The sequence below is a fragment of the Dromiciops gliroides genome, chromosome 6 (genome assembly GCF_019393635.1).
Source record: "Dromiciops gliroides isolate mDroGli1 chromosome 6, mDroGli1.pri, whole genome shotgun sequence".
In the NCBI taxonomy this organism is placed as follows: Eukaryota; Metazoa; Chordata; class Mammalia; order Microbiotheria; family Microbiotheriidae; genus Dromiciops; species Dromiciops gliroides.
In genome coordinates this window covers 134,864,984-134,937,072 of record NC_057866.1, presented here as the reverse complement: position 1 = coordinate 134,937,072, position 72,089 = coordinate 134,864,984, and positions in this window count along the sequence as shown.

Here is a 72,089-nt window from a genome sequence, read left to right as displayed (position 1 = left end):
TCAGAAACTCATCAATTTGCAACTTGAAATCACCTCAGAAATACATACTGCCTCAGATCATTTCCCACCTCTGCCATCAACCTCCCCCACAAATATACCTAGTAGACTCCCCACTTTCCTACTCTGTATTTTTCTTTTTATGTAGTTTCTCCCTCATTAGATTCTTAGAAGCTGGCCTTGGCACATAGTAAGATTTTAATCATTTTTTTCAATTAAATCTGACTGACTTCTGGTGTCTGTTGGAATGTGTGACCTTCACATATTTGAGATCACAGAATATATTTTTCATATATAATAAATATATTTACTTTAAAAAATAGAAATAAACAACATAGTACCACCCAGTATAGAAAACATTTAATCCATGTAAGCCAATAATTCACATACCTTCTGACAGCATATATTTTACAACGACAAGAACATCAGACTAGTGCAGTTTTTTTCCCGAAGGAAAAAAAAAGAGTTTAGCTCACTTTGTGACTAATGTATAACTTTTTTATTATCACTTAGGATAGTAAAGTTTCTACAGACACAAAATAGTAGATCTGTCTGTACCTCCTTTATATAAAGATGAAAATCTCTTGGAGCATTTTCTAGATACATGTTCTATTGTATTTCTACCTTTCACTTACTTCTTTTATGGCCAGTCATATTGCTAAATGAGACACATTGTATCTAAACATAGTTCTTAATCTGCCTAGAGCTCATGTGATCAGTTGGCTTTTAATATTGAATGCACTATCTCTGCCCACCACTGAGTTCAATAGAGGGATGAATTGTAACAAAAGAACCAGAATAAAACAGCCTAATGAGGCTCATTTTCACTTTTATTGTTCTATTTTATATCAGAAACAGGGTTGACAATTGAGAACAATAAGTCTTTTTAAGTGGGGAGGTTGCTAAAGCTATTTTAGAATTTTCCTATAACTTGTACCTCAAGAAATTTCCTTATGATCAGAACAAGTCCCTAGTGTAACTGTTATTATCACTGTGATTTCAAACCTTGTGTTCATAATAAACTCTTGAATGTATAGATTCTAATGGTCAAGTACATTATATCCAACATAGTAAAATATCGTGTTAGACTTTATTCCAAAGTTTCAGAAGATTGAGCATTCTGGCTAAATGAATATAGATATTAAATAGTCACTAGAAAGGGATTATCATTTTAAAAATATTACCAGTTTTTAAAGTATTGGAACATAATAAGATACATCAAATACTAACTTTAACAACATTTTTTACTTTTCCTTAGTTATCTTTAGAATCTTGTACTATCTCACAGAAGTATGTATACATTATTTATGTGCATATATATACACAAGCAAAAATAAACAAATACATAGTGATCTGTGGCAGTGCAAGCTCTCTCTCTCTATGTGTGTGTATATGCATATGCACATGTGTATGTATGTATATAGGTGCACGCACAGTATATGCACATGCATATATGTGCACACATGTATATATGTGTATGTGTATTTTACAATCATGCATGGGTTCACTTTTATTAGTTGTTCAATTGTTTCTGTTCATGTATAACTCTTTGTGACCTCGTTTGGGATTTTCTTGGCAAAGATATGGGAATGGTTTGCTATTTCCTTCTCCAGCTCCTTTCATAGATGAGGAACTGAGGGAAAAAGGATAAGGTAACTTGTTCAGGGTTACATTGCTAGTATGTATCTAAGGGCAGATTTGAGACACTATCCACTATTCCACCTAGCTGTTCCTATTCATTTATTTTTATTTATTTATTTATATTTTTGGTGAGGCAATTGGGGTTAAGTGACTTGCCCAGGGTCACACAGCTAGTAAGTGTTAAGTGTCTGAGGCCAGATTTGAACTCATGTCTTCCTGACTCTAGGGCTGGTGCTCTATCCACTGTGCCACTTAGCTGCCCCTACCCCTATTCATTTATATATATGTACAAAAACATATGCACAAACACACATATAAATGGACTGAAATCTGTTTGGACCCTTTGAAGTAATTTATTATTTTTCTGGGTAACTTAAGGAAGAGATTGTAAATTTATTTTTGATTTTCTAAAAATCTTACAAAGTATCCTTATTTTACACACATATGTGTGAAATTTCCAATAAGAAATTTGTGAGTTGGTTTTGGATCTCATAAGGAAGACTCAGACTTCACAAATGTACACAGATATACAAAGACACATATACTTAAACATACACTAATGCATATGTAAATATAGTGCATTATAAGGTATAATTATAACTTATAACAAAGTCTATGGTATGTAAAATTACATATTACACTATATAATCCACACACATATATGTATGCATGTGTATATATGTATGTGTATATGTATATATGTACTTATGATAATTAAACATAAGGAAACAAATGATGTCACCAAGAAAGAAAAAGATGCAGAAAAATTTTGGGGAAATATTCCCACAGTTAATAAATCAACGACCCTTCATGTCATGAGTTCACATCTAGAATATGGGTCTAGAAGAGTGTACTTTATTCAGAAGAAATAGAAGAGAACAAATGAATAATGGAGTAGAATTTAAGTCATATGTAAAAATCCAGTAACCCAAAGTGGAAACATGGTAGAGAACATCTGACTAAAGTGCAATGAAGTAAAAAGCAGAAGGAATAATGATTTGGATATATATTTAAGATTGTTGCTTTTTAATCATTTCAGTTGTGTTTAATTCTTTATGACCTAATTTGGAGTTTTCTTGGCAAACATAGGGGAGTGGTTTGTCAAATCCTTCTCTAGAATATTTTACAGATGAGGAAAGTGAAGCAAACAGGTCTATGTGACTTGCTTAGGGTCACATAGCTAGTAAGTGTCTGAGGCCAAATTTGAAATCAGGAAGATGAGTTTTCCTTAGCTCAGGCCCAGCATTCTATATACTATGTCACCTATCTGCCTGCATATTACAGATCTCTGAATAAAAGAAGTAAATAAGAATGATTTGAGATAGAGATCATCACCCAGTGCTCCAATATATAATATAGTTTAAAAGGTAGAATTAGCCAAATGGAAAATGAGATAAACAAATCCACTGAAGAAAACAATACCTTAAAAGTGACAACTGGCCAAATTGAAAAGAAAGTACAAAAAGTAACTGAGGAAAATAACTCTTTTTTGTTGTTGTTGTTGTTTTGTTTTTTTGGTGAGGCAATTGGGGTTAAGTAAATTGCCTAGGGTCACACAGCTAGTAAGTGTAAAGTATCTGAGGTCAAATTTGAACTCAGGTCTTCCTGAATCCACGGCTGATGCTCCATCTACTGTACCACCACCTAACTGCCCTGGAAAACAATTCTTTAAAATATAGAATTGGGCAAGTAGAAGTTAATAACTCTATGAGATATCAAGAATACATCAAATATATTCAAAAGAATGGAAAAAATAGAAGAAAATGTAAAATACTTCACTGGTGAAACAACTGATCTGCAAAATAGATCTAGGAGAAACAATGACACAAGCATTGTCCTACCTGAAAACTACAATCAGAATGAGGACTTGGACAGCATATTTCAATAAATTATCAAGGAAAACTGTCTGGATATCTTGGAACCAGGACAAAATAGGCATTGAAGGAATCCACTGTTCCCGTCAAAAAAAAAAGATCCTGAAATAAAACAAACAAAACAAAACAAAACAAAACAAAACTTCAAGAAAATTATAACCAAATAACAGAACTATTAGATCATGGAAAATATATAAGTGTCTAGGAAAGAACAACCTAAATATCAGGGAGCCACAGTCAAAATTTCACAGGTTTTAGCAGTTGCAACTTTAAAGGATAGAGGGTTATAGAACATGATATTCTGGAAGGTAGAGGTGCTAAGATTATAACCAAGAATTACCTACCATTGAAATTCAGCATAATACATCAAGGGAAAATTATTTTTCAATGAAATAGAAGGATTTCAATCCTTCTATTAAGGAGAGCAGAATTGAACCAAAAAGCTATTTTCTAATCTCAAGATGCAAGGGAAGCCAAAAATGGTAAAAAGGGAAAGAAAACATAAGGGATTCAATGAAGCTAAACTCTTTACATCCCTACATAGGAAGATGATACTTTTAATTCTTAAAAATTGTGCCATTAATAGTACATATAAAAAGAATATATGTTGACAGAAGGTATGGGTATAAGGTGAATTTGAGGGAATAATATAAAAATAATTAAGGGATAAGAAAGAGGAGTACACTTGGTCATAAGGAAGGAAGAATTGGAATGGGATAAATTATTTCACATGAAAAGGCACACAGAAAACTGTTGCAGTGGGGGAAAAATGGCAGGGTGGGCCATGGCAATAGCTTGAACCTTACTCTGATTGTTATTGGCTCAATGGGGGAATAACATACACAATTAATTGAATATAGAAGTATATCTTGCCCAACAGAAAATTGGGAAGGGAGGAGATTAAGTAAAGAAAAGGGTGGTTGACAGAAGAGGGAGCAAACTAGAGAAGGTAGTAAACAGAATCAAAACACCAGTGAGGAGGAAAAGGGTTAAAGGAAAAAGAGAACATATAGGAGAAAAACTAGGATGGAGGGAAATATACAGTTAGTAATCATAACTCTGAATGTAAATAGGTTGAACTCTCATAAAATGAAAGTGGATAGCAGAGTGGATCAAAAATCAGAATCCTATAATATGCTGTTTACAAGAAACACACTTGAAGGAGAGAGAGACATACAGAATAAAGGTAATGGGCTTTTGTAGAATTTATTATGCTTCAGCTGAAAAAAAAAGGCACAGGGGCAATTCTAACCTCATGCAAAGCAAAAGCGAAGATAGCCCTAATTAAGAGTTAAGGAAGGAAATCACATTTTGTTGAAAGTTACCATATGCAATGAAGTAATATCAAAACTCAACATAAATGCACAAAATATATAGTACCCAAAATATTAAAAAAGAAGTTGTTACAGATTTATGACCAAACAAGAGAGAAATGCAAAATGCAAAAGAGATTATTTTAATTATATTAAATTAAAAAGCTTTTGTACACACTCACACACACACACACACACACAATGCAACCAAGATTAGAAGGTATGCAGAAAGCTAGGAAACAATCTTTATAGCATATGTCTCTGATGAAGACTTCATTTTTCAAATATAAAGAGAACTGAGTCAAATTTATAAGAATACAAGTCATTTCCCAACTGATAAATAATCAAAGGATATGAACAGGCAGTTTTCAGTTGAAGAAATCAATGCTATTGTGGGGACCAATTTTTAATTGGGGACAGTTAGCTAAGCGGCTTGCCTCAATATTGGGGCAAGGAAGGAGACTGGCAACCTCCCTCAAAACAGAACAGGATTTATTTTAACATGAACGAACTTAAAAACACACACACACAGGGGCTGCTAGGTAGCGCAGTGGATAAAGCACTGGCCCTGGATTCAGGAGTACCTGAGTTCAAATCCGGCCTCAAACACTTGACACTTACTAGCTGTGTGACCCTGGGCAAGTCACTTAACCCCCATTGCTCCACAAACACACACACACACACACACACACACACACACACACACAAACAACAGCATGAGTAGGATCAAGGGAAAGGAAATAAAATGGGCAAAGGGAAATTATACAACCTGAAAAAATAACACCGACCAGGAATCAGCCGAGAATACACAACCCCGCTCCTATTGCCTTCCAGCTTCCAGCTAGAATGCCTGACAAAAAAACTCCTTTCTCCCAGGACCCCAACACAGTCCCCAGCCAATTGGATGGCCGCTCTGACAGTCCCATGTGTGCCCTCACTAGGCTTCCGATTATTATAATTTTGCCAGGCCCATGTAGGCATGGCGAGTGGTGATGACGCAAGATGCCAGCACCATGGCAACAGCTACAACCAGTGGGTGGAGTACTGTGCGGTTTGCGGAACCCCAGGCCAGTGGGAGCTGAGGCGTAAAAACCTCAAATAACAATTAATTCTTTACTCTATCTACAGGCATATGAAGAAGTGCTCTAAATCACTTTTCTTTTTTTTTTTTCTTTTTGCTGGGCAATGGGGGTTAAGTGACTTGCCCAGGGTCACACAGCTGGTAAGTGTCAAGTGTCTGAGGCCGGATTTGAACTCAGGTACTTCTGAATGCAGGGTCGGTGCTTTATCCATTGTGCCACCTACCTGCCCCTCTAAATCACTTTTGATTAGAGAAATTCCAATTAAAACAACTATTAGGTACTGCTTCATACCTATTAGTTTGACTAATATGACAAAAAAGGAAAATGATAAATATTGGAGAGGATGTGGGAAATTTGGGACACCAATGCACTGTTGGTGGAATTGTGAACTAATACAACCATTCTGGAGAGCAATTTGGAGCTATACCCTGAGGGTATTCAAACTGCATCCTCCTTGATGCAGCAGTATTCCTAATAGGTACATATCACACAAAAAAAAATCATAGAAAAGGGAAATAGACCTACATGTGCAAAAATAATTATAATAGCCAATTTTGTGGTGGCAAAATATTTGAAATTGATGGGATGTCTATTATTTGGGGAACAGTTGTAATATATGAATGTAATAGAGTACTATAGTGCAATAAGAAATGATAAACAGACACATTTCAGAAAAACCTGGCAAGACTTCTAAGAACTGATGCAACATTTTTTGATAATGATTTATGAGTTACTCAGTTCTTCTCAGCAACAGTCTTCCAAGAAAAGAACAAAGTAATCACATAGGAAAATGCTATCCACATCCAGATAGAGAACTGATGGAATCTGAATATAGAATGAAGTATATTTTTTTTACTTTATTCTTTTTTGTTTTGTTTTGTTTTTTCTTTTTGTTTCTTCTTTCACAAATGTGACTAATATGGAAATATATTTTACATGACAGAACATGTATAATCTATACTAAGGAAGAGGTGTGGGCAGGGGGAAGGGAGAAAAAATTGGAACTTCAAGTCTTGTAATAATGAATGCTAGGGGGCAGCTTGGTGGCACAGTGGATAAAGCATCAACCCTTGATTCAGGAGGACCTGAGTTCAAATATAGCCTCAGAAACTTGACACCTACTATTTGTGTGACCCTGGGCACATCACTGAAAACTCATTGCCCCCTCAAAAAAACAAACAAATAATAATGTATGCTAAAAATTGTATTCACATGTAATTGAGAAAAATAAAATATTATAAATAAAATAAACATTTTTGAAAAGAAAATATTTATACCAAACCAAAAGTACCAGCATAAAATTTATTATGCAAATGAATTCAAAGAAGGAGCAGTAGAAGTTAATTTAAATAAGGAAATATAAAAATAGAATTGATTTAAGAATAGGAAACTTCATTATCATCAAAGTCACCATAAATCATTTATTTCAATATTCAATACATATACACTAAATAACATAGCATTTAAATGTTTAAAGGAAAAAAATTAATGAATTAAAGGCAAAAACTGACAGGAAAACCATAATAGGTATCTCAATTTATCTCCTTTCCCCCTGGAAAAAAATGAGATTATAAAAAGAAATAAGTTGAATGGTTAAAAAACTTGACACCATATTTTGAAACCCTTATTCAATACTGAAATGGAAATTCTGAAAATTAAAAAAGAAATTATTAATATTGAAAGTAAAACTGTAAGTGAAATAAATAAAACTGGGGTCTGTTTTTTCATATAACCATAAAATATATAAACTCATTTATTATGAGTTTTTGAAGAAAGAGGAACAACAAACTACCAGTATCAAAAATTAAACAAAAGAATTGACAACATATGAAGAAGATAAAAGGTAAGTGTTAGAAAATATTTTTGCTGAAGAATATGCTAATAAACTTCCAAGTTATTAGCTTGATTAATACTTTCAAAAATAAAAATGTCCAGATCAAATGAATAATAACTATGAAACCCAACAAGTCATAAACGAACTCAAAAAGTAAAAAACAACCTGGGTCAGATGATCTTCCAAGCTGATTCAAACATTTCAAGAGTAATGACATCCCATATTACCAAATCTGGAGAGATCCTACAATATTTCTTAAGTGTTACAAATATATTGTTGATACCTAAGGTATCAAGTGAGAGAGAAAACAGAAAATAAGACTATAAACTAATAACCCCAATGAACAATGATGTAAAGTTTTAAGATAAAATGTTATCAGGGCAGCTAGGTCCCGCAGTGGATAGAGCACTGGCCCTGGATTCAGGAGGACCTGAGTTCAAATCCAGCCTCAGACACTTGACACTTACTAGCTGTGTGACCCTGGGCAAGTCACTTAACCCCAACTGCCTCACCAAAAAACAAACAAACAAAAAAAGCAAAAACAACAACAACAAAAAAACCAACAAAAAAACCAAAAACCTCAAAATGTTATCATAATCTATAGTACCCTAATTTAAAAAACAAACAAACAAAAAACCAGGGCAGCTAGGTGGCGCAGTGGATAAAACACCCACCCTGGATTCAGGAGGACCTGAATTCAAATCTGGCCTCAGACACTTGACACTTACTAGCTGTATGACCCTGGGCAAGGCACTTAACCCTTATTGCACCACCAAAAAAACCAAAAAAACCCCAAAAAACAAAAGTCATAGTGAGACAAAAGCTAACATAACCTAATGCATAATATTGATGTTAGGAAAATTAATTTGAGATGTTACCAGGAAGGCATAACTAAGATCCAATAGCTAAGAATTCTATAGAAAAAGCTGAGTCATAAAGAATGAGATTCCCTAAAGAAAAACATTATTAAACCATTCAGAATTTATTCTTTTGAGGAACACCAGGGAACATTTTCTTATGAGACTAATGTAGCTGCATAGTTTACTCATCACTTGAATTATATTTAAATAAAAAAAAACTTTCATAGAACAAAGAAAGCACAGGTATCAGATGATGGATAAATATGAGTTTTGTGGACCTGCAAGAACTGTGTCAGGAGCATTAAATCCCCAAATGTGCTGAGCCTGGAGATTAATGCTAAGGACATAAAGAAGGCTGTTGCTGCTGCTGCTGCCAGTGCTGTTGTTTTTAGCTGTTTTGAGGGCAAGGAGAATATCAAAGAAGGCATATTTCTGCTTCTTATGGTGGACAAGTTGATGCAGAAAGGAAAGAAGCACAGTACTCTAATTCTATATTTGTTTTTAAGGAGAAAGATCTTTGGGTTAGGAATTACAGAGCAAAAATGTTTAATAGGGAATTGAAACTCAACATAAGTGAGACAAGGTAATAGAGAAATAACTAGGCCTCAATGAATTCAAGTAACCTATTCTAACAGAACTGCATTTGAGTATAAACAAAATTGGTAGAACGTAAGATACCTCCAAAATGGTAGAACTGCCAAGAAACTAACAGACATCTTTGAGGTATCATGTGTAATGAAGAGTTACTACAAACCCAGGAGAATGGTAAATGTTATAAGAATTAAAAAAAAGAAGAGGAAAAAGGTGGCTAAATTTGAAAACTATAGCCTGGCATATTTGGATTTAATTATAGAAAAATATTAAAAGGATGATTCAAAACATTTGGAAAGAGAAAAAAAGTAATCACTAAGAAATAAATGTAGCTTCATAAAGATAAAGGCATATTAAGGTAACTTCATTTTAATTTTTGGCCAACTAAACTGGAAAGATGGAGAAAATACAGTAGATATTCCTAAATTTTGTTAAATAGTTTGACAGTCTTATGTATTATTAGGGGAAAAAATGTGAGACATGGTCAAGTCTTTTTTTGTTTTGTTTTTGTTTTTTGGTGAGGCAATTGGGGTTAAGTGACTTGCCCAGGGTCACACAGCTAGTAAGTGTTAAGTTTCTGAGGCCAGATTTCAACTCAGGTCCTCCTGACTCCAGGGCCAGTGCTCTATCTACTGCGCCACCTAGCTGCCCGATATAATACCTTTTAAACAAGATTCAGAACTAATTAAATGACAAGATTCAAAAAATAATCATTGATGAGTCATCATCTATTAGAGAATTATTTAATTGAGTTACTGGGATGTGTGTTCTCAGCCCTATGGTAGTAATGGTTTTAGAAGCGAAATGAAGTCAGAGAAAATATTCCTGTTGAATTCAATGTTGACATGAAGTTGGAAGTAATATCTATTATGCCAGATGATAAAATTTGGATATAAAAAATAACTTGATGAACTATAATGGTTAATCAAATCCATGATGTAATTTTATAGAATAAATGTAAAGTTCTAAATTTTAAAAATAATTTTATAAATACAGTATAAGGAGCTTTGGCTATGTGACATCTTGCCTGGGTGGCAGTGAGAGCTGGCTTTGAGGGTGAGACTCTGTTGGTGGGGGATCATCATAGTGGAGAACCAGTTGGAAATGAGTGGCACCACCTTCACCAGGAAATGGAAGTATTGTAGGCTGTAGTGGTGACGTAGATGCCCTTCCATACTATTCATGACCCTCTTTTTACTAATCTCTGTCTCTCTGTCTCTCTCTCTCTCTCTGTATCCTCAAAAGTTTGTTTTGTTACTCATAAATACCTTACTTACTTAACCATTCCTTTTACCACCCCCCTCCTTTTCTTAGCCTTTACCCTCCTACATCCTTTTAAGGTAAGATAGATCGCTATACCCAACTGAATATATATGTTATTCCTTCTTTGTGTCAATTCTGATGAGAGTAAGGTTCACACATTGCCAGTTACATCTTATCTTCACCTCCATTGTAAAATCTCTTCCTTTCATTGCTCTTTTATGTGACTTGTTTTTCCATTCTTCCCCTCCCTTCCCCCTTCTTCCAGTGCATAATTCTTTCTGACTTCTTAAAATTGTTAAAAAAATTCCATTATAGTTAACTCACACCCTTGCCTTCTATGTATACTCCTTCTAAATGCCCTAATAATGATACATTTCCTAGGTATTACATATCAACATTTTAACCTTATTGATTACCTTATGATTTCCCTTTTATGTTTACCTTTTTTAAGCTTCTTTTGTGTCTTATATTTGAAAGTCAAATTTTCTATTTACCTCTGTTTTTTCATTAGGAATGCTTGACAACCCATGATTTTGAAAAATAACCTTTATTTCCCTTGAAAGATTATATTCAGTTTTGCTGTGTAGCTTATTCTTGGTTGTATTCCCATCCCTTTTTCCTTCCAAATATTATATCCCAAGTGCTCTACTCCTTTAAATGTAGAAACTACTAAATTTTGTGTGATCCTGAATATGGCTCCATGGTATTAGAGTGGTTTCTTTGTGGCTGCTCAAAATATTATCTCTTTGAGCTGGAAGCTTTGGAATTTGGATAGAATATTCTTGGGAATATGTTTATGTGTACATAAATAAGTGTGTACACATATATGTATGTACATATATACAAATGTATACATACATATCTGTTTGTTTATATGTCTATATACAAACATAAATATGCACATGGGTGTATTGATGTTGAAGCAGGTTTAATTGAAATGTCTGTGATGTAAAATGTATACATTAATACATTTATAACATATTTTTATATATGCATGCATATATTTGTAGAGAAAAAATAATAGAAAGCACTTACATATTATATAGATTTATACTTGGAGAGATAATTTTGATTTATATTGCTCTAATAATTTTAACTGTTTTTTATGGTTTGTGAGTTCATTTTGCTTCAAAAAAACCACACCTTGAATCTGCCAGATTTAGCACATAATACCTCAGTTTAGCCCATAATACCACAGTTGGTAAAGTTGTTATCCGATTTATTCATACATATTTTGTTTCTAGATTTTTACTAATTAAAACTGCTGTAATGAATATGTTGGTACTATCTACATTTCTGCTTTTGATTTATTTGAGGTGTATATCTCATAGAGAGATCACAAAGTAAAATAAAATGTATGGATAGTGTAATCACTTTCATTGCATACTTATAAAAAGGTATTCAAATATTTTGACCAATTCAAAGCTCTTCCCCCCAATGTTTCTTCAAGTTAAAGTCCTTTAGATATTCATTGTTCTTTGTTGTTATAGTGGTCATTTTCCAAATTGTGGAATGAAAGGCAAAACATCAGAATTGTTTTCACTGACACTTCTCTCCCTATTCATGATGTGGAACATGTCTTCAATTCTGCTTTTAAAACTTTGACATATTATTGCAACACCTAATTATTGGTAGAATGATGTTTTGTATGAAAAAAGTAGGATACCTAGATTTGTCAGTGTTATTTGAAGTTTCCCATGTTTTACATTTTCTCCTCTTACTCTAATTTTAAAAATTTATGAAAGTGACCTTTTTTCCCAAAATAGATCAATTATTCTTAGCATAATCCTTGGAACATATTAAATAATTAATAGACACTTAAAAATTTTTTAATAAAGTATTTTATTTATTTTTTCCCATTATATGTAAAGTTTTCAGATTTTTCTCCCTCCCTCCCCCCTCCCCTAGACTAAACCCCTTTTTATTTTCCATAATCTTAAACTTCACCCTTTTAAAGTGTAATTCTGATCCATGATATGAGTTTATACCTGTGTTCATTACTAATGGAAGTATAAACAGGAGAACTATACATTTTGGGAACAATGCAATTTATCTTCTAGTCCAATTACTAGACCAAGGAAGTTTGAACATGTTTATGAAAGTTTGAGTGAACACTGAAATACTTGTTTTTGTAAATCAAATGAAATGGCTCAATCTATTGCCAATTCAATTGCTGCTATCTCTAACTGTAGCACCATCTTTGTAGTGCTGAAAGATTTTTAGAATATATAATACAGCATTAACCTTATAAAACTTAAATGAGAAAACTTTTTTCTCCAATAAATCTTTTGATAATTCAAAAAGATATTTTTAGCCATCCATTTTCAATTGAGAAAAAAAACTGATGTCAAGATATTTCAGTTCTTTGATAAATGTAGCCTTTCCTCTAGGTTTGAAAATGTCACCTCCCTGAAACTGCAGTGTATAGATTAGCATGTTAGTATCTGGAGTTAAATTTTAAAATAGCATTCTAAATTATTAAAAAATAAGAAACATTCAAATGTAAATAGAAAGGTTCATAGGAATGTCAACTCCCAAGTATTACAAAATAACCTGTATGAAAAGGGCCAAATTTTATGAACATTTGACAATATAGCATACAAAAAGAAATTTTAGAGGCCTTATTGGGTTGTTGTAAGCATTTAATAAGTGCCTACTATGTGTAAAGTACTTTCTAAAACTTGGAGATTTAAAGAAAGGCAAAAATAGTCTCTTAGGCTTTTAAGCTTACATATTTTTCAGTCTGACCATAATGAAGCAAAAATAGGATTATGAAAATCCCAAATCACAATTAATTCCTTACATGGGTAAACCTTATGAAATGTTTGGACTTTTAAAACCCATCACGTACATGGCCTTTAAAAAAAAAAAAAACAAACCTGGGGGTAGCTAGGTGACGCAGTGGATAGAGCACTGGCCCTGGATTCAGCAGGAACTGAGTTCAAATCTGGCTTGACACTTGACACTTACTAGCTGTGTGACCCTGGGTAAGTCACTTAACCCCAATTGCCTCACCAAAAAAATTTTAAAAATTAAAAAAAAACTGGATAGTATGACTGGAATATAAATTATGACATTTTTCAACTTTTCTGTCCCCACTGTGGATGTGGGCTTATTTTACAACTTTTAAAACTATGATCACAACTCATTACTGTCATACCTCCTATAAAAATAGCAGATAGAAGATATATCATGGAAGAACAAATGCATGTGTGTGTTTTGTGTATGAGAAAGAAGAAAGCCATAAAGAATAAATAATAGAATTTTAGATTTGCTAAATCTTAACTCTACTAGATATCTCCCAGGACACAGAGCAATATGGGATTTTTGTGTTTTAAGAATTTAGGATTAAATGGTGGAGCAAAGGCAGTAACCTCTTTGAGCTCCCCACACGATCACACCAAGAACCTTCAAATAATGCCATAAGACAATTCCTGGAGCAGTAGAATCCACAAAAAGATGGGGTGAGATCATTTTCTGTCCAAGATGGCTTAGAAGATTTATAGGAAAGGTCTGCTGTACTGAGGTGGGAGTAGAGCCCAGTCCTCCAGCTGTGCCACACATGTCTGGCCCCAGGCAGGCCACAACAGAGAAAGAGACCTCCAGAAGCCTCTGAATTGGCTGCAGCAGTGGATTCTTCTAAAACTAAGCTCACAGTCTGGTGAGAGGGTCGAGCAGGGGGAGATTACAGGGTTCTCTGCTGGCACTGAGGCAGAACTTGGTTGTTTTTCTGTATAGTTTACTATTAAACCAGTTTACTGTTAAAAAAAAAAAAAAGATGAGCAGGATGCTATCAGAAAAACCTGGAAAGACACATGAGCTGATGCAAAGTGAAATGTACTGTATAAAAAATAACAGCAATATTATAAGATGATCTGCTGTGAATGACAGTTATTTTCAGCAATGCAATGATCCAAGACAACTCGGATTTTCTTTAATCATTTTTCATGCATTCCAATAATACTTAAATGATCACCACTTGATATATTTCTAATCCAATTTTTTTCCAATGATATATTTCATATTTTCTTCTAGTTTTTTAAAGTCAATGTCTATTGCCAGTGTGGGTCAAGGAGGGGCACTGTCTCAGGCTTCAGGCTATTTCTGTTTTCAGAGCTAGTTTGGGGGGTTTGGAAGGTTTTGGTGCTGCTAAGGTGGTTTGATCTGGGGAGAGGTGTGGTCACTGTTTTCTTGCTGTGTGTATTATTATTTTATGAAGGAAAAGTCCTTGACTCCTTGGGATTTAAATTGATACTGCTCCTCAGGGCCTCTGTTCCCTTGGGAAATAATGAGATTTTGTACCTAAGAATCCCTGGGCCCTTGAAACCAGAAAAAAGATACAGTTCTTCAGAGTCCATTACTTGCCCCATGGATTTTGATTTCTCTTGAGTGAAAATGTTTGACTCTTTAATTATGACCCAGAAGTGGAAATAGGTAATGAGGTTACCACTCAGAATCTGGTTCTGTGTCCAGTACTAATAGCACTGTACCCTATAATCTTTTTCTGACCGGTTGCCAGACAAACTTGCCATTTCTTGATCACTGATGTTGACTTCAGAATCAGCTTCTACCTACCCAACCTAAGTTTTCTAGGTCTAGAAGAATGTCTCATTCTGAAATTTTTTTGGCTCTTCCAGTTCAAAATTAAATTTGAGGATCTATTTTAAAGTTGTTGGGAGGAGAATGTTAGGAAAACACAGTTGAGTACATTCTCTATTCTGCCATCTTGGCTTTGCCCCCAGTAGTCTCTGTTCAGCTCTTTTCCTTCCTCCCTTCTTTCTTTCATTCCTTCCTTCCTTTTTCAGTGAAAAAGATCATCAGATTTTGAAGGGGAAAATGTATTCTATCTTTAAGTGTCTCATTCCCATATTTTTGCTTTAGCACAAATGAGACTTTCCATTATAGAGGATGAAATAATATAATTATGGAAATAGGTTTAAGCTTGAAAAAGTTAGCATATACAAATGCATTTTGAAAATAAAAGGCAGTAGAGAAATTGAAGTCATAGCAGAAGCAAAAAGTATTCAGTATAAAGTTCCAAAGAGAGACAAAGCCACTGGGAAAAATTAATGCTGAAATATTGAATGTCAGAGCCTTTCAAATGACTTATGTGCTATAGTGGGAAAAGAGCTGGATTTGGAGATAAAAGATTAGTGTTCATACAGTGACTGTCCAACTTACTAGCTGTAGGATCTCTGACAGATATGTGTCCTCTGTGGACCCTATTATTTTCATCTGTAAAAAGATGAGGTTCTATTAGATTCAATAAACTTCACTTGAATAAACATTCATCAAGCAATTATATTTCAGGCACTGTGTTGAGCATTGAGGATACAAATAAGAAAAAGGAAAAATAACCCATGCTATCAAGGAAGTTACTATTGAAGAGGGGATGAGAATACACAAAAGGACCTGAAAAGGGAAGAGGATGGCACCAGAGGTACCCTGAGTGGGCACAGGACATATTGTTCCTTGGATTTGAAACCAAGCAGAGACACATATGGGAACTGGAGTGAGCTGAAAGTCAAATTTGGGTCCTCTCTAAGGGAAAATTTGAGAGGAGTTAATTGCTGCAGACCTCTATTCAGAGGAGAGAGGAGGCTGAGGGGTGGGAAGATGTTCAGTGTCTAAAGCTGAGTGAGCAGCACTATGGTGAGATTACAAGTGACCACCTTATGGGGGCAGCTAGGTGGCACAGTGGATGGAGCACCAGCCCTGGAGTCAGGAGGACCTGAGTTCAGATCCGGCCTCAGACACTTAACACTTACTAGCTGTGTGACCCTGGGCAAGTCACTTAACCCCAATTGCCTCACTAAAAAAACAAACAAACAAACAAAAAAACAAGTGACCACCTTATCCTGGAAGGGGTGGTGGTTGTAACATCTTGTTCCTGGAGCCTGCTTAATGATCTTTAAGATCTCTCTCTTTTCTTATGAATTTTTCTAAAATTGAATTATGGAGGATGCAGAAAACCAATTAAATTTCCATTATTTTGGTACCATATCATTTTGTGGTAAAAATTATTGGAGTTTAGCTGACTCATTTGGGAGGGGCCACACCTGGCCCACCTTGAAGTTATGTATGCTACTGAAGTCAGAAAGAGAAACCGCTCCATAGGCAGTTTTTGAAGGACCCCCCCCCCCCTTTTGAGGGAGGAAGGTTGAGTGCTCCCTGAGAGGAGGCTGAGTTACTTCCGGAATGCTGGAGCTCTTCTCTCTCCTCTGCCCTTCTGGTGGTGCGAGCAGCTAGAGCAGATGTCCCAGGCGGTGAGTTAAAACAAAAGCCCTGTTTTCTCTTGAATTAGCTTAATTGGAAACAAGCTGGGAATTGTATAGACTTAGGTTAGAGCTAGGAGAATTTATCTGTTATTCTTTGTCCCTACTTCCTTATCTTTGATTTTTATTAATTCCACCTTTGTTTAATTAATTCCCAAGTAATAAAATCTGATCATTTTGTGGAAAAGAAGGTGTAGGCTCCTTATTCACCTGGGAGAAATATCTAAAATGGCAGGTCAGAGCAAGGGAGCTTTAAAATTAGAGGCCCCTCATTATTTCCAGGACCCCAATATTTTGGTGAGCCACCCAATTAACTCTCCATATATTAAATTTGTCCCCCACAATTTTAGTTATGAATTCTTATTATGTATTAATTTTGAAATGCTTTTTCAAGGAATTAGAGCCTCATACTTTCTTTAGAAATTACCATTAAAAAAAAATAATTACCACACAAGGTGGGAGGTTACCAAATGATTTAGTGAGTAGAAAGCTGATCTTAAAGCTGGGGAGACCAGTATTCAAATTCTGCCTCAGACATACAGTCTGTGCTATCTTATGGATAATACTTCTTTTCTGTGTTGAAGACAACTGTCTTAGACAAAATGTTGCAGAGGTGTCAAACTATGTAATTAGAAAAAAATGATATTACATAGTAGTTGCCTAGGACAATGAAATCACTGTCCTAATTGTTATCCCTTATTTTATTTTTTTCTTTTTTCTGCAGGGCAATGGGGGTTAAGTGACTTGCCCAGGGTCACACAGCTAGTAAGTGTCAAGTGTCTGAGGCCAGATTTGAACTCAGGTACTCCTGAATCCAGGGCTGGTGCTTTTATCCACTGTGCCACCTAGCTGCCCCCATATCCCTTATTTTCTAAGTTTGTGTGTTTACTCATAGTTAGCGCAGAGGACCCTTAAGCAGTGATGTGTTTAATGAAATTATAGGGTATGGGCCTCTTAAGGGCATCTTCCATGGAGCTGTACATATGCTCTTACTTTATGTAGAGGGGAATGGCTTTATTGAGAGGACATAGCAACTCTTTTTTGTCCTTTATGAAATGGGGATTTTGCTGAAAATAATTAGTCTCTGCGAATCAGGAAAATGGATGTAAATCAAGCTATAAAGAGCTGAGGTGATAGCTCTGGATACAATCTTTTGCATCCCAAATCCGCATAAACTTTTTTCTTCTTGAATTTGGGGCAAGCATGAATTTTCTTTTTCCTCCTTCTGTCTCCCCACCCGAGTGGCAATGGTAGTGATTCTGCTTAAGAAATAGTTTAAGCCAGGGCAGCTAGGTGGTGCAGTGGATAAAGCACTGGCCCTGGATTCAGGAGGACCTGAATTCAAATCTGATCTCAGACACTTGACACTTACTAGCCGTGTGACCCTGGGCAAGTCACTTAACCCCCATTGCCCCACGAAAAAAAAATAGTTTAAGCCCTTGATAGTTTTGTTTTTGTTTGTTTCACGTTCATTGAATAAAAGTCAAAGATTAATTGTCCTGAAAAAATGGATGCTTCTAGGAAGAACCTTCTTAATTTTCATAGGAGATTTCTACAACCTTTTACATTTCATAGGAAAATATAACCTCACGATTAAGATTATAAAGTAGTTGTGAGACTGAAGAAAGCTACCAAGAAATATCTGGACTGTGTGAATTATACATATATCTGAAGTGAAAATGAATGCAAGATTTCTGTACTTTGGTCTCATGAAATTATCTTTGTTGTCCAGGGGAATATAATGAGTATACACTAATGGATTTTGATGTGGTTTGCTTTCTGAAGTTATTATTGAATGTCTGTGGAGTGTGTGTGTGTATGTGTGTGTGTATTTATGACTGTATGATTTAATTTTTGGAGGTCGAGAAAATAAACCACCATCTTATGCCAGATATGCATGCGGTACAATGAATCTTTTCTAAAGGGGACCTTTTTACCTACTTTGGGGAAAACCTGAACATAAGTTATATATAAGTTTGGTTTTAGAGATTGCTCTGCTGAACCAGAGAAAATGCATTATAGGGAATTGACTCCATTTTGGCATCAGGTCTTCCCTCAAGATGAATACATGTTCATATGATCCTGGAGCTAAAGTCCCTTCTAAAAAAGTGCCCCCTGCTTTCCAATGTATATGTAAAACAGTTGTTTGGAACTTAAAATTCATTTTCTTATGTAAGTGGTTACATGAAAATTGGATAGATTTCAATGTATTGATCAGTTGTGTTGATGTTTTCCTTTTTAAAATTTGTCTTAAACATAATTTGTTGTATTGAAAGTCCATTAGTGAAAAAGAGAGGGATTAATACTGAAGAAAACTATATGTTGTAGAAAACATAAGACATCAGAATGGATAGAAGATGGTAGATAAAAGACAGTGACTTGACTCAGCTCCCCCCCAAACCCATCAAAATACATTTAAATAATTCAATAAAACAATTTCTGGATGAGGGGATGCCAACAGAGATGATCCAACCCCCAGTACAAGCCAAAAGAGAAGCTTACCCTACAGAGAAAATAAATAGCTAAGTCCTGAAGCCCAGTGAAACCAAGTAGTAAGACCCAGAGCCCCAGCAAAAAAACTTGGGATATTGAAGGACTAGAGCCCACCTCTCACATAAAAACAGCAAGTCACAAAAATGGTGTAAGGTGAGGAAAAAAAATCTTGACTATAAAAAGTTACTATGGTAATTTAGAAGAGGACAATAGTGCTAAAATGCCTACAAGTGAAGCTACAAAGAAAAATGTAATGTAGTTTTAGGCCAAAAAAGAATTCCTAGAAAAGCTAAAAAATTATTTTGAAAAACAAATTAGAGAAGCAGGAGAAAAATTTGGAAAAGAAATGAGAGTAATGCAAGAGAATAATGAAAAAAGAGTCCATAGCATTAGAAAAGCTATGAAAAAATTTACTGATGAAAATAACTCCCTAAAAAATATTAGCCAAACATAAAAGGAAAAGAAGTAAAAAATATCATGAAAGAAAATAATTCCTTAAAAATTAGAAATTAACAAGTAAAAACTAATTATTCTATGATACAATAAAATATGTTTCTTAAAGTTAAAAAATAGAAAAAAATGTAATTTCACATTGGAAAAACAACTGAAACAGTAAACAGATCCAGGAGAGATAATATAAGAATTTTTGCTCTACCTGAAAGACATGATCAAAACACATTTTATTCTTTAATAGTATTTTATTTTATTTTCCTATTCCCATGTAGATATAGTTTTCAGCATTCATTTTCCCTATGATTTTGAGTTCTATTTTTCCTATCTCCTTCTCTCTTTGCCTCCCCCATGCTAGAAAGACAACCACGCATGCCCTTTGACATAAGCAATACCACTACTTGGATTATATCCAAAAAGAGATTTTTTTAAAAGGGAAAAGTATCTATGTTTATGGAAATATTTATAGCAGCTCTTTTTCTGGTAGTAGGGAGTTAGAATTTGTTCAATGCCCATCAACTGTAGAATGGCTAAACAAATTGTGCTATGTGATTCTTTTTTGTTTTTTTTTTTTTTTAGTGAGGCAATTGGGGTTAAGTGACTTGCCCAGGGTCACACAGCTAGTAAGTATTAAGTGTCTGAGGTCGGATTTGAACTCAGGTACTCCTGACTCCAGGGCCGGTGCTCTATCCACTGTGCCACCTAGCTGCTCCATGCTATGTGATTCTTATAAAATATTATTGTGCAATAAGAAATGGTGAATAGCATGCTCTCAGAAGAACCTGGAAAGATTTTCACGAGCTGATACAAAAAGAAATATATTGTGTACAAAATAATAGCAATATTGTTAGATGATCAGCTATGAATGACTTTGTTATTCTCAGAAATACAATGATTCAGGATGAATCTTGAGGACTTATGATGAAAAATTGACATCCATCCTGACAAAGAACTGATGGTGTCTGCATACAGATTGAAACATACTTTTTTAAACTTTATTTTTCTTGATTTTTTTGTCTGTTTTCTTTCACAACATGACTAATGTGGAAATGTGTTTTGCATGACTACACATTTATAACACATATTAAATTGCTTTCCTTCTCAATAAGGTGGGGTGTGGAGGGAGGAAATGAGATAATTTGGAACTCAATTTTTAAAAAAAATGTTAAAATCAGCATTACATATAATTAGAAAAATAAAATACTAAATAAATTTTAAAAAGAAATAGGAGAGACAAAAGACAGCAATAAAGGTTATTTTTAAAAAGGTTGAACTGGTTTCCATGTCAGCCCCCAAAAGGTACCTAACCTTTCATATACCTAAAATTTGATGCTGTATTAAAGCCATAGGACTTAAGGATAATGTGTGATGTTTTAGAAAAAAAATACATTCAGAATTTCATCTTGGGGCTTTGGGAAAATGTGCTTTCATATATCATGGACAGATTCACCTTTCTGACTTACCAGACAGTGTAAAAGAGACCTCTTCATATTCTTGGAACTCTGGATATATAGCACAGCAGGATTTTGGGGAGAGAGAAGATGAGGCAAGAAGAAATGAAGAAAGAATGAAATTATAGGATGAGAAGATGGGAAAAACATGATCTAGAGAAACACAGGTAAAGAAATATAGGCACTTCTGCCAGTAGAGATAAACAGAACAAGAGTACAGTGTGTTCAGGAGAACTAGTACCTATTATGTGAAGGTTTGCCAAACACTTTTCAGGGCTTTTCATCCACCTTTGCAGTGTACCTGACTCACTCAAATCTTATTTTTGAGTCAAAAAAGTTGTAGCATGTTCAGCAGCCACTCTTCAATAAACCATCTCAGTGGATGGGTTAAACTAGGTTGAGGGTTACTGAGAGGCCTCAAACCCATTGGTGAGGTAAGGGAATGTATACCCCATGCATGTGAAGACTTTCCTTGGTGGAATGGGCAGATGAGAAAAATTTGTTCCATGTACCATGAAGGTGCTTGAAGTAGGTGCAGTGGAATGTTTATAGCTTGGTCAGGCATCAAAGATGCCATGGTCATTCACTGTATTTTGGGCCATTGATTGCCCTTGTCCTGCCACTGAACTTAGATGACTCCAGAAGAGAGACTGAAACTGCTAACTGTGCAACTCTGCTTCATTTAAATTTAATTCATGCACAAGTAAAGGCACCACCTGTGATGTCATTGCTCTCCTTCAAGTAAAAAGGACAAAAACCAAACAAACATAAAATACAGAACAAGTCTTGGATCAGGTTTGACTTTTCATTTAATTATTTTCTTTTATTCATCAGGTACCAGGGGTAGACCAGACTATTACTTTCTTCACTCTTGAAAGGTAAAAACATTCCTAATTTCCATTCCTGCCTTTCCATATAAATTATCCATGAGAGCAGCACTCACACATAGCCATTCACATTATTTATTTGGAGCTCTAAGGAAGATTAGAAGTATAAAGAAAAAAACAACTGAATAGAGATCTTTGGACATGAAAAAAAGCAAGATTCATCTACATTTTGTTGTACTTTGGATATAGAAATATTTGTTTATGACAGTTAACTTCCTAAAAATGTCTCAAAGTCCATTTGCATAAGAATTTCTTCATTTGTAGAAATTTATTATTCAATGTTTCATGTTTTGTAAGGAGCAGCTTTGAAGAAAGCTAGAGGGAAGAGATATCCTTATCTTTTGGCTTCTAGTTTTGAAAAAGAAGTCCTAGTGTTTCAGATTTTATGGGGTCCCTGAAGTGAAAGAAAAACACTCAGAAGAAGCTGATGTGTCAGGAACCACCTGTCTTTCTTTATCAAATCCAGAAGACCATAATCTCTTCTATTTAGTGCATGCCAACTCCCAGTTCCACTCAGCAGGCATGGAACATTAAATAACTAATCTGTAAATTTGAAGTGTTTGCTATGCAAATCACCTTTGAGCACATATTACAATAATAATAATAATAACTTTTAAATGGAAAAGCTTTTAGTTCTAACACTCAAATAGGATATATATAATTCTCCTGATCTCCCTTTTTTACTCTATCAGATCTTTAATCTCACACTAAAAATATTCACTCAGCTTGAGCGTGGTGAAAGTAGGAACCACAATGAGTATATTCAAGGATTCAAAGAGAGAAAAGCACCAAGAAGATAGTGTTAAATGTGTAGGAGAGGTTGCAGCTAGGTAGCACATTAGATAAACCACTGGCCCTGGATTCAGGAGGACCTGAGTTCAAATTTGGCCTTGACACTTTACACTTGACACTTACAAGCTGTGTGACCCTGGGAAAGTCACTTAACCCTCATTGGCATGAAAAAAAAAACAAATAAACAAATGAATGAATAAATAAATGATTAGATAAGTAAACAAACAAATGAATCCATTATTAAATAAATAAGGTGTAGGAGAGAGGAAGCAAAGGAAATCTTTAAAGAAGAAGCAAAGGAAATGGTAGAGGGCAAGGAGCTTTCTTGTGGCCAATGAAGGTTGCAAGGGTAAGTACCTTTGATGAAGTCAAGTAAATATAACTTGGCAACTTCCTTGAATATCCTTTTAAACTTTGTATTCTCCAAAAAAAAATTAATGAAATTGATTTGTTACTATTTTCTTCTATTTTTTAAAGAACTTTAGACTTGATGTCCAATGAAGTGAGCCTTGACTTCATTACAATATTACATCCCAGTACTAGAACTCTATGGGATCTTAGAAGATATCTAGATCGTCTTTATTATTGAGAACATTTCTTCTCTAAATTTAATAGTACCTAGTTTTGTTGTTTTTATTTTTACATTTCCAAAAGAAGTGAGGAAGAAATCACAGTTAAGAATAAAACACTTGAAAAAGGCTAACAGTAAGATTTTATATTTTTATATTACAATTTAATGAAGAAAATAACTTTCCAGGAAGACCACATAATCTCTAAGAATCTCAGGTATCTACCTGATTAGTGTTGGAAAGGCACTTCTTGCTTGGATTAATCTAAAATGTCTATTAATAATAAGAAATAGACATTTTTTATAATATTGGCCATAAGTCATGGTCCTTGAGCAACATTTATACTACTCAATAGAGTTAAATGTGTAGGCAGTATAAAATGGTAAGTCTCAAGTAAGGAAATTATAATGCTTCATGATGCAGAAAAGGAGATATATGTATATTTTCAAAATTCTCATAAGAAGCTGCAAATACTGGGTTTTCAGTTGTGATTAAATCATATTTATATTTTAATATATTTGCAAAAAAGTAAAATAATCATAAAGCAATGGTAAGATTTCTTACTTGGATGCTATTATCAACCATAATAATCAGTTCTACCATTTCACCCTGGACTTTATATTTTAACTCTGCTTTATCAGTAAAATTAACTACTTTATCAGGAATGGCAGAGCATGCACACATTGTCTTTGATAAAATGAAACAGATTTTAACGCAAACCTAGCAATGTTATCAATGGCATTTTAAGTAAGGACATAAATTGTTGATAGTTTAATGTTTCCCCATCTTAGCTGAAATTGATAATATTAGGTAACCCATATATCGATTTTATGGCAAAATAAAACACAGCCAAGTTTCTGTATGTATGAGTATGCAGAGGGAGTGAGGAAATGGAAGAGGCAGGGGCTATAGAAGAAGAAAAGGGAGAATACAGGATGGCCAGAATTAGTGTTAGAAAAAAATAAAATTCAGGATTAGTTCTGTGGAGGGAGAGGATGAACACACTCAATACAGCTACTGAGAACAAAATACAGTCAGGCTCTCCTGTGGCTGCACATTTTGTGAAATATCACTCTGACATTAGCTTTCTTAGATTTATGGGTATGGAAAAGGTCTCCCCCACCCCTTATGGAGATAGTATTATTGCCCCTCAAAAGCATTACTCCCACCTAAGAAGTATTTTACTGAAATATTTAAGAGTTCTTTTAGTAACTGCAGTGTTTGCTTACATTAAATGTATCCAAGCATCAAATGTTGACTCAAATTGGGAGGGGGTTTACTGTGGTAGAAAAAACAAAACCAAATAACATTTGATGTAACCACTCCCAGTGACACAATAGGGCAGTGTTAGCAACTGAAATAAAAGGCTGAAAGGGAGATTGGGTTCTGCTTCTTCTAATGCAGACATCTGTAAATGAATTCCTGCCAACACTGCTTTTTCTCCTGGCAGAGCTGTCTCATATATTGCCAATCTGTGTGTTTACAAAAGACTCTATTGACACTGATATATCCATCTCATGACTTTCCATGCAACTTTAAAAAGTAATAAAAATATTTTGCTAAATTCTTCTTAGTCTTTTCAAATGTTGGTCTGGAATCAACAATACTAATGATGATTATACCCCAAAATGATTGATTCCTGGTAAGATCTAGCAATTCAATGCCTTAGGAAGAAAACCAAAACAAATCAAAACCACACCCACAAGCAAACCAAAACAAAAAACTTTAGGTAAAATGGCATTTCATCAGGCAGTTGAAGGTATAAGGAAACAATATAATATATCCTACTGGGTAGATGCATGGGTGGGTGGAAAGAATGGTGGTATTTTACAGCTACCTCAGTAGAGGATGTGAGAAAATGCTCAGCATAGGGACAGAGAACAAAGATTTGCAGGAAAGACCAGACAAAAGCTTTTAGGCAACTTTATTCATGATGGGTCTTTATTTTCTACAATCTTGTGCCTATTCAGACAAGTACTGTCTTCAGAGGTGATCTCCCTGTATTCTCTCCTTCTAACATTTTCAACCTTACTCTTTCTTTAAGAATCAAGTTAAATGAAACCTTCTATAGAGGACAGCTCTCTATTATCAAAGGATATCTTTTAGACTTATTTGCTGATCCAATAATTTGTTATTTTCAGTCAATTTGAATATGAGATTGTACACCATGCAATATTTCAGGGTAAATGTCGGTATTTCTTTTCTACTCTGATAAAAATTTAGTCTTCTTTGAACAATTACCAATGTGTTCAAGGTACTATGTTTTTGTTTGGAATTGATATTTCTATTACTGACAGAGAAGTAAAAGTTTTAGGATATAGAATGAGAGACATATATACACACGAGGAATTAGGAAGTTTGTTAAAATATTTCTAATAACTGGAAGCAGGATATTTGTTAAATGTGTCATGGTATATTTATTATTAAATTTAATTCAATTTAACAAACATTTCTTGGGACACTGTCCTAGGAATTATCAAAGATACAAAAATAAATAAAATATTTTGTTCCTGCATAGAAATAATTTGTAAGTTAGAAGGAGAAATAAAGCAAGGAACCAAACAAATGAAATACAAAATGGAGGGTGTATGAATGAAATGCATACAATGGAGGGTATAACATCTCTAAGAGTTTTGAAGAGGGGAATAATTGAAAACAACTGAACATAAAATAAAACTTAGAGGTAAAGTATATTAATATAAATGCAAATTGGTGACATAATATAGTTGTAGAATTAGTAAGCTTAAAAATAATGTTCACAAAAGTATATTAGGCTCTTCTATCCAATGATAACTTTCCCATGTTAATGCACATTTGTAAGGCAAACATGTTAGGATTGCTATGGGAATCATAATTTTGAATTTATAGACTCTTGTTCAAGTAAAATTTCTGCCATAATGTTACTGGAATAAATTTTTGCATTTAATTATCTTGATTTGTGAAGGATGGTGGAGAAAAGAAAAACGTACCAAACAATGTCTTATAGAGAAATTATGGATATCCATGTCTGAAGCAAATTTTAATATTTTAGAATGCAATTAAAAGTAAAGTGCTATATAATATAGGAAAAAAATATCTGAAGTTAATAAGCTTTGACCCAGTAGTCACACTGTAAGGACTATATTCCAAGGAGCTTATTGATAGAAAATTTAAAAGAAGAATTATTTGTACAAAGAAACATCATTAGCAGCACTATTTGTAATAGCAGAGGATCTATTAACAAAATGATTATTTATTCATTAAGGAATGGATTAAAAAATATAGGATATAACTATAATGGAATAAAATGGAATCATAAGAAAATGTATAAGGATTATATAAAATATTAAAGTACTAAGTAGTATTATAGATTGTAGAACAAAGAAACAAAAAAAAGCAGAATTAACTTGAAACCATAGCTATATTATTAAAAGTTAAACCTAATAACAGTAATCAATCCATCAATTCAAATGACTTTTATTTATTATTCTAAACATTTACTTCATCATCTCTGACAAGATGTAATTCATCATCTGTCGTCTGACTTCTAACTTACTCACCATATTGGTAAGAGTTCTGATGTCTTTGAGAATTAATTTAATTAACATTATTGTGATCATTGTGTGATCTCATATTTCCTTGCTTCTGTATAATTCATTCTGTATCAGTTTATGCAAGTCTCCCTAGTATTTTTATATTCATCACATGACAGAAAATATTTCATTACATTCACATGCCATATGTGTATAATACCCAAATTACCAGATACCATGTTGTTTTCAATTCTTTGCTATAATAAAAAATGTCATTGCAAAACAAACAAACATACAAAAATTTCAAAAATGGGTCCTTCCATTCTGTATTTGATCAATATGGGAGCATACATATAGTAGTGTTATCACTAGGTCAAAGGGTATGGAGAGAGTAGTGACCTTAGAGATATAGTTCCAAATTTTTTCCCATAAATACCTGAACAATTTGCAGCTCCACTATCAGTATACCAGAGTTCCTTTGACAATTTCTATTTATTCATTTATTATCTTTGTGAAATCAAATGCTAAACCCTGGCATTTTAAAAAATTGGTAATTCTATTAATTCTGATTTGGCAATTTGGATATGATTATTAATATTTTGCACACTAAATTATAAAAGAAACAACTCCCTATTTACTGAGAATTTCAATGAAACTAGAAAGTAATTTTGTGGAAATTAAGTTTAGTCATTGTATTATTATATACCATAATATAGAAAAACACGTGATTATCAAAGTTATACCATTCCAAACAATGAGAAGAGAAGCAGATCTTGTACTGTTCCCAGAAAAAGCTAAGAGGCAAATTCTTAACCAATTAGGAATAAAGATGACCTAAAAAGATAACATAGATAATTTCAATTATATGAAATTTAAAGCTTTCTTCCAACTAATATTGATGCAACAAAGAGAAGAAAAATAAATGATTGATTTGCGAAAATCTTTGTGTGAAATACCTTAAATAAAGACTTGAAATAAAAGAAAATAATATTTAGACAAATTATAGAAAATATATTGCCAATAGCTTAATAAAGTATATGACCAATTAAAAATGGAAACTAAGAATAAACATAATCATGAAAATTATTAAAGATACACAAATTGCTAAAAATCAACTTTGAAATTTGACCTAATATAGAAACTGTCAAAAGAATCAAAACAAAATAATTATTAATAATGGAAAAGATAAAGCTTAACATACACTATTATTAGAATTATGAACTGGTACAATCATTTTAGAAAGGAATTTGAGGGGCAGCTAGGTGGCGCAGCAAATAAGGCACCAGCCTTGGATTCAGGAGGACCTGAGTTCAAACCCAGCCTCAAACATTTACTAACTGTGTGACCCTGGGCAAGTCACTTAACCCCCATTGCCCTGCCAAAAAAAAAAAACAAACAAACAAACAAACAAAAAAACCCAAAAGAAAGGAATTTGGAATTATGTGAGGAATGTTACTAAAACATTCATGTGTGTTTACTTAGAGACTGCTATACTGGATATATATAACATGAACATATTCAGTGATAAAACAAAACTGAAAATAATCATAGCAGTCTTTTTGTAGTATATTTGAAAAAAAGAAATGGTAGACACATCAATTGAGGAGTGACTGAAATGTTATAGAATATGAATACAAAAACTATTGTCGTGTGAGAGTCTACATTTAGTTAAAAACAGAGAAATATCTAGCAGTAAAAGATCTCAAACTGTATTATAAAGCAGTAATTATAAAAACAATCTGGTACTGGCTAAGGAATAGAGAGGCAGATCAGTGGAATAGGATAGATAGAAATTATACTATAGCAAATGACTATAGTAATCTTGTATATTATAAATGCAAAGATCCAAACTTTTGGAACAAAAACTCATTATTTGACAAAAACTGCTGGAAAAATTGGAAAACAGTATGGCAGAAATTAGGTATAGACCAAGATCTCACATCATGTGCTAAAAAAAGGTCAAAATGGGTACATGATTTACAGATAAAGGATGATACCATAAGCAAATTAAGAAATTACAGAATTGTTTCTGTCAGAATTATGGACAGGAAAAAAATTTATGACCAAACAAGATATAGATAATAAAATTAAATGTAAAATAGATCATTTTGATTAGATAAAATTAAAAAGCTTTTGCAAAAACAAAACTAATGTAAGCAAGATTACAAGGGAAGTAGAAAATTGGGAAATAATTTTTGAAACAAATATCTCTGATAAAGGCTTCATTTCTCAATTATATAGAGAACTGAGTCAAATTTATAAAAATACAACTCATTCTCCAATTGCTAAATGGTCAAAGGATAGGAACAGGAAGTTTTCAAACAAAGAAATCCAATCTATTTATAATCGTATGAAAAATGCTCTAGATCATTATTAATCTGAGAAATGTTAATTAAAACAACTCTGAGGTATCACCTCACACCTATAAAAGTAGCAAATATAAAAAAACCCCAGAAAATATTGGGTGTTGGTGGGGATGTGGGAAAGCTGGTATGCTAATCAACTGTTGGAGTTGTGAAAAGATCCAACCATTCTAGAGAGCAATTTGGAACTATGCCCAAAGGACTATACAACTGTGCATAACATTTGACCCAGCAATAGCAGTGCTTGGTTTATATCCCAAAGAAATCCACCAAAAGAGAAAAAGACCTATTTGTACAAAAATATTTATGGCTCCTTTTTTGTGGTGGTTAAGAATTGGAAATCAAAGGAATGCCCATCAATTGGGGAATGGCTAAACAAACTGTGGTATGTGATGGTGATGGAATATTATTGTGTTATATGAAATGACAAACAAGATGACTGCAAAAAAGCTTGGAAAGAGTTGTATGAAATGATGTACAGTGAAGTAAGCAGAACCAAGAGAACATTGTGCACAGAGACAGCAATATTGTTTGATGAACTGTGAATGACTTGAATATTCTGAACAATACAATGATTCAAGACAAACCCGAAGCAGTATTGATGAAACATACTATCCATCTCCAAAGAAAGAACTGATATTGATGGAACACAGACTGAAGCATGCTATTTTGCACTTTCATTTTTTTCATTTAATCAAGTTTTCTTGTACAAAATTACAAATATGGCAGCTTTATATAATCATGCATGTGTAACCCATATCTGATTGTTTACTACCTCAGGGAAGGGGGAGGGGAGGGAGGAAAAGAGACAACTTAGAATCCAAAACTATAAAAAAATATTTACTACAAATAAAATAAATAAAAAGAAAACAATTTAAAGAAAAGATATGTATATCTCAACCCCATATGGGGTCATGTAACTGAATTTCAGGGTCATGAAAAATTTGGCAATAAATGTTTGATTAAAAAAAAAGCACAGGAAGAATTTGTGAAATTATTCAAAGCAAAACAAAAATAACCAGGAATAAATAAACAAATATACACACAATGACTGGAACAATGTTATTAGAAACAATAACAGCAAAAAAGGAATTCAAATTAAATGCTATGAAATTTTAATGACTAAATTTGGTTTAAAAATACATATGAGAAGGAAATGCCTTCTTTTTATGTGGGGTAGGAGGCTATGGATTAGGAATGCTACACTAAATATCAGGGTATTACCAAACTTATTTTTTCCTCTTTTTAAAATGTCATTATCGTAAATTAAGTTTTCTGGAAGGGCAAGGGGGAGGCAATATATCTATACAGTTTATTTAAAAAAAACCTGATTGTTCATATCCTTTGACCACTTATCTAATGGGGAATGACACTTCCTCCATATGTTTACCTCCTATATTTCTTGGATCCCTAACTTTATTAGAAGAATTTAATTCAGGTACCAAATTATTTGCTAATTAGGATTGAAAGGAAACAAATATAAAAATGAATAAATATTTCTCAGGAAAAGAAAAATAAATTAGGAAATTTCATCTTCTAGAGTATAAATTCCAAGAATTCTGTGACTATGATTTTTGAAACTTTATATATGTTTCAGTGACTCACACACTTCTCTCTATACAATTGTTGCTTAATAATTGTTCATGAATAAATATTGAATAAGTCATAGTTATGATAGCCTGAAGGAAACAGCAAGCTTATAGAACTTATTTCCATATATGGTTTCATATCTGAGGGTTCCTCCACTTGTTTGTTTGTTTTATAGGCCTATGACAAAGTTTCCTCAAAATGCTAAAACTAAAATTACCTTTAATCCAAACTTAAATTTTAAAATTGATTTTATGTTTTGTGTCACTTTTGAGAAAGGGGGGACTATTAACTTTAAAAATGTTGTGTAACATTGTTATAGACACTATTGAGAAACTTTAATCTCCTTTTAATTTTTTGCACTTGATTTTTTTTCCCTCTCTACTTCTGTAATTTTGGAGACAAATTTTTCTGCCTTATTTAAGGGTGAAAAGGGCCTATGATGAATAGTTTCTTTCTTTTTCTAGCTCTCTTCCTTTAGAAATAAGATAGATAAATGGCTTAGAAAAAAGAAATTTAAATATTTTAGAAAAAAATTCAATGTAGTCTTATCTAGAGAAAGAGAAATGTTCTATGTACTTATTATGTTTAAGTCTTCAGGTCCCTGAATAGCTTGTACTCTGAGTTTAAGGATAATGTCAGGAAATTTTACCCTTTGAAAATGAAGTTGCCAATATGCTACCATAAAGGATATGGATTTTTGCAAATGTATATATCTTTCAGAGAAAAATCTACTCTTGGGTTGAATTTTAGTAATAGACTATGGAATATCAATTCTCCACATGAGTGAATTTATAACTAAAGAGCTAATCAGTGTGAAACCCCTTCCTGGAATGACAGTGAAGCATACAATGACTGCATTTCTAAAGTAATAAAATACTAATAGGAGGTCAAATGAATAATAATAATAATAATCTCACACTGGATGATAGAGTCCTTTATCATGTAAGCATAAGCAAATACGTTCCAGATTCAGGTAAAACTTAAGGTTCGTCAGGAAAACACCAATCAAAAAATAATGGATATAAATATCCTACATTTCTGAATAGTGTAATGAAGCACAAGATACAAGTCAATCATGACTGAATCTTTTGGTGTTGAGGAAATATAGAGGAAAAACTTTTTGCATAATAATGGTTTATTAGTGTATCTCTGTTGTTCCTTAAGAGACAAATCAATGCATTTCAGAGTAAGTATATGTCTATGATTTGAAAAAAAAATATATGGGAGCAGCTAGATGGCGCAGTGGTAAAGCACCGGCCCTGGATTCAGGAGGACCTGGGTTCGAATCCGGCCTTAGACACTTGATACTTACTAGCTGTGTGACCCTGGGCAGGTCACTTAACCCTCATTGCCCTGCAAAAAAAACAAACAAACAAACAAACAAAAAATATATATGCATGTATGTATGTGTTTATGTATGTATCTTAGATTATAACTTAGTGGAATTATGTTCATCTATACTTAACTTTCTTTTAGTAACCTTTTCCTTTTCATTTAATGTCCTAATGTATTTCCTACGAGGAAAAGAATATAACAGACTCATTATTCCAATCTTTGCCGTCTTAATTCTCCAAGCCAAATAAAGCACTTGGATTTGGATATTATCACTCTCTTATTATTAAGTTTGGTGGGAATTCAAAAATTTTATTATTCCTGGGTAAACTGTGTGTGTGTGAGAAGCAAAATAGTATAATGGATACAGACTCGTACTTGACATTAAGGGAACACTGTGTTTAAATATTGCCTCATAAACCTGCTAGCTGTTAGACTCTGTACAAATCACTTACCATGTTTGTTTCTGAATTTCCTTATCTTACAAAGGAGGGATTGGACTTTTCGGTCTTAGTTCCTTCTAGTTGTCAATTTATTAAATTATTATTGATTGATTGAACATGCCCAAACTGAAAACTAGACTTAGATAACTGTTTCCCTATAGAGATATTAGTTACCCCATGATAAAACATCTAGCTGACACTTATTTCAATGCAAACTGTATTTCTCATAAGAGTCAAGTTCTGGTTGTTGGAAATACACACATACACACACTCACACATACACACATAACCAGTAACCAATATGCCTCGACTGAGTCTTTGTTCTCCCTTCTAGAATATGAGGTATGGTATGAAAGCAGTAAAACACAAAATGAAATAAAACAAAACAAACAAAAAACAACCTAGCAAAACTAGGAATAAGGAAATTTTTAAATAGCAGTGTACTGAGAGTGAAGAGATGTAGGCTCAAGTTCTGTTTCTTTCATTAACTAGCTATTTGAATTCAAATATTTCCTCAAATTCATGAGCCAGTTCACTATTTTGGATCTAACTTTCCTCATATGTGAAGAAAATTGAGAGTTTAAGCAGTTTAATATAAAAACATGCCAATAGAGGAGAGAGATTGAAAACTATCATGTACTTTCTATGTGACCTTGGACAAGTCATTTTATTTCTATGAACTTCATTTGCCTTCTTTGTAAAATAATACCTTTCTTCCCTACTTTGATTCCATTAGAATATATTTTGAGCATTAAATATGAAATATTTTATAAACTATTCTGTATTATATAAATATTAGTGACATTTATATAGAAAGTACTATATAAATGGGTGACTTGATGATGAAAATGATTTGATGTTCCTTCTAGTTCTGTGACTCTGTGAACACATCAGAATCATTCAACAAATATTTTAGATACTTAAAATAGAAAAGTGAAGATATCTAATAGTAGGATAAGTAGATAATGAAGAATATGTACAAATATTTGAGGCAAAAATCAGGACAACATACAAGAGGGAAGGAAACTGAGTAATTTTGCTTCATGCCCCATACATCTCTGTTCTCCAATGTTAATTGTGACACTTTTTATTAGAGAAAGTGATTTCATGAGCTATGATACAACACACAGAACAAGGAAAACCATACTGAGAAAAGTGAATATGTTTTTCTAAAAACGAAACTTCTGGCAAGAAATTTGCTTTTATTATGTGGTGCCAAGTGACCAATGAAATAACTGGTCCCTGAAGCCTCTTTCAGCTCTAAATCTATGATATTTTGAATAAAAATCAAGACAATATTAAAAATATGGAGCAGATATGTCTTGAGTTTATGGTTTTCTAATCTATTTGTCTGCTTCCCTTTCTTTGGAATTTTATTTTCCTTCAAAATGTGCATGGTGATCATATTTCTTCCTTAGTGACTTGACTAATTCTGTTAATAAACAGTAGCCACTCCCATGTTTACACAAGATTTCTGATTTAATTATCTCAAAATTTTTACATATACATACATATATATGTATGTATGCATGTCAGTATATATGTATATATGTATATGACATCATGTTATCCTCCTAATACAGACTAAGAAAATGAATGCTAAGTTAGCTTAATGAATTGCTAAAGAATAGAAAGTAAATTGCTGAGTTAGAATTTGAACCTAGGTCCTTTGAATTCAAATCCAAAATTCTGTTCATTGTACCATGCTGCCTCTTGTGTTTCTTCTCTGGTCATGAGTATCCAACCATGATTATGATTTTCTTCCACAACTATTCACTCTAGATCCTCTTCAGATTCCAAGGCTTCTCTAGAGCAAATGGTTAGAAATATGTAAGGCTATGTTCTTGAATGAGGACCTTCCAAGTGCACAAAAATCATTTATAAACTGATAGCCTCCCCACCAAACAAAACAAAACAATTTTAAAAGGACAATAGATTAGAAATAATAGCTAATACTACATGCTCTGGGGACCTTAGTATAGTTGTAATTGGTACAGTTGTTTGGAGTGGGGCTAAGGACAGGAGCAATCTCCTTTCCTAGAATCAAAGAATCATAGTAAATAGAAATTAGGAGAACATTAGGGATCATCTAAGATAGATTTAGATTTTGGTAAATTTCCAATCTAATTCTGGTTCTGTTGACTACTCATGTACTTCTGGGGAAAACACTTCTCCTCTTTGGAACTCTTTCCTGGGCCTTAGACATCTTTAGCTCATCCATAATGTCATTGCTTACTTAAGTCTTTCAAAAGTGCAATTTCCATCAGATATATTCCTTTAAAATATAATCTTCATGGTTTTCTCTTGCTGTTACATATAGAAAATGTTGAGGTACACTCCACTCTTATAGATCATTATATAAATAAACAAGAGTTGTACAAAAGAAGAATTCACTGTAAAGAAGCTCAACACATACAATTATCATGACTTTTGTGTAGAATAAGAACTCACAGTTTAAAGTAATTTTAAACTTATTTAATCCTGGAAAATCCACACTGTCCTTAAATTTGGGGGTCAACAAATGTCATTTCTTTTAGAAAAGCATTTTAGAACAGTCTAGTTGGAGAGTCAAATAATTAATTGGAAGCTTCTGAATCTATGAATTATAATGTACTATAATCCCAGGATAAACCTGCAGGATGATTACCTTCTTGGTCTGACTTATCATACCCTAGCAGAGAACACTAATTATGCCCCTTGTGATTACCATCTGCCTTTCGGAAGTAATGCTCGAAAGTGCTCAAGTACAGCTTTGGGGTCATTCTGTGGTTTAAGGAGGCTTATAGTTCAGAGCTACAAGAGGTACTATAAATCCCTCAGAGCATCAAAGAAAATGGGCATCACTCATATAAGCAGTTAAAAATGAATATGTTATGAGGGATCCTAAAGTTATTAAAATTGAAAACTTTGTGGCGAATGATAGCACGACAGAGGTATAATCAAATGTTTATATTAAACACCTATAATATTTATATGTAAATATACATTAATGTGTATATATCTATGATGTATATATACACATATCTACATACATATATGTATAAATATAAATTTCCAAATAAATTATTCCTTTTGATTTGGACAGATTAACAAGCTTAAGTTTCCAGGTTACCAAGCTCTGTTTGTCAAGCATCAGTAAAAATCAGTTGTATGCTGTCTTCAATATGACATTCCTTAATCACTAAAAAATCTACTCTGCACTAATCTACCTCAAGAGTCCTCTGTTGCATATCACTAAGGGGTAAAGAACAAAATGTTAATAGGAGCTCAAAGGCAATGCAAATACCAATGGGACGCCCTAACTCAACCCAGTTTACAAATCTGCTTCTAAGGGTCGGTAGAAAACTGAAATGCAGAGTGGAAAATCACAAAACATAAGATTTATTTTAGGTTCTTCCCAGATGCTTCTATCACTCTGGCTATTTATATACTTTTGAAATAGCCTTTTTTCCTTGTGGAAAAATAATAGTTGTCTGTTTTGTTTAAATGACACCAGACAACCAGTTTATCTCAGAATGAGTGGTGTTTTTTCCCCTTTTTTACTTTGTCAACCCCAAAGTGAGGAAGTTTGGGGGCAAGAAGATAATCTCAAATCTCATTTCCTGAAATTTTAATTTTTAATCTATATGTTTGTACTTAATAAAACATAAGCTAGATCATTTTGTCTTCCTTGGGTCAGAGATTTCTAGTATTTCCCAAAGAAAATATTAGGTTTAAAGTCATAAGAAAATTATTATTATTTCACAGCATCCTTAATCTCTGACCTGAGTAACAGCTCCCTCTTACCAATGCCCTATTGGATATTTCCATTATGTCCAATATATCCATGAAATTCCAAATGCAAAATGAAGTTTATTATGTTTTCCCTAAAACCAATTGTCTTCTTCACTTTCCTATTTCTGAAATTACCAGTGACCTTTTGATTGTCAAACCCAATTGTTTTTTCTTAATCCTCATTTTTCTAGATCTTTCTGTAGTCTTTGACACTATTGATCACTCTCTTCTTAATATTCTTATCTCAATAAATTTTTGAGATACTAATATCTTCTGCTTCTCTTCCTTACTGTATGATCACTTTTTCTCAGTCTCCTTTAATGCAGGTCTCATACCCACTAACCATGAGTAAATAAGAGGATTCTATCCTGGATCCTCTATCCCCCCCCCTTTAGAAACAGAAAGGCAGGTCTTACTTGATGTCATTATTTGCTATGGATTAAGTTATCATCTCTATGCTGATAATACTCAAATCCACTTATCCAGCCCTGGCATCTCTGTTGACTTTCATACTCTTATCTCCAACTGTCTATCAGACATATTGAACTGGATGTTCAGTAAATATTCTAAATTCAACCTATACCAAACTGAACTGATTTTTCCTTCAAAAGTATCTTTCCAAATTGCAATATTACTATAAAGGGACACTCCATCCCACCAAGTCCTCAAGTTCACAACCAAGGTGTCAGGCTCAAATCCTCATTATTTCTTAATCCCCCATATTTAATTCATTCCCAATACCTTTAGATTTTAGCTTTGCAACATTTGATATGACTACCACCTTGGTGCAGAACTTCAATACCTCATTCTGGACTATTGCAATAATCTTCTGGTTTGTCTACCTGACATGACCTTCTCTCCATTAAAATCCATCCTCCATTCAGCTGCCAAAGTGATTTTTAAGGGCATTTTCTTAAAGTCATCAACTGCCACACACTCAATAAAATTCAGTGGCTCCCTGTCACCTTGAGGATCAAATACAAAATCATCTTTCTGGTTTTCAAAGACTTTCATAACTTATTGTCCTCCATCCACCTTTTCATTCTTTTTACATCTTACACTACCTCTCTGCCATGTTTTCTTTGATCTAGTGACATTCTGCCTTGCTGTCCCAGGAGCAAGGCACTCCATCTCCAAATGCCATTTTCATTGTCTGTCCCTCATGCCTGAAAAGCTTTTCCTCATTTCTGTTTACTGGATTCTCTTGCTTCCTTTAAGTTCCAACTAAAATCCCAACTTCTATAGACAGCCTTCCCCAATACTTAATTCACATGCCTTCCTTCTCTTATTTTGTATTTATCCATTATATAGCTCATTTGTACATAGTTGCTTTTATGTTTTCTCCCCCTTTTGATTGTGAACTCCTTGAGTGTTCTATCTTTGTGTACCCAGTGTTTAGTACAGTGACTGACATAGCTTAATAAATAATTATTGACTGATTGACTTTACATTCCATGGAAACTAGACTATTTTTTCTTCTGTGCATGGCACTCCATCATAAATCTAAGCCTTTAACCATATTGTACCCTATTCATGCTACAGACTTTCTTCTTGTTTCTGCCTCTCAAAACTTCTTTCAGTGATCAACTCAAATGCTACCTCCTATAGAAAGCCTTTTCCTGACACCCCCAACTGCTAATATCTCCCACTTATTTTGTGCCTTTATTTTTCAATATATTTTTTTCACTTATCCATGTATACATTGTCTTGCCCCTCCCACCAGAATGTAAGCTTCTTAAAAAGCAAACCAAAAAACGCTATATGTTTTATATTTGTTGTCGTTTTTTTTCCCCTACAGTCTAGCACAGTGACTGGCAGCTAGTCATCACTTAATGAAAGTTCTTGAATTAATTAAATAAGAATAATCTTCCCAGGCCATCAGACTGGCAACTTTGTCATTCTCAACTCTTCTCTATCTCTCACTCCCCATATCCGATCTATTGCCAAGACCTGTCAATGTCAAACATATCTGACATCTTTCAAATATATCCCCTTCTCTCCTCTGATACTTCCACCACCCTAGTTCAGGTCCTCATCACCTCATGCCTGGAGTATTGCCATAGCCTACTGTTGGGTCTCTGCTTCAATTTTCTCTGTATTGAAATTCATCCTCCTTTCAACCACCAATATAGTTTTCCTAAAACATAGTTCCAAACACTCCCCCCCCCCCATTCACTAACCTACAGTGGTCCCCTATCATTTAAAAGTTCTAATAAAAATTCTCTGTTTGATACTCAAAGTCCTTTCTATCCATCTCCTAACCTCCCCTTCTCCCCCAGAGACACATGTTTCCAGTCTTCTAATTTCTTACTTCATGCCACATACTCTTTGATACAGTGAATGGCTAAACAAGTTGTGGTATATGAATGTAATGGAATACTATTGTGCTTTAAGAAACGATGAGCAGGTGGAGTTCAGAGAAACCTGGAGGGTCGTATGTGGGCTTATGATGTGTGAGATGAGCAGAACCAGAAGAACATTGTACACACTATCATCAACATTGTGTGTTGATCAACTGTGATAGAATAGATTCTTCTCAGCAATCTAATGGTACAAGAAAGTTCCAAAGGACTCATGATGGAAAAGGCTCTCCAAATCCAGAAAAAAAAAAAAAAGAATTGTGGAATATCAATGCTGATTGGACCATACTATTTCTTTTGTTTTTGGTGCTGTTGTTTTTCTTTTTTGAGGTTTTTTCTTCTGCTCTGATTCTCGTTGTATAACATGACTAATGCAGAAATATGTTTAATGTTGTTTTATATATATATATATATATATATATATATATATATATATATATATATATATATAAACTTATATCAGATTACCTGCTGTCCAGGGGAGGGGGGGAGGGAGGGGCAGGAGGGAGAAAAAATTGACATTGGAAATCTTATATAAACAAAGGTTGAAAAGTTAAATAAACAAACAAATAAATAAATAAATAATTCAATCAATAATTCAATCAATCAATAAGGAAAAAAAGAAAAGAAAAAGACTGCAAATGATTTGTAGGAAACTACTTGGTACAGTTGATAGAGCATTAGGCCCAACAATCAGGAAAATCTGAGTTCTAATCTGATTTCAGAAACCTACCAACTATGTCATCTTGGGCAAGTCACTTTACCTCTGTTTGGCTTGGTTTACTCACCTTTGAAATGGTGATAAAAATAATTTTAATTTCCCATTGTTGTTATGAGGGTCAAAAGATATAATATTTGTTCAAAACCTTTGGCACAAGGATGGGAATGTCACAGACACTATATACATGCAAATTATTATTGTTATCAATATTATTATTATTATTATCAACATCTTGATAAAACAAAAACCATTAAATGACACTGCTCTACCAGTTAGGAATCCTATCATACAAAAGAAAAAGCATATTTGTCCATTATTACCTCTGTTTAGTGAAATCTTACAGTCTCTAGAAAAGAAAGCAAAGCTATCTTAAGCAGATTCCATTAATGGCTCTTGAAATAATAATCCTAACATTTTCTCATGGATTACAATCAAACTGGCTGGCCCATAGTTTGAGCATTTCATTAGCTTCAATTCTTGAATATGGTACCAATAGTTATATTTCACTTTATCCATCATGTGCAACCATTCTCTGTGTTCTCCACTACAAACACTAAACTGTTGCTAATGGCTAATTACTGCCCTTTTAAGCAATTTCATTTGATAGTGCTTGATGGAAGACTTTGAAATCGTCTGAAATACCTAAAACCATCTTGTTTAACATAACAGAAATGTTTGCATTGGGTAGATTTATAGCAATCTTGATATCTCTTGCTATTCCTTTCACTCTCGTTGGAGGGCAAACAATGTAGTTGTTACCCATTGAGAAACATGGTTAATTCAGAAATATGGTAAAAAGACTGCTAGATATAGAGACAAGACCTAGTTCCATATCTTAGCTGATACAAACTCTGGGACAATTTTTTTAGTAGCTTTAATGAGCAGGATATAATTTTCTTCACTTGAACAATGAGAGATGTGAATTAGATAATATCAAAGATTCTATACAGTTCTAAAGCCTTTGATTTTAAAAAAGGGAAAGAAAAATAGATGTCCTCAACCAGATTTTTTAATAAATGATTTAATACTGTTTCCTAATCTTCACCTATTTTGTTACCAAAAATGGTTTGTTTAATGATATTTTTCTTGAATTTCACAAAGAATTGATGTGAAACAGGTCCATAGTTTCTAGAAACAAATGTTAGTCTAACAAATGTGAAATCGTTTAGTAATTTAAAGTTACTATGCAAATATAAGGCATTAATTATCTGAGATCCCTGAGGCACCTCATCAGATGGTAACAGCTTTTCATCCTTTCCTTTGACTTTTTGCTGTCAGACATAATTTGGTGTCAGTACTTATGTTACCAAGAGGTTGTAGGTGTTGCTTATATTTAGAACATGTTCCATTTCAAAAATTCTTCCAAATTCTGGAAAATGTCTTTGTATCTTGCTAATGTTCTTGCTATATTAGAATATTGAAGCTTTTAAAACCCCAGATTAATAATTCTTCACAACTTTATGCTCAATTTAGTTTTAATTATGAAAAACATGACTGTGTTGAGAAAAGATATGCAAAATAATAAGGAAGTTTAGAATTAACTTTTTTATCTTTTTTTTTTTGCCTCCAGGGGTTGGTTATAAGGAATTTTGTTATTGAATCATACTTTGTTAAATATTTCACATCTTTTTGAACTAATTCATTTTAGTCCATAATACCCTTTAAAAATAATATAGTTTCTTTTTAATTTTCTTAAAAGTAAGCTTATTTAAATGGAATACATACACATTTTATTTCTTTTCTGTTTATTTGGTAATTTTTTAAAAGTGAGTACTTGATGGGATATACCTGTAAACATTTATTTGCATTAGCCATGAGCTAACTTTTTACAATTATCTAAGATACCAGGTAAAGTAGTTCTCCTTCTACCAGGGTAGAAGCCATTATTCTTTTGTTAGAGGCAGATAGGTGATGTAGTGCATAGTGTTGGATCTAGAGTCAAGAAAACTTCAGTTCAAATTAGACCAAAAACTTATTAGCTGCTCGATCCTGGTCAAGTCACAAAACTAAACAGACAGAAAGATAGACAGACAGAAAGATAGATTGATAGATAAATAGATAGAAGAGCAAAAACCCCACCAAAATCTTCTATTTACCTTAGATTTGCCACCTCTAAAATTGGGATAAAACTAAAACCTATCTCCCAAAGTTGTTGTGAGCATAAAATGAGACAATATTCTTGCAAAGTTCTTAGGAAACCTTGAAGTCTAATAAAACTGTTAGTTATTATTGTTAAAATTGCATCTATTGTATTGTACTCTCAGTTATTCCACCAAAATACATTGGCAGATAGGAAACATTTAACTGAGAAAAGACCTGTAAAAATTTGACATATCTAAAGCAAAAATTTATTTTCAATGTATACTTTTGATTATAATTAATTTTTCAGAAACTCTCCATTGCATTAATGATATTTACCATATATGGATTGAACAAGACATTTTGCCAAGTATATAGTGATATAGTATTCTTTATCATACTTTGAACACTTATTTACTCTTCTATGTACCGTACTATGTACTTCACCAAAGTAGAGTCTATATGACACCAATCAGTCAATTCCATATGAATTTAATGGGAGTAAATAACGTCTTCTTTGAATCGTGTAGTCATAGCAACTGACTCACAAAACCATTTTTCAATGTTTAATGTTTTGTGGACATTCTCTCAATTTCTGTAATCATCTATCTTACCACTCACTAATCACCTATTTAACTTTCTCAAACTGACATAATTTTATATTGTGAGTTTGAAATTGTTGATTTCTTTTTGGCCATTTTCCCATTGAACGTCATTTTCATTAAAATAACAGCTACCTAAACCTAACAAAATTGATCCTACAATAGTAGTGAGACAATACAATACAATACACTTCACACTTATTAAGTGCCTACTACATGCCAGACACTTTCCTATAAACTGGGGATATAATAAGAAAAAGAAAGACAGCATTTGCCTTCAATGAATTTACAATTTTTTCCCATTTATTTAGAATTTTACTTTCCTCCCAAATTACAGATAAAAACAATTTTAATTAATTAGTTAATTTTTTAAATTTTTTTAGTGAGGCAATTGGGGTTAAGTGACTTGCCCAGGGTCATGCAGCTAGTAAGTGTTAATTGTCGGAGGCCAGATTTGCAGGTACTCCTGACTCCAGGGCTGGTGCTCTATCTACTGCACCACCTAGCTGCCCCCTTAAAAACAATTTTTAATGTTGATTTTTAAAACTGTATTCCAATTTCTCTTCCTCCCTCCCCATGCCCTCTTAAGAATGCAAGCAATTCAATATAAGTTATACATGCATAGTCATTCAAAGCATTTCCACATTAGTCAGGTTGTGGAAGAAAAGAGCCAAAAAAAAATCTTAAGAAAAAGGAACTTTAAAAAATTATGTTTAAATCTGTATTCAGACACTATCAGTTCTTTCTCTGAAGATGGAATGCATTTTCAATATGTCCTTCATAGTTGTCTTGGATCATTATATTGCTGAAAATAGCTAAGTCATTCCCAGCTCATCATCTAAACATATTGATGTTAATTTATACACAATGCATTTCACTTTGCATCAGCTCATGAAAGTCTTTCCAGGTTTTTCTAGTAGCATCCTGCTCATCATTTATTATAGCACAATAGTGCTCCTTCATAATCTTATCCCACAATTTGTTTAGCCATTGCAAAATTGTACGGTATGTCCTCAATTTTGAAATCAACTTTTTGGTTTTTATCTAGGCTCTTTTGTTGATCATGACTTTTAGGTGGACTAATAATTTTTGAAATAATCTCTCCTGGATCTATTTTCCTAATCAATTATTTCTCCAATGAGATATTTCACATAACCTAGTTTTTTCATTCTCTTGGTTTTGCTTTATTCATTCTGGATTTCTTATAAAGTCATTAGCTTATATTTGCTCAATCCTAATTTTTAAGGAATTATTTTATTCAATGAGCTTTTGTACCTCCTTTTCCATTTGGCCAATTCAGCTTTTCAAGGTGGTATTTTCTTCAGTATTTGTGTGTGTGTGTGTGTGTGTGTGTGTGTGTGTGTGTGCCCTTTACCAAGATGTTGACTTCTTTTTCATGACTTTCTTCCATCACTCTCATTTCTCTTCCCATTTTTCTTCCACCTCTCTTACTTTATTTTCAAAGTCCTTTTTGAAAGCTTCTATGGCCTGAGACAATGTCATACTTTTCTTGGAAGCATTGGATGTAGGAGCTTTGACTTTTTTATCTTCTTCTGGGAGTATATTTGGATGTTCCTTGTCACCATAGAAACTTTCTAGGGTCAGCATTTTTTTTTCTTTTTCTTTTTTTCTTTTTGGTGAGGCAGTTGGAGTTGTGACTTGCCTAGGGTCACACAGCTAATAAGTGTTAAATGTCTGAGGCTGGATTTGAACTCAGGTCCTCCTGACTCCGGGGCCGGTGCTCTATCCACTGTACCACCTAGCTGCCCTGTTTGCTCATTTTCCCAGCTTCTTAACTTTTAAATCTTTGTTAAAGTTGGGACCTGCTTCCAGGGTGGAGAGTGCACTATCCTGAGCCTCAGGGGGTTTGAGCAGCTATTATTCAAGATATTTCTAGGAATTTATAAGTCCTTGGTTTTTCCAACATAGTATTATTTAAGAACAGGTAAGTTTACCTGTATTGTGCTCTGGTCTGCAAGCAACGACAGGCCTGCATTTCTACCCTGGAACTGTGAACAGAATCCTGCTCCACCGTTGCTGCTAGCTCTTGTGTGCTTGTGGTACTCCCAGTCCTGGGACTGTCATCCAAGACTGTCACCTCAATTGGATCATGGGCAAAATAACAGAGTTCTGTCTCAGTGCTAGCAAAGTGACCCCTGTAATCTCCCTCTGGCCAATTGATAACCCCCCTTACCATCTGTGGGCTGAATTCCAAAAGTAATTGCTGCCGCAGTTGATTCAGAGGTCCCTGAGGCCTGATTCTAGTTTTCTGGGGCTGGGTCCACATGGGTGTTGGATATGCACTGGCTCATCCTGCATTGGGCTGCACTCCACTCTCCCCAATACAACAGACCTTTCCTGATAACATGCTAAGTTATCTTTGGCTGGAAAATTATTTCACCCCATCCTTTTGTGGGTTCTGCCACACAAGTATTGTCCTGTGGCACTATTTGAAGGTATTTGAAAGGCTACTAGGGACAGCCCAGGCAAGTAACTGCCTTTTGTCCATGCCATTCAGTCTCATACCCCAAGGAACTTACAATCTAATAGGGTAAGACAACACACAAAATTAATCTAGAAAAAGAATGGATAAAGGAACCATCAGTATACAACCAGAGGAGATGTATCATGTTCCCTAGATTTGAAGCCAATTAGAGCTGCAGATGGAAAGTAGAGAGTTAGGGGCCTCTAGGTGGTACAGTGGATAAAGCAATGGCCTTGGATTCAGGAGGACCTGAGTTCATATCCAGCCTCAGATACTTGACATTTAACTAACTATGTGACCCTGGGCAAGTCACTTAACCCTCATTGCCCTGCAAAAAAAAAAAAAAAAAAGTAGAGAGTTAGCTAAAATGTTCAGATACCAGTCCTCTATAAATGAAAGCTTTGGTAGGGCTTTAGTATACCATTCTCTAGCCCTCTCTCCATAAGGAGGAAGTTAGTATTCAAAGATCAGTTGTATTTTTGTATTTAAATACTTCTTTTCTATCAGATCTGAACAGTTTCTGAAATTTCTTTTTATATTTATGATATTCACGTATTATTTTGTGTCATTTTTTCTATAAATTGAACAAGTAACTTACTAATATAAAAAGTTATGATGAGATGTCTATAAAATACCCTTCTGTTTTGATGATTTTTACTAATGATATTCATACCATTTTACATGATATCAATTTGTAAAAAAAAAATTCTTCCTTGTCAAAATTTCAAATACATAAAAATTCATGAAAATTTGAAACAATGTATGCTGTGCCACTTTAAACATAATATTCTATATTTACCATACTTTTTTAAAGTTACCTGAATTCTCTACTATTTCATATTAGTAATCATTTTCTACTTGAAAGCTATTTCAACAACACAAAAATGCTGGTAGGTTTTATAAAGCTGGAAAGCCTTCAAATAGTCCTTCAAAACTTTCAGAGTCTTTATAATATATTACATATCTGTTGTCAGAAGACAAAACTTGATCATAGAAAGACCTCGATAAGAATTATAGTCATATTAGTGTAGAATGCCCTCTGGAGAAGGTGGATTACTCCTCATTTAAAATCTTACTTGACAGAAATGTCATATATTCTTTTCTTAATGAAATATGGCTAAAAATACATGGCTTTTACTGTCCCTTCAAACTCTGAGATTCTGGTGTGCCTAGCTAACTATAAAGGTATTCATCAAGAGGTAGGCTACCAAGTGAAAAGAGTAGACAGAACAAGGCATTATCACTATCATGACAAAAGCCAGTTAGTCAACAGGTATTTAATACGTTTTTACTATGAACCAGGTATTGTGCTAAGAACTAAAGCTACAAAGAATGGCAAAAGGATGTTCCCTTTTCTTAAGGAGCTTAAATTGTTGGCATGGTGAATACAGTGCTGGTTCTGCAGTCAGAAAATCTTCAGTTCAAATCAGGCCTAGACACTTACTAGATGTGTAACCCTGCTCATCACTTAACTGCTAATTACCCCAGTTTCATCAACTGTAAAATAAGCAAATAATAGCACCTACCTTGTAGGGTTACTGTAAACATATTTGTAAAAGATCTTAGCACAGTGCTATATAAATGTTCATACCCCTCACCATTTCTCATAATAGGAGTGACAATATACAAACTACATACATGTATGATATATGAAATGCAAATAGAAGATAATATCAGATTGAAGACATTAGAAAACCAATTGGGTAGGAGGCACTGAGACAGTACTTTCCTAGAAAGAGAAATTGGAGCCGATTATTGACAGAAACCAAGACAACCAAGAGGAAGCATAGGCGAAGAGGAAAGGCATTACAACATAGGAGACATTCACAGAAAATACCTGGAATCTAGAGATGGAGTATCATAATTCTTTGTGCTTTTTAATGATGTTTTTTTTAATAATCTGAGAACCAGAAAGACATAAATAAACTGATGCAAAATAAAATCAGCAGAACATTGTACCCATTAACAGCAACATTGTATGACGATTTACCATGTATAACTTATGAATTCCTTACAATACAATGATCCAAGACAATTCTGAAGAACTTATGATGAAAGGTGCTGTCCATTTGCAGAGAAAGAACTTGGACAGCCCAAATGCATATTGAAGGTACCTTTTCTTTATTTTTCTTGGTTTTTTTGGGGGGGGATTTCTGTGATTATTTCACAGTATGACTTACGTGAAAATATGCTTTGCATGATTACACATGTATAATTTTTAAAACAAACAAAAAACAACTTGAGAGCCAGGTAGTGTAAACATTATATATCTCTATATATATATATATATATATATATATATATATATATATATATATATATACGTATATATACATACGTATATATATGTATATGTATATATATGTGTGTGTATATATGTGTATGTATATATATATATATATATATATATATATATATATATATATATATATATATATATATATAACAAAAGAGAGAACTTGCCTCAGGATTATTTCTCAATAGTACTAAGCCCTATACTCTCTCCCTACCACCAACCTCTGCTTAACACATAGAATCATCCCTTGTGAACAAAATAGCCTAGTAAAACCAACTGATATAACAATCCTCTGAGACATTCCATACTGTCTTGGGGACAGTCAGTAGCCCATAATTTATAGTCAGAGAAGATAATCCAGGGTCATCATCTGTCTCACAGAACCAGTCACATAGGTATGACACTTGATAGTGTTATTTTTATTTATATATTTGAAGTAACTATGTAGGTCTTTCCCCTGGTTCTGATTTCATTATTATTACTTTTTTTAATTTTTTTTTTTTTTTAGTGAGGCAATTGGGGTTAAGTGACTTACCCAGGGTCACACAGCTTGTAAGTGTTCAGTGTCTGAGACCGGATTTGAACTCAGGTACTCCTGAATCCAGGGCCAGTGCTTTATCTACTGCGCCACCTAGCCTCCCCGATTTCATTATTCTTAAAAGTAAAACATAATTCAGTCCTGCCTTCTAAATCTTGTACTCATTAAGGTTATTATTTTTAAGATGATGTGGTATAAGAGTATAGATTATTTTCCTTTTAAATTTAATCTCATAAATGAAAAGATAATTCACAGCTTCTTTCAGGAGAGGCAAATAAAGGTGTTAGTGGAAGTGGATTTATCATATGTACAGAGAATATGAAACATCATTTCATGTATGCTTTGTTGGTTATATAGTATTGAAGTGTTTATAATTACGATCATGAAACCCATGTGTATTATATTAAACTAATTACAGTTTATACATGAATATCCTTTAAAAAGGAAGGATGAAGAAATTATGCAAAGAATGTAATAAAATTTTCTCTATTTATAATACACATATACACACATGCATGTATATGTGTATAAATGTCTACATAAACACATGAACACATGTACACACACATACATATACATATATATATATATATATATATATATATATATACACATATATAAAATTTCTACTTAGCCATTTCAAATCAATGGTGGGCACAGGAAAGGACAACAGAGAAAAAAATGTGTTAGAAGATATGGCTTAAAACCAAGAAACAAGAGGGGATAAAGCATGGCACAGAGCCCCATACAGGCAAATTCAATAGGTTTTGGGGAGTTACCAATAAAATTTATTAACACAAGGGGCAGCTAGGTGGCGCAGTGGATAGAGCTTCGGCCTTGGAGTCAGGAGGACCTGAGTTCATTTCTGGCTTCATACAGTTGACACTTACTAGCTGTGTGACCCTGGGCAAGTCACTTAAACCCAATTGCCTCACCAGAAAAAAAAATCTATTAATACAAGTAGAAAGTAGGTCTAAAATAATCAATAGGTGACCCTCAAGTTGTCAAAAATTTTTGATTGATTTACAGCATATCTATTATCACATTAAAGCTCCCACTACAGGATAGCCTGTTGGCCAAAAGAGCACAAGATGCCCCTTCCCCAAATAGAAACCAACTCTTCCAAGTCTAGTAGCCTGGGCTAAGCAATACCAATGCTGCTTCTTCCTGCCAAATTGCCTGGGAAATAACCTAAGGATTCATCATTGTTGCCCACTGCCTTATGCCACAGGCTTTCCAGTGTGAGAATCAGGGTGCCACACCCTGCTGAGAAAGATGTTGTGAGACCAGGGTGATACCCCTCCACAACCGAAAAGAAAGCATGTGACTAGCTTCCAGAAGCTGCCTGTTGTTCGAAAGTTGCCTCCATTCATAGATCGTCTATAAGTCATTTCAATCAATGCTACCAGCCAATTAGCTTGGAGCTGTGTGTAGGGACTGCCCTGCTTCGTATTTCACAGGGGGCTTCTGGGAGAAGCAGCTGAGGATCACCCTTTTCCTTCTGGGACTTCAGGTAGATTGCAGAGAAAGAGGAAAGGAGATAGGCTTTTCTTGCTTTACTGTACTCCATGTGTTATCTTTACTCTTTAATAAATGCTTAAAAGCCTACACTCTTGCTGGATTTATCAGTAAATCTTAGCAAGTTTTCCCCAAAATATTGGGGGGGAGCAGGTAAGAACACACATTAGATTTTATACATTGCACCTAGAGGCAAAGATGGTCCATAACTCCTCTTTCCCACTCTGTGCTCTCCAGCCAAGCCCTGGGGAGCTGAAATCAAGGAGCTGACACTGAGAAAGAAACTCAAAAGAGGATCCATTTGGATTCTAGCATTGGGTGCACAAAGAGGCTTGAGAATAGGTAGGTCCCATTACCCAAACCACTTCATAAACATGGTTGCCATCAATAGCCACATGAGCCAACACATACAATGGGGACCAGACTTTGGACATTCTACCCACCCATGTCCCATGCTGGCAGGAAAAACCAAAGACAGGTGAGGTGGTGGTGTCTTCTCCTAGAAATGATTTAAAGAGGCCAAATGATTGCTGTAGTTGGGTTCTCTCCCTGAAAGAGCAGCTGTTTGGTTGTGGAATGTGGAACCCCACCATCCATGAAAACCTCTGGGTCTGGGCTAGGTTTTCCCCAGGTAGTTGATCATTTCTTCTCTGAGGTCCTAAGGAGCAATGATGTTGGCTGTATTGTCCTATCCTGGGTCTGGGAGCAGTCAGTCACAGTGACCTCGGGCATCTGTCCCACTGCCCCTACCTTTCCATGTCTTCAACACCTCCCCAGCTGGGTTCTGTCTTCCATTTGGATACCAAGGAGAGCCCAGGGGTGGTCTGGGAATCTTCAGAATGAGAAGACACATGGGAATTCACATGGCTACCCTGTAGCCGGGAGAAAGACAGGGCTAGTCTTAGAAGTGGAGGTCCCTGTGTGGAGGGTGGAGGATACAGTCTCTTGCTATACTTGGTGTCCCAGCCACTTGTATTGCTACAGAAGGTAGATGTTTTTCTTCAATACAACTATTCAGGTCCTGAAGCGATTGCCCAGACCTGACATGATTTGCAATAGAAGAATGAAGCCACCTTGCTGGTACAATGAAAGCATGGAGCTGCCCACACTGCTATGGGGGAGAGGATCCTCCTGCTCTGTCCCACTTGAGGGTCTCTTCAAGTCACAGAGGCAGAGACCTGCTGCCTTCAGTCCTTCCAGTGGAGAGCCCCAGTCATAATATCATTTGCCCCTAGATCCAAGAGGCATTTCCTGTAGATTCTTAGCATGCTGGGGACCACACAATGTAAGTAATTCCATGATATTAATGTTATTGAATCAATACTGGTACATCTTGGAAGCTAACTCCATCTTGAAGTTGAGCCCCCTTGGATATATGGTGGGTTCTTTTCATGAAAAAACAAACAAACAAACAGAAACCAAAGACCCTCCTAATATTTAATTTAATTTAGAATTTGGTAGAAATTAATTTAAAATTTTAAGCCAATTTAACATATATTACTTTAGGACATTTGGTCTAAGAGTTTTTAGGACCAATTCCCATACACACACATATACATACACACAGACACAGACAGAAAGAGTTTTTCAAGTTTTCCACAATTCTAATATTCTAATGTCCTTTATTATTCAATATAAGACTGTCATTGTCTAAGATAGCCCTTATATTTGGAGTAATCTGTGTCCTCCATTCGTCTTTTCTGAAAATATATTTGCCATAATTGAGTCAAATTAGAAGAGTTCATTGTTGAACCTAGAATCAAGAATTTGTTATTTCAGATTTTGCTTCAGACAATGAATAGCTAGGTGTGTGACCTTAGGCAAGTCACTTCCAGTCTATCTACTTCAATTTCCTCATATGCAAAATATTTATAACAATAGCCCCTACTTTACAGGAATTTTGTGAAGATAAAAAAAACAACTCTCTCTCTCTCCCCATATGTATACATATATGCATATAGATAAATAGATTCATAGCACCTAGCAAATCCTAAAGTATCTTTAAATCTCAATTACAACTAAGGAGAAACACCCAACCAAGATCATGCTACCTTGATTTATAATATAAAGTAGATAAATGTTCCCATTAGAAGAATAGGAAGGCCTACATTCTCAAACAAGTGCTTTAAAGAATTAAATGAATACTCCTCTGCCTAGTAATTCAACAATATCAGTCTGCATAAGCTTCTAAAAAGAGCAAGTAATTTCCACTGACATAGCTGCTGTGGGAGAAATATATCCTGTGGCATTAATGCCATATACATTTATTAGAAGGACTGACTGCTAAGGAAGAATTAAATCTTGCATTTTTCCATTTGATATGCAATTATTTTGCTATATATCTTATCACCAAAATTTATTGAGACATTGGGTCAATATCATGAACATAATTTATTATCTTTTCCAGGTTTCTCAATAAGAGTAATTAGAGTTTCCAAGAAGAACTCAGACATATTTCTCTGTAATAACATAGTCATAAATTTCTTTGACTCCCAAGGCTAATAAGTTTCCGAAGTGTTTACAGAGTTCTGTAGTTATGCCATCTGTTACAGGAGCTCTTTTTAAACTTACAAGTGTTTAATGATCATATTAATTTCTCTATTGTCAAATGTTTGGGGAATTCATAGGCTATAAAAGGAGCTACAGAGTTTTAAATGGTCAGTGATAATCTTATATCTAAGAAGTATTGTTATATTCTTTCGTTTTTCTATAATAAGTCAAATAGCACTTATCTTAAGCCACATGTCATGATTTTAACTATATATTTGAATTTCAGGAAGTTGAGTCACATATTTAATGACAATCCGTTGGAAAAATACATCTATAAACCCAACAAAATCCTAGTTCCATTGCTAAATTCTGTGTAAGGGTGACTCTGGAAACCCAGCAGCATTGTACAACAAATTGTATTCTATAAGAGAGGAGAGTAATGAAGAAATTGCCAAGATCTACCATGATGAGTATGGTTAACAAAACTTCACCAGTGCCTTTCAGGTAAATGTTAGGCTTTCATTGAATGCTCCCATAAATCAGAAATGAATGACCTTTCAAACAAATGGATTTAAGTGAACTTGGCAAGGCAGAAATTACATTATATTTAACTATCTGTACTGAATTTTTTCAAATGGTTGCAATATCTATATCAGCATGGTCAGCATCAACTTGAAAATAAATAATCTGTACAGAATAATTATTTTGATGAAGTCATGATTCACTTGTTATTGGTATTCTCAAAACCAATGAAGATCACAACTTCCCAATGTATTTATATTCTGGGAAACTCTTGCTTATAACTTTGCATAATACTTCTCAAGGAATCCAGTCTACAAAAATGAAAACCTTCCTCTCATTCTTTGAAAATCTCATCATGACAATGAATAACACAAGCTATCTCTGCTGCCTCTTCTATCTATGTTACCCATCCTCAGCTGTTTCCAGTGATACATGTCATCAATAATGTCTTGACTTAATTATATTTGGAAAAAATCAGAACATAAGCCCCCCCCCAACATTTATGAATATGTCCAATTATGAAATTTTCAAAGTTAATTGGTAGTGTAGAGTACAGTTTTGTATATATGCATTAATTATCAGTAATTGGAAGTATCCGCTCTAAAATATGGGTTCTGATCTTTTCACTCAATTAAATCTGTCCTCTAAAAAATTCAACAAGTAATGATTTTTTCTTTCTAAAATTATTATCCTTCCTTATGATTATGGAGCATTTAATACTGTTGATCATCCTCTCTTCGTGATTACTCTTTCCTCTATGGAGATCTGTGATATTCCTTTCCCTTAGTCCTTGTCCTAACCATCTGATCTCTCCTCAGTGCATTGTGTTGAGTCATCATTTCATCTCTAACTCACTGTGGATATAATCTAAGGCTCTATTCTTAATCTTCTCATTTTCTTTCGATAACAGACATTCTTAGACTGGGGACAAAGAACTGTGGGTCCATGGATACATTTTTTGAATTTGAATGGGAAAATATTACATCTTTACTTAAATATATAATATATATACACATATATTACATCTTTACTTATATATTTATATATTATATATACATATATGTATGTATATATGCACATATATTATATCTTTACTTATATATACACATACATACATATACATGTACATATACATACAGACACACATATACATGTACATATACATACAGACACACACACACACACACACACATATATATATATATATATATATATATGTAGTCTGAGAAGAGGTTTTATAAAGGTGTCCAGTCTATATAAGTGTCTATTAAAGACATGCACACCTGCAAGTCTGCATGTGTGCAAGTTTAAGAATTGTTGACTATTTTGAATTATCTTTCATTTTATAATCTCACCAATTCACGAGTTTAATAATAATTTCTAAACAGAAGACTCCCAGATCTATATGCCTTGCACTTGAACTTTCCTTGAGCTTCAGAACCACATTACCAACTACCCACTAGACATTCTAAACTCAATGTCTTATAGACACCTGGATCCTGAGACATTCAAATCAGAATTTTTTACTTTCTCCCCATTTGTTAATCTTCTGAAGTTCCTTATTTCCTCATCATCCTTCTAGAGATCTATGAAGCCCCAGTATCATCCTCCTAACTCTCCATCATAACATGTTTGGAAAATAGTTTCCAAATACTGTCATTTTTACTTTAGCAAACATCTTTCCCACATTTTCATTTTTAACTCAAATATCCACCATCCAAGGTCAAAGCTTCATTTTTTCTCACCTGACTTGTAGTAGCCTTCAAATGGGCCTTTCTTCCCTGTTTCTTTCAATTTTCATTCATTCTCCAAATAGCTGCTAAATTGAATTTCCTGAAGTAAAGAACTGAATATATCATCTCTCTTTTAAATAAACATCAATGGCTCCCTATCATTTTGGGGGTTACATATAAATTCTTGCCTCATAAAACCCATCCCAACCTAGCTCTTTCCTATGTTTTATGCATTATTCCATTCTATAAACTCTTTGGTCATACCAAATTGCACTTCTTAATCTTCATCACATCTGACACCCACTTTTTCCCACTGGCTGTTTTTTATTTTTTTACTTTAGCACTTAGAATCTCAAATTTCTTTCAAATTTAAGCTTATGTACAAATTTTAGGAAGATATTCCCAACTACTAGTGTCTCTCCCTTCAAGATAACCTTTTATTTCTTTCATCTATGTTTTATATAGACCTAGCTATGTGCATATACTTGACCCTGCCTCCTCACCAATACAATGTAAGCTCTTTAAGGTAGTAATTATAATACTTTCCCCCGCTTTTGCATCTATTGTGCCTAGCACGGTACCTGACACACAATGGCTACTTTGAGAAATATTTCAGTAGCACTAATATTTCCAGTTGTACACCATTTCCTTAGGCATATATGATGACAGAATAAATGGAATAGCAATAATTATCAGTGACTTGGTAATGTCTTGGACATTAGTTAAGTGGTTACATCCTAGGAGTGATATCCTAGACACAGTTTTCATTAAATATAATCATCTTTATTTGATTATAGTCTTAATAATGTTTCCACTACAAAAGATAAATTTTTGAGGTAATATCTCATGTTAATAGATTGTATCAAATTAGTTAACAAAGGTTAAGGAAGACATTAAAGAAATTGGTACATTGTGAAATGGAAGATCAACAAATTAAGTTTAAGTACTCTATATTTTATTTTATTACATATTAAGTCAATAGGTACCTAATATGTGCCAGGAACTCTAAGTTGCCAGATCAGTATCTTAGTTTCTTATTATTAAATTATTGTTTAAATGACTATTTGCCTTAATAAAATTAATTTGAAATGATCCTTAAATTTAAAAAATAGTCATAGTATTTATTTTTACATGCATAAACATGGTGAAAGTTAAAGGTATAAATCTATAAAACTATTTCTCCAGAATCAATTTCAAGCTTAGGCCTTTAAGGAAATTGTTGAATAATGGAAATAAGAATGACTATAATTTTAGTAAATAAATGCAATGAACAATTGTTTTGCAATTAGAAATGATGAAATGAGTATTTTCAGAAGAACTTGGAAGGACTTTATTAACTGATATATAGTAGAGACAAAAGAAATAGGAGTTTTTTGTTTTTTACAGTGATAATAACATTACTCCGAAAAGCAACTTTGAAAGATTTTAGACTTCCAGTCAACACAATGATAAATCTTGAATCCAAAAGCATAAAAATAAAACATGCCACTCACCTTGTGACAGAGAGATTATGAACTTAAAATTGAAGAAAGATGAATACTTTTTTAGAAGACATGATGTGGGAATTGATTTTGCTAAAATATGTAGATATTTATTTAACAATTTATGTATTTATAATTTGCTCAATGAGGAGAGGAAAGTGGTGGTAGTACTAAGATTTATTTTCAAACCACAGCTTAGAGAAAGACAGAGACAGACACAGAGAGGCAGAGATAAACACAGAGATAGAGATAGACACATATACATACAGAGAGACAGAGAGACAGAGAGAATCAGAAGGACAAAGATGTGATCAGCCTGCATAATGTTTTTTGTTTGTTTATTTGTTTTGGTTTTTTAGTATCTACAGAAAATAAGTACAGAAGACATTGATTCATGTTTTGGATAAATTTATGGGATTAGTAACAAAATACAAATAACATCAACTCATTGTGCCCTCTGGGATCCCTTTTCAATTAAACTGGATACTCTCCTTTCTAGTCAGTTACCCTTTTTGCAACCAAACAACCAGAACATTCACCACTTGGACTCTGTGTTCAAGTACAAAAACAAATTTAAAAAAATTACATTTCTGCATTGACCACAAATGTTTTATGTGAAGAAAAACAGAATAAAAAATGTTATTGCATAACAAGAAAAGAAATGACAAATGAGTGCCTGATGTAACAAAATAGGAAATGACAAGATTGAGGAATTGGAGAAAATTAAAAGTTTCATTGATTTTTTTTCAGGTCCCTGGCAAGGAGAACTTTAGTTCATCCTTGGTGTTCAAAGATGAATTTACTCATTCTCTAGAGCTCAAGTCCCAAAAGGTGAAGTTCTGTAACCATGAGTGTCTCTAAAATAATCATTAGAAAAAGGGTAAAAAGAACAGATTGAAAATATTGCAACTAAACTGAATAATAAAAATTGACTTAGATTCTTTACAAGTGATTCAATATGAGATCCATAAATGAAAAGTACTGGATCAAGGAGAATAAATGTTTCTTTAGGGTTGAAAACTGTATTTGTCTTGTGTCCATAACACTCAGGACAATAATTCATCTAGGCAATAAAAAAAATGCATGGCTTCTCCAAACTCCCCACTAATTTTTTTTTTATTTTCACTGTGAAAATTATTATATTGAGCTACATGGGAACCAGAGCCAAGATGGTGGAGGAAAGGCATTGACTCACCTAAGCTGTCCCCAAAACCACTCCAGATACCTTCAAATAATGACATAAGACAATTCCTGGAGCAGCAAAACCCACAAAAGGACAGGGTGAAATAAATTTCCAGCCAAAGACAACTGAAAAGCTTTGAAGAAAAGGTTAGTCCCACCCAGGTGAGAGTGGATTGCAATCCAGTGCATCCTCAGTCACAGCAAACTAGGAGCAGGCTCGGGGAACCACTGAATCAACAGCAACAACTTTTCTGGAACTCAGACCACAGACGGTAAGGACGTCCAACAATTGGCCAGAAGGAGATTACAGGGCTCTTTTTGCTAGCACTGAGGCAGGACTCTTGTTTCACCTGTATTCAGACCCAGGTCACAGACTTGATTGACTGTCCCAGCCTGGGGAAGAGCACTAGCACACCAGAACTTGCAGCCACTGTAGAGTGGGGTTCTGTTCATAGTTCCAGGGCAGAAAAGTAGGTCCGTTGTTACTTTCAGACCAGGACACTGGTCAATAAAGTGGTAAATGCACCTCTCCTTAAATCATACCACCTTGGAATAACTGAAAACTTACAAATCCCTAGAAGTATCTCAGAAAACAGCTGCACAACCCCCCTGAAGCTTTGGACAGTATACTCTTCTCCCTGGAAATAGGGCCCCACTTTAAAAAGGAATTAAACATCAAGAAATAGGCTGGGAAAATGAGCAAAGAGAAAAATATTCTGACCATAAAAGATCAAAATACAACCTCAAAAGAAGATAAAAAAGTCAAAGCTCCCACATCCTAAATTTCCAAGAAAAATATGAATTGCTCTTAGGCCATAGAAGCTTTGAAAAAGGACTTTGAAAATAAAGTTAGAGAGATAGAGGAAAAAATGGGAAGAGAAATGAGAGTGATGCAAGAAAATCATGAAAAACAGTCAGCAGCTTGGTAAAGGGGACACACACACACACACACACACACACACACACAAACACACACACACAAATACTGAAAAAAATGGAACACCTTAAAAAAATACTAGGCCAAATGGAAAAAGAGCTACAAAAAGCCAATGAAGAAATTAATTCCTTGGGCTAGATAGAAACGGAGGCAAAAAACTCACTGAAGAAAATAAACTCCTTAAAAATTAGGATTGAGCAAATGGAAGGTAATGTCTTTGTGATAAATCAAGAAAAAAATAAACAAAACCAAAGAATGAAAAAAAGAAAGCAATGTAAACTATATCATTGGCATAAAAACTGACCTGGAAAATAGATCCTGGAGAGATTATTTCAAAAATTATTATACTATCTGAAAGACATGATTAAAAAAAGAGCCTAGACTCCATCTTCTAAGAAATGGTTAGGGAAAACTATCCTGATATTCTAGAACCAGAGGGTAACATAGAAATTGAAAGGATCCACTGATCACCTCCTTAAAGAGATCCCAAAATTAAAACTCCCAGTAATATTAGCACCAAATTCCAGAGCTCCCAAGTCAAGCATAAAATATTGCAAGCAACCATAGAGACAAACAATCAACTATTGTGGAGTCACAGTCAGGATTTAGCAAATTATATATTAAAGCATCAGAGGACATGGCATGATATTCCAAAGGTCAAAAGAACCGAGACCACTTCCAAGAATCACCTCCCCAGAAAACTGAGTGCAATCCTTCAGGGGGGAAAATAGACATTCAATGAAAGAGATGACTTTTAGGGATTCTTCGTGAAAAGACCTGAGCTGAATAGAAAATTTGAATTTCAAATACAAGACTCCAGGGAAGCATAAAAAGGTAAACAGGAAAAAGAAATCATAAGGCAGATTAAAAGGTTAAACTATTTACATAGTTATATGGGAAGATGATACTTGTAACTCATAAGAACTTTCTCATTACTAGGGCAGCTGGATAGATTTAGAAAGAGGGTACAGGTGTGAGTTGAATGTGATGGGATATCTTTAAAAAATAAAATTAAGGGATGAGAGAGTAATACACTGGAATAAATGGAAAGGAAAAGGTGGAATGACATAAATTATCTCACATAAAAGAAGCAAGAAAAAGCTTTTACAATGGAGGGGAAGGTAGGGGAGGTGTTGGGGGAGTGATTGAATCTTACTCTTACCAGAAGTGGTTCAAAGAGGGAATAGAAGGGGCAACTAGGTGGCACAGTAGATAGAGCACCAGCCCTGCAGTCAGGAGTACCTGAGTTCAAATCCGGCCTCAGACACTTAACACTTACTAGCTGCGTGACCCTGGGCAAGTCACGGAACCCCAAATGCATCACTAAAAAAAGAAAAAAAAAGGAGGGAATAGAATATACACTCAATTGGGTATAGAAAACTATCTTATCCTGCAAGAAAGCAGGAAGGGGATAAAGTGTGTGGAGGGGTGATAGAAGGGAAGGCCAACTGGGGAAAAGGGCAGTTAGAATCAAAACACTTTAGAGGAGGAACAGTGTAAAAAGAGATAGAAAACAGAATAAAAGATGTGGGGAGGAAATAGGATTGAGGAAAATATAGTTAGCAATAGTAATGTGGGAAAAAATATTGAAGCAAGTTTGTCTGACAAAGCCTTGTTTCTCAAACATATAGGAGCTGAGTCGAGCTTATTAAAAATAAGAGCCATTCACCAATTGATAATTGATAAAAATAAGATTTTAGATGATATAATCAAGTTATCCATAGTAATAAAAATGTTCTAACTCACTATTGATTACAAAGATGCAAGTCCAAACAATTCTAGGGTACTACCTCATAATCCATTAGATTGGATAATAAGACAGCAGAGGAAAATAACATTTGCAGGGGATATGGGGGAAATGAGACATTAATACATTGTTGGTAGAGTTTGTCAACTGATTCAACCATTCTATAGAGCAATTTGGAACTATGGCCAAAAGGCTACAAGACAATGCATACTATTTGACCTAGCAAACCCAACTATTAGGTTGGTATTTGTGAATGAGATTTTCCCAATCCCTTAGACATACAAGTAATTTAACAGCAGAACTAATCGGTTAGGAGACTTTTAAACTTGATTTAAGGTATTTAGGTATTCTTTAGTAGCTTAAGCATGCAATTGAATATTGGAATGAACAAATGCTTATGGGTCAACTTGTCTTCCATATAGTTTCCTAGTGTCAACTTATCTTCTCTACCACTAGTATCTATCCATTTGCAATTTGTGGTTAGAATAGACTAATCAGAGTAAAGGTCAGGTACCTAAAATAGTAACTCAAGAGCTGAAATGGATCTATCAGAGCTACTGAGATGAAAAGTCATGCTTAAAACAATATATTGGAAATTCTTAATTGAAGAAAAGCATTTGCATGGATATAGGTAAGAAAGGAATCCTTCTAGATGGCAAAGACACAATCATATAGATGGTTTCCTTGTTATTTAGTAACAGGACTATCCTATGTAGAGGATATAGAGTGGTAAGTGACAATGCTGTTATTAGGCTATTGTTTATTATTTTATCCTTTCAATATGTGTACTCACTGCTATTATACCACATGAACTACCATATAAATTTCTTTGGATCATGAGGCTGAGGGTCTTTGGGTCCCATACCTGAGAATGGATTTATTGTGATAGGATCCCTCTCTCAATAAACCTATATTCTTTGGTTTGGAGACTTTATTGTTTTATTTGTCTTACGCAGTGTAGAAATTTTCACCACATATTCAAAAAGAGTTTAACCCGCCCAAAAAAATCCTATATGTACAAAAATATTCGTAGTAGTCTTTTCTGGTGGCAAAGAATTGGAATTGAGGGGATACCCATCAAGTGGAGAATGGATGAAAAAAATGTGGTATGTGATTATGATGGAAAACTATTGTTCTATAAGAAAGGATGAGCAGAATGCTCCAAGAAAAATCTGGAAACACATACTAATTGATCCAAAGTGAAATGTACAATGTTCATAGTGAAAGCATTATTGTAAGATGATCAGCTGTGAATGACCTAGCTATTCTCAGCAACACTATGAACTGTGATGAAATAATGAGATTTAGCAGATACTCAAAGACCCACCTGGAGATTAATCTAGACTGATTGAATCAAGTGAGAGTGATTAACTGCTGATTAGCCTACTTCAAGTTAACTGGATTGTAATCACACATTGAGAACACCTTCAGAACCAATGGATTTGGATGACACCAACCAATCAGCTTGAAGCAGTGTGTAAGGACTGCATCTGTTCCAGACCTATAAAAAGCTTCCACAATCAATTTGCTGGAGAGAGTTCGTGATTGAAGCAGGCTTGTGGCAGAGGACTTGAGGAAGAATCAGACCAGGCTGGAACTCTAGGCTAAATAGGCTGTTTTCTTAACTTTCTGAACTCCATGGGAATATCTGTATGCTTTAATAAATGTTTAATGCCCAAGGACTGGTGCTAAAGCTTCTAATTTAAGGCGACCACAATTTAGATTTTAAATATCACAGAACCAAGACAATTCTGAAGAACCTATGATGAAAAATGATATCCATTCCCAGGAAAGAAATGATGGTGTCTGAATACAGACCGAAACATATTTTTTATTTTATTTTTCTTGAGTGTTTTGTCTGTTTTCTTTTCACAGCCTGACTCTTATGGAAATGTATTCCATGACTACATATGTATAACTTATATTGAATTCCTTGCCTCCTTAAAGGGATTGGGGTAGGGAGGGAGGAAGGAAGAGAATAATTTGGAACACAAAATTTTTAAATGGATATTTAAATTGCTTTTTACATATAAATTGGTGAAAATAAAAGTCTAAAAAAAATAAGAAAATGACTATTTCCCTTATAATAAATTTTATTTTACATTCTTACTCAAACTCTAGTCCTATGTTTTTAAATTTCTAGAGAACATCTTCACTCAAATAGCCTTCTATCACCTCAGAATCAATAATTCATTTCCCTTATGGCTATAAAACACCTCCTCTCTCCAATGTCATCATTTACTTAGTTGGCACAATTTTAAGCTCTCTTTGCCTCAATTTCCTAATCTGTGAAATTGAGAATAAAAATAACACCTAACTTCCAGTGTTGTTGTGAAGTTTAAATAAGATAAAAATTGTAAAGTTCTTAGTACAGTACCTGGCTTATAGTTAGTGCTATAAAAGTAACTCTTATCATTATTATCATTTCCATATTGAAAGTCAAATAATGTTTTCTTCAGTGTCACTTGTTTTTAATCTTCTTTCTCCTTATTAAGTAATTCATCCTATCTTTCACTATTCAATGTCTTTCATAAAACTCATGTCAGTTTTTTTTCCATTGCTTCTCATCAGCATTAATATCTTTCTTCAATAACCATCTAGAACTGGGGTGAGACAATAGACATTGTAAACTGAATGTCATTCTTTTGCTTACATCCCATATCTATTATTTACCGATAATTTAGTACCTTTCCTTATCTCTTTTTGAAGAAGCATTTTGGAAGCCCAGTGACTTCATTTTATCCCCTGATTAACTAATCTCCCATTTTTCCCTGTTCTTCACAATTAATTTATTTCTCTATCCCCTATTTTCAACTCGATTATATGTTAGTAAATATAAGATAAAATAAATGCTAAGACATTATATATAGGTATGTGAGTCCATCCATCCGTTCATCCATCAATCCATATATACATATTATCCCTGCCTTTTTGGAATTAAAAAATTAATAGATAACAAAATATGCAAACAACTATATACAGACAAGATATATGCAGTATAAATTGCTTTCATACCATGTGAATTTTGCTGGATATTTGTGGAGGCAAATTTATGCATATAAAACATTGACAAAATTATGTAATATCAACTATATATCACTAGCTTCTTAAAACATCCTTCAACTCTAACACTTTATGATGATGCCCATTTACTGTCTCAATTCAAAGGAGTGAATAATGGTGGAACTGTACATGCTAGCACTCCCCAAACTGTGAACACATATGTGTATACATGTGTATGTGTGCACACACATGTGTTTACAAGTATATATACATGTATATGTCTACACAATCCATATATATGTAAATTCATATATACTCATGCATATATATGTGTATATTATATGTATGAAATATCTTATTTGTACATAACTGTTTATGTGATGCTTCTTCCACTAGATTGTGAGCTCATCAGGTGCAGGGATTATCTTTTGCCATTAATTATACCTCCAGTCCTTAACCTAGTGACAGCCACATAGTAGGTACTTAATAAATATTGCTTGAGTAACTAAAAGAATAAATAATTTGAATTAGACTTTCTTTTTTCTGTAATATTTACTTGTGTTTTTTTCTGATAAACTAGGTATTCTCACAATATCTATGCAGATTTTTAATAGCTTTATTACAGTTTTCCCTACCATTTTGGTGTTTGGCATCTGTCCTTTGGAGTGTGCTTTGATAGTGCTATCTTTCCTCCTATGGTTTTCACATTCTGAAATTAGACACACAATATTATGCCAAACTTCTTAAAATTGCTTAGAATTTCTATCAATCTTTTTTTTTCCTTCAGGATACTATATTTGTCCCTGTTGATAAAAGAAATTGCAAGCTTTTAAAATTTCTGTGATAGTATACTTAGTTTTTTAGTTAGATTTATGTTGTTAAACTAAAAAAAGATTTCAAAATAATAATAGCTAACATTTATATAGTAATGACTATGTGCCAGGCACTGTTGAAAGGGTTTTATGATTATTATCTCACTTGATCTTCAGAACAACCCTGAAAAGTAGATGGTATTTTTATCTTCATGTTACATATAAGGAAACTGAGGAAAACAAAAGTGACTTGCCTAGTGTAAGTACACCCATTGTTCATAATAAGTGGAGACAATGATATTGCTTTTGTTATGTATTTTATTAGCTATACTTGTTATAGTTTACAGAAAGTAAAGCTTTCCACAACCTCAGGCTTTTTACTTCCTGTAAAATACAAAAAGGCTCCATGATAATAGTGTTATTATAATAAGAAATGAGAGTTTTAAAAAAACTCAGGTTTTTAAATTTTCTTTTTTTCCAGATTTTAATAACTCCTTATTCCATCAATTCTGGGTTTAGAGTTGAAATTATTTTTACAAATGCTCATTTTTCTGAAATTCATTGCTGTGTAATTTAGAGATGGGTATCATTAACATAAAATTACAAGAAATTTTCATTTATGACTGGTCAGATCTATTTTCATTTCTGCTATAATTATACTGGTACATAAATAAAATATTTGTCATCTTCATTTCATGTGCCCATGTTCAATAGCATTTGCTCAGAATCATTTCCATCAAGTGTGCTATTGGTATTTATGTTTTGTCCCCTTGTGGCAAAATCAGTACCAGTGGTACACTACAGTATTGAGTACAAACAGATTGCAACCTTAAATCACTCTGTTTGACTGTTACAAATAGTTGTATGACATGGACTGGCATACTGTTAATCATATTAAACATATCACCCTAGGCCAATTAACAAGTGTTTCAAGGAAATTGGTATGTCTTCAAAGGTACTATAGAGATCTTAGGGCACACAAAATCTGTGATGCAATTCATTCTGGTTGGTATTCCCTGAATTTGCTATTGTCCTTCTCGACAATGGGATGAGGTTTGATGGATTATTATTATATGTATAAGGTTGTATGGTGGCTAGATCTCTGCATTTGAAGTCAGGAAGAACTGAGTTTTTATCTGGTCTCAGACATTTAAGAGCCCTTAACTCCCCAGGGTTATTGTTACGGCCAAATGAGTGATATATAAATGTTAGCTGTTATCATCATATCACCCCATCTTACGCTATTTTTAATAAAATGACAAATTGGAGCTGTTCCTAAATCATCAAAAATACTACTAAGAGTTTTCTCAACATCTTCCCAAATCAAGATAGCACTATGATGTGTGTAAGTTAAGTGTCTCAACAACATTTGTTGCCTTTAACTCTACCTGCAAAACCTTTTCCAGTGTTTCTTTCCTCTCTCTCCTATTTAACTCTAAGCTATTTTTTGGTAGATTCTATATCTTGAAGTACATCACATGATATCTGCAACTGCAGGCTTTGTCTCATTGTCACTGCACTCTTGCTATCAGGTAAGCCTCAAGTAACCATGCTGCACAACCACACTTCCTCAGACTTGATAAATGATTTGCTCCCCAAGCTATGATAATAAAGTGTGTTAAAAATATAGATAAAGAATTGTATGAGAGAGAGAGAAAGCCAGGTATCCAAAAAGAAGGGACTGAAAAGAAAGGAGATTCATATTCTTTATTCTAGGTGTTACCAAGGACACAGCTTTCAAAAAAATAAAACTGCCCAGTCCACTGTAAAAGGCAAGGTGTCAGATTATTCTGACAGCTTCTTTAATTGACAACATGAACAATTGCACAAGGAAAACCTTGATATCAAAAAGAAGCATTAAAAATGTCCACTTTTATTGATTAATTTTTATCAAAGGGCAAAGGCAAACAATTTTGTCTGATTAATTGGGTGAACCCATTCTCTTATCTTTCAGGTGCATATGTTTATAAAACATTTATAATTGTTAAGGTAGTAGAGATAGGTTTGCATTTATAGAAGTGGAGCCATAATATCTCCTTTAGGTTCTATAATAATAAAACAAATCCCTGTATTTCAAATAGGGGAATAAGGGATTGAGGAGGTAAATTTAGCTTACTTCTCTTTTAGTTTTGTCAAATGACATTTAATATTTGAATACTATGTAAAATTATAGCATAACACCACACTCGTCTTTAATTACATTTTCCTGTGGAGAAAATGTAAGACATCACTCTTGAATGCCTGTAGATCATTTTTTTTAACTCCACCTGTAGGTCATTTTTAACATATGTCCCACCTTAATGGAACTTTCCTTTTCCCTCTCTTCTTCCCTACTGTTCCTGTTATGAACATAAAATATTATTTCTTTTGTAGATAGCAATGTTTTATGTTATTATTTTTAAACATTTCATAATAACATGATTAAAATGCATTAACATTTGAGAGCAAATGGTTTATTTGAGGTAAATTACTTCTCCTGGAGAGCTATGGGATACAAGAGTATTCATCAAAATAATTCCCTTTCCCTAAATCTAGCCCCTCTAAATTAAGGTTTATAGTTTGTACCTTAATATCAATTGCTCAAGAGAGTTAGGTTTCAAATATAGGCCTTCTGTTCCAACCCAAAATTCTTTCCAAATCTTCAAAGTACTTTTACAAATATACATTATGATTATATTGCCTTATATTAGTATAATGATTTTCTGATTTTTAAACACTTTCATAAATACTTTATTGTGTTTGATGCTCTCAGGAGTAGTAGGAGGCTTAGGAAATATTCTTATCTACATTTTATGGATAAATAACCTGTCCTAGAAAAGGCAAAGTTTGTTGTTGTTATTGTTGTTGTTGTGGTTGTGTTTTTTTTCCTATGGTCATGGGGCAATTTAGTATGAAGCTCAGTCTAGAGTTTCTGATTCCCGAAAGCTTCAGATTCTAGGGCTAGTGTGATTTCCACTGACATGAAATTATTTATTCAGCTCAAGGGATTTAGAACTGGTAAGTATTTTAGAGACCAACAGTTTTCTTTTTATACAGATGGCTAAGCTGAGACCAGGAAGAGACAATTTCTATGCCCAAGAAGTTGCAGAGCAAATTCTAGTTCCCAGGTCATTAGACTCCAAATCTACTGTGATTTCAAGCATACTATATTTCTTTCTATTTTTCCTATTTTGTTTTAATAGCATCTCTTCATCTAATTACTTTGTCATCTTTTTATCTGGGGTCAGAATTCCTTCTACCACAAAATAGACATATAACATGCTTATCTAAATTTTCTAACATTATAGTCACTTCTCATCATCATGCCAAAAAATTCCATCTAAAATGTAAATGGTTTCTGGGAGTCCCACATAGCTGCCCATTATTACTTAGTAAATAAAAATATTCAAGTTAGTTATATATTCCAAATATAAGGGTAATAGAAGATAATATGTTTCAGCAATAGAATGTGATATAAAAGGACAATTTTTCTACTTTGGGGAGAAACTATAAAATAATTGCTGGAAGCTGTACTGTGGTATGATAAGTCCGGTAAAGATATTGCAATAGATTCTTTATATCTTAGAAGAATCCATCAATAAATATATAGAAATTATGTAGAAGAAATAAATGCAAAAGGAAATAATACTTGCCTTCAAGGAAAAGGAGTGGGAAGACATTAATTAAGCACATACTGTGTGCCAGACATTGTGCAAAATGGTTTACAAATATTAATTCATTTGATCTTCACAAACCTGGGAAGTAGGTACTATTATTATTTTCATCTTACAGGTGAGAAAGTTGAGGCAGAAAGAGATTAAATGACTTGTCCGGACTCGCAGAACTAGTAAGTTTGTGAGGCCATTTCTGAACATTCACATTCACCAAAATCAATGGCTTCAAGGCATTGCTACTATCAGAAGACTCAAAGTCAACAAATAAAAGCACTTCTCCATATATGAATAGTTTGTTACTGAATTGGAAGAAAAGTTAAACCAATACACTGCTGAAAGAGTGGAGCAGAAAAGGAGTGGGCAGTTTTCACATACTTGTTATACAATCCTTCCTTACTCATCTTGATTAGAACACTCTCAAAGATCAGGATTCATTTGAAGAAAAAGATGGAAAGACTTAGAAGCTACTAAATGAAAGATGAAAACTCTACAATGTCAACCAGCAGTATAGTTTGTCTTTCTCTAAAAAGGTGGTATTTAACTCCATCAAAAGCAAAGTACAAGTGAAACTTAGAGAAATGTAGGATTCTTGCATCAGTAAGAAGGCAGATGAAATTCAGTTTTATGCTGATTGTAATAATCAGAAAACATTTTTATGGTTCCCTGAAGACCATTAATAATTAGTCATAGAATTTTATTTCATCTCAACTACTCAGTTCTGATAGAGCCACAATGATCAGTGATAAGAACATGAAAAGGACTAGAGAGCCTAGGTCAGCCTAGAGAGATGGGCTGAATACTTCCATAGTGTTCTCATAAAAGTATTTTATTATTTTCCAGTGACATGTAAAGATAGTTTGCAATATTTGTTGTCATAAGATTTTTAGTTCCAAATTTCCTCCTTCCCTTCCCTCTCCCCTCCCCAAGACAGAAAGCAATTTGATCTGATATAGGTTGTATATGTACAAATACACTAAACATATTTCTGCATTAGCCATAATGTGAAAGAAGAATCAGAACAAAAGAGAAAAACCTCAAAACACATACACACACAAGTGGGAATGGTATGATTCAATGTGCATTCAGAATCCACAGTTCTTTTTTTCTGGATATGTAGAACATTTTCTTTCATGATTTCTTTCAAATTGTCTTGGATCATTACATTGCTTAGAAGAGCCAAGTCTATCACAGTTGATCATAACACAGTGTTGCAGTTACTGTTTTCAGTGTTCTTCTGGTTCTACTCACTTCACTCAGAATCAGTCCACCTAAGTCTTTCCAGGATTTTTCTGAAATCTGCCTGCTTATCATTTCTTATGGCACAATAGTATTCCATTACATTCATATACTACAACTTGTTCAGCCATTCCACGGGTTTTCCCTCAATTTCTGATTCTTTGCAATCACAAAGAGAGTAGCTATAAATATTTTGTACATGTGGGTCCTTTTCCCTTTTCTATGATCTCTTTGGGATACAGACCTAGTACTGATATTACTGCATCAAAGGTTATGCACAGTCCCATAGCCATTAAGGAATACCTGAGCTGGGTTTAAAAGAAGAGAAACATTCTTAAAATATGAAGATGAGGAACAAGTGCCTTCAAAGCATCCAGAATGGCATATGCAGTTGCACAGGGATGAGATACCAAGTAGAATATATTTAGAGGAGTTATGTGGTTGTAAAGATAATTTGGAGCTGGATTAAAGGGACTAAGTAATTTAACATCAAATAATAAAATAATTAAATAAAAATAATAATATTAATAAAATAATTAAATGTTTAATAAAATTCATAAAGAAATAATATTAATAATAAAATAATAATATTTTGGCATAAAATAATTCAGGAATCACTGAAAGATTTTGAACTGAGAAGTGATAATGCTGGTTGTTGTTACTACTTGTTTTTTAGGAAGATTGATTTTGCAGTTCTATGGAAGATGTAGAGAGCCTATAGGCAAGGTGACAAGGTACAAGTCTGTTAGTTCTCATTATGTTTTTAAAATGAGGCCTTTATCAGAAACACTGGCTGTAAAAATTGGTTCCCAGCTTACTCCTTTCCTTCTAATCATGGCTTCATTTATTTGTGCAAATTATTTTTTTTAATTTATTGTAATCAAAATTATCCATTTTGTATTTTATAATGTTCTCTATCTCATCTTTGGTCGTAAATAATTCTCTTCCCCAAAGATCTGACAAGTAAACTATTCCTTCCTTTTCTTATTTGCCTATTTTATCACCCTTTATGTCTAGATCTTGTACCCATTTTGACTTTACTTTAGTATATGGTATAAGATTTTTGTATATACCTAATTTCTACCATACTATATTCCAGTTTTCCCAGCAGTTTTTGTCAAATAGTGAATTCTCATCCTGGGGACTAGAGTCATTATGTTTCTCGAAGAAGGAGAATGGTATATTAATTTACTGCTGTGTTTTTTGTGCCTAACTGATTCTACTGATCCACCACTCTATTTCTTAGCCAGTACCAAATATTTTTGATGGTTGCTTCTTTATAATACAGTTTTAGATCTGGGACAGCTAGGCCATCTTCCTTTGTATTTTGTTCCTTAATTCCATATGTGTGTGTGTGTGTGTTTGTGTGTGTATGTATATATATGTGTATACACACATACATATGTATATGTGTATATATATACATATATGTGTATGTGTGTTTGTATGTATGTGTGTATGTATGTATGTGTGTGTATATATATATATGTGTGTGTGTGTGTGTGTATTTACACATATATATTTTCTTCTTTTTTTGGTGGGGCAATGGGGGTTAAGTGACTTGCCCATGTTAAGGTTAAAATTCTAGCTAGTCTGTCTAAAATCTCTAATAAATGGTCACCAATAAATTATAAGCTTTAGCAAAAGTTAGACTTTTAAGCATTTATTAAGGAGAATAAGAATTTGGTAAAGAGAGAAGAAAGGCCTAGATTCCTATCTATTAAAGGGAGAGAGAATTCCTAGCTCCGCTCTCTGCCTGAGTCCACAGGAAAGAGAGCGAGTCAGAGTGCCAGGCTCCCCCTTCTTCCTCTGACCAGCAAACGTCACTTCCTGACACCAAAGAAAAGCCGCATGGCCTTGCCCTCAGAGGCCTTCACCTCATGGCGCAGCTTTTCTACAGTAAGTCTCCAGTAGGTAGCGTCATTCCAATCATTACAGTCCCCGCTTTGTTTCTTCAAGAAACAGGGTGTTTCCTTGATGAAACAGTCAAAAATAACAGAATATAATATTCTTTGCTAACTAACAATATGTTAATAACAATATAGAAAAGGGAGAGAGGAAAGTTTTGTCCAGAGGGGCATTTTTTTGTCCTCATAAACTGGCGCTTTGACATTAATCTTGTAAAGGGAGGGCCTCTGCAGAGAGTACATGTTACAGATGATGTATATAATAATAGAAGGAAAAAAAAAGAAAAACAAAAAAAAACCCCAAACTGTTCATTTAAAGTCTCTGAAAGGCTTTTCTCAGATGTCCTTAGGGTGTAGTCATGGAATGGAAATCTTTTCAGCGGTTGATGTGTGGATGCTGGTAATCAGACAGGAAAATTTCCTACAACATTGAGCTTAACACAACTTTAAAATAGCTTTGTCAATAATCAAATCAAACAGTGAAAGTTCTCAAAAATATGTCTAAGGGAATTCAGAATCTTGGTTGTTACACATGAAACATATAATAAAACAAAAATTGAAAAATTCTTTAAAACTTTAATATTACTATAGTCCCCCCTTATGGAGGGTAAATTGAGAAGACAATTGCTGTGATATTAATTTTTAAAAATAATTTTTATCTTTGTTTCATCACTTTTTGCATCATCTGCCTAATTATCCTTATGCCATTATGAGAAATTTAAAAAATCTAATATAATTGGTAACAGGTCTCAAGGCCAAATTCAACACTGTATTTATAATGACACCTGAAATAATTATGGGAGTTACCATAAAAGAACAGAGAAATGATAGGATATGAGCATTCCCACACTTGAGCTTAAAATAGGTGGATGGAATATATGTCCCTGCGAACGAACAGTCAGACTTAATCAGATGCATGGGATTGAGATGTCCATGGCATCAGGCATATAGGAGGGGACAAAGAAGCTAGGTGAAGAATGAGATGGGTGGGAACAAAACTTCTAGCCATCTGTACAGTATTGTGGGGAAAAAGAAAAAAAAAACAAAAATTAAACCAAGAGAATCCAGCCTCAACATTTGTAAAATGATGTTCCTTTGGCCATACCTTGGCTTTATGCATGTCTCCCCTCATGTGACAGTTCAGTGTCTGCTCTTGCATGTATTCCTCTTGTGACTGGATGGCATCTTGGCCAACTGGCATCTGATAACTCAGAATAAAGGCAATTAATGTCTTAAATGATAAGTTCCCATAATCCAAGTCTCATATGGATTTAAAAATTGAGGATAATAAATGATCACAAAAAAATGTGAATACATCTTGATTCAGAACACAATATGTAATTATGCAACAATTTCAAATAATACTCCCTTTTTACTTAGTATACAATTACTTTTGTGAAAAATCAGAACATATTTAAATACAACTTAAATCACAATACAATCTCAAAGAAAACTTTTTTTTGAAAAAAGGAAACTTTTACAAATGTTCACCTCTTTTTTTTAGAATAGGCTTACCAAAAATAATACTTCTAGAATCAATTTACACTTCCCATGGCAACCAATTTGCCAGGGAAATGCTCTATAGAGTTCGATCAAATAATCAGTTGAGAGAAAAAAATAACAAAAACAAGGAACTCAGAATATGGAAGCACAATACTCCTAGAATTAACATTGTATTATGAAATCAAAACCATCTTGCATTGTTTTGAAATTAGATAGATGAATGAATAGAAGAAAATACACATGGAACAATAAAAATCAATGAAATTCAAACTGGGGGAATCTAAATTAATATGAACTTAATAAGAGAATTATAAAACATAAACTTGATAACATGACTATAAAAAGCTTTTACAAATATTCTCTTTTTTAAAAAAAAAGCTAAATATAAAACACAATCTCAAAAGCATGAAAATCTCTATGAATATAGATCCATACCATTAATTTCAAAATGTAGGATAGAAATCCTATGTAACCTCTGAACTGATACTATTACTCTGAGTGAATTTAGAACACTTTTGATTCCGGTATCTAAAATCCCCAATACTCATATCAATACCTTGCTGCTTATGTCTACATTTCTGTAAATTATATACCCTTCCATGGCAAAAGAAGCAGAGTCTTGAACTATGATGATGATTTTTATTCTTATTCAGCTTAAGCTTTTCTTCTTTAACCCCTTTATATTGTCTGTCATTCCTTTCACCATACAAATGCTAGTATAAGGTTACTAATTAAAGACAAAAACAGATTAGCAAAATTATGAACAAAATGAGCATATCTGGAATTTAAAGGGTTTTCTAAGGTTGTCTTAGAATCACAGGTCAACTGGGGTAGGGCTGCAAATGCAGGTAGAGAAAACTCTGCATGTGCAAGATCAGGATCTGAGAAAGGTGGATTA